Source organism: Callithrix jacchus, chromosome 10 (assembly GCF_049354715.1).
Source record: "Callithrix jacchus isolate 240 chromosome 10, calJac240_pri, whole genome shotgun sequence".
Classification (NCBI taxonomy): domain Eukaryota; kingdom Metazoa; phylum Chordata; class Mammalia; order Primates; family Cebidae; genus Callithrix; species Callithrix jacchus.
The window spans coordinates 64,249,896-64,321,807 of NC_133511.1; the positions used below are offsets into that span (position 1 = coordinate 64,249,896).

The window sequence follows — 71,912 nt, forward strand, 5'->3', positions numbered from 1 at the left end:
CAAGGGGAGAGGACATAAACTCTACCTCTTGTTGGGGAGTGGCAGGGTTCTAAAAGCACACGTGAGATGGGAGCTCTTGTTGCAGCCATCTCTGGAAAAGGCAATTTGTGACACCCACTTTGTAGCTTATATTTTCACTTTCTTTATGATACATTTTGATGAACAGAAGTTCTAACTCCAGTAGTCAAATGTATTGCAGTTCTTCCTTTATGTTTGCATTTTCTTATGTCTTGTTTAAGAAGTTCTTCCTTGGCTTAAATTCGTAAAGGAATGTTCCTATATTTTCTCTTAAAATTAACAAAAAAAGTTGGTTCTCACATGTTAAGCCCTTAATCCATCTGGAATTGATTTTTGTGTGTGGTGTAAGGTACAGATCACATTTCATTTTTTCCAGAAGTGTTAGCACCATTCGGTGACTAGTTCTTTCTTCATCTGCAATGCAGCTGTCATTTATCAAGTTTCCATATGTGCAGGGGCCTATTTCTGGGGTCTCCATTCTGTTCCACCTCTGCCGGCAGCCACACTTTCTTAATTTCTAAGGTTTTATGAGAAATCCCCATAGCTGGCAGGGCAGGACTCCTCACCTTATTTTTCTCTTTTGGGAGTATCTTGCCCTTTGCTCATCTATTAAAAAAAATAAAAGTTAGAATCGACTTGCAAAATTATCCAAGAGAGCTACTGGAATTTTGATTGAAATAACATGGAATCTATAAATAAATTATTTAACATTGACCATTTTAATCCACAAATCTAAAATATCGACCCACTTTAAGAGGTCTTCTTTAATTTTTTTCAGTAAAGCTTACAATCTTTCTCCATCAAAAGGCTTTCATGTTTTTTGTTAAATTTGTCTCAAGGCTATTTTAATTTTTGTTGTAACTGTAAATGCATCTTTTAAAAATATATATTTTTGAACTTTCTTTTTCTTTTTAGAGACAAGGTCTCATTCTGTCACCCAGGCTGAAGTGCAGTGGTGTGATCATGGCTCACTGCAACGTCGATCTCCTGGGCCCAAGTGATCCTCCTGCCTCATCCTCCTGAGGACTACAGGTATGCACCATCACATCCAGCTAATTTTGTGTGTATGTGTCTCACTATGTTGCCCAGGATGGTCTTGAACTCTTGGGCTTAAGTGATCCTCCTGCCTTGGCCTCCCAAAGTGCTGGGAGTACAGGCGTGAGCCACTGCACCTGGCCCCATTTTTGAACTTTATGTACATAAAAATGCAACTACTTTTTATGTATATGTCACATGTTCGTGTGCTTTGCTAAACTCTATTATTTTAATTATTTACAGATTATGTGTAGATTCTATGTGGACAATAATATTATGTACAAACAGAGTTTTGTTTTTTTCTTTCATATCTCTATACTTCTCATCTCTTCTTATTTTGGTGTACTGGCTAGGGTCTCCAGAAGAGAATTCAGTAACAGTGGTGACAGAAGGAATCCTTGTTTTGTTCCTGATTTTAAAGAGGATTTAATAAAAAACCAACTCACAGTTGAATATGATGTTTGCCTTTGGGGTTTGCAAGCATTCTTATGAAGTTAAGGAAGTTTTTACTCTTGTAAGTTTGTTGAGGTTTTTTGTTTTCTTTTTAAATTGTGAATTAGCGTTGAGTTTTACCGAGTACCTTTCTTTCATCTATGATAGGAAAATATGGCTTTTCTCCTTTCCTATGTTATTATCCAATACTAAGATTAGGTTTGGCTGTAAAAGACAGAAAATCCAACATACTTGTATCTTAAACACCAGAGGAGTTTACATCTTTCTCAGACACAGGTCTGGAGGAGGGAATTCAGGGGTATTTTGGCAACTCTACTCCAGGAAGTACCCCAGGCCCCTCTTGCTTTTTGCTCTGCCAGTTCTCCAGGGGCCTCACCCCACTGATCCAAGATGGCACTGCTGCCAGCACAGCCCCATGCCACAGGGAGAGGGGAAGGGCCAGGCAGGGGCGCAGAGCTGGCCAGGTAGTGCTCAAGAAAGACTCCCAGAGCCTCAGGCCCCAGACTTTGCTTAATATTTCATTTGAGATATTTACACACATGTTCATAGGTTCTGTAAACTTGCAATTTTCCTTCACTACATCAACTTTGATTCTGGTATGATTTAGGAGTTATTCATTCCTTGAAGGCTTAGCATTGCTTATTTGAAAAACGTTTTATCTTGGGAGTTTTATTATGGGCAGATTAAAGACAAACTTTCTAAAAGCAATTTTGAATTTACAGACACTTCTAAGTAGAATACACACACTTTATTTTTTCCTGAATGAATATTTTAATGTTTCCTGCAAACGAGGACGTTCCCCTACATAACCACAACACAGCCATCAACATCAGGAAATGACCATGGATACATGACTATACTCTCCTCTGAAATCCTGCGTTGTCACGTCTTTTCATCTCTTTCAGACTTAAACAGTTACTCAGTCCTTTGACCTCATGAGCTTGATACCTTGGAAGATGACAGGCCAGTTGTACCCTGTAGAATGTCTCCCTATGATTAGATTCAGGATGGAAATCTTTAGCAGCAGTAGTACCAGAGTGACACTGCTTTTCTCACTGCATCCTGTCAGGTGGCATGTGACTTCAGTGTGTCCCCTTACTGGTGATCTTTGCTTTGATCACTGTGATGGTGCTTGCCAGGCTTCCCCATAGGAAAATTACTGCAGAAAATTATTCCTTTTCCATGTGTAATGAACATGTATCTTGTGGGGAGGTATTCTGTGACTGTATAACTATCCTGTTCCTCCTCTATTTCTCCCTTCCTCGCTCCTGCCCTCCCTAACAGTTTGGACTCATGGTCTCTTATTTTATTCAGTGAGTTATAATCTGTCATTACTGTTATTTATTTTGACGCACAGAGTGATCCAGACATGGCCCTCAGGAGCCCCTACAGAATAACCTCTATGTCTTTTGACACGTCCCCATCACTCTTTAAGCATTGACATGTCCCCATCACTCTTTAAGCACTGATTCACTTTCTGGCACAGCAAGCTGTTCCAGGCTCATCTTGTACGATCCCTGTCCCAGGCCCAGAATCAGCCATTGCTACAAGGGGCCTGGCTTGAACAAGCCAAGATTGGACTGTTCATTGCTATTGGGATGTGGCTTCCAGGCCCTCTCAATGGAGAGAGCTAGAAAGCATATCTAGATGGAAAACCAGGAGTTCACACCACTACCTCCAAATCCAATCCAACACCATTGGGTTAATTTTATTTTTCTCTCTTTCCATACTTGTAACTCCTTCTCTAGCATTGAAAACCTTGGCTCTGACTATGTAAAATACATTTACTTTTTTGATCATATATAACCAGTCTCCCACCATCACCCCTTTCCCCTCTGAGTGAATATCCTCCTCACCCTGCCTGTGCCCTGACACCCATGCTGGACAGCCACCCCCTGCGGTCCCGGACCTGGCCAGGTTGAAATGACCCACTTGATGCTCAGTCTTGCTTGCACAACCGTAACTGCAGAAATTCAAGTCTTATTCTAGGAAAAATTCTTTTAATTTTGAATAGTTATGGAAAAGGAAACCATTTGCCTTCACAGCTGGGAAGAGCTTTTAAAAAAATGCCAACTCAAAGAAAACCCTCAAGGTAGAAGCCTCATCGAAATCTTGGAACCCTAAGGATACATCATGAAATTCTTGATTGGAGACCTTTTCCTAAATGCATGTTATACATCCATACCTGTGTGAGCAGAGTTGCTTCAGGGCACTTGAGCATTCTCTTATTTACTTGCTTAGTTTTGAGACAGGGTCTCCCTCTGTCTCAAAATACAAAATCAGGAGAAAGAAAATACAAAATAAGATTTTGAACTTTGCACCCAGGCTAGAGTGCAGTGGCACGATCATGGCTCGCTGCAACCTCAAACTCCTGGGCTCAAGTGATCCCCACCTCAGCCTCCCAAGTAGCTGGGACTACAAGTGTATGCCACCATGCCTGGCTAATTTTTGCATTTTTTTGCAGAGATGAGGTTTTGTCATGTTGCCCAGACTGGTCTCAAACTCCTGGATTCAAGCCATCTGCCTGCCTCGGCCTCCCAAAGTGCTGAGATTATAGGTGTGTGCCACTGCGCCCGGCTGCTTGAGCAATCTTGATGTCTGTGAATCATTATTAAGCCCACTCACAGCCCCAGTGCTCATGCCCTGCACTGCCTGGTCCAGACAGAACCATGGTAACTCCTGGTATCTGTGGCTCACGGTTGTGGATTTCCATGGCTGACACATCTTAGGCCTGCCAGCATGCTCCCCTCCAGGGTGCTTCCTTCTGACTTACTGTTTCTAATCTGAAGAAGCCTGAGGAACAAATCACTGGCCCCGACATGATTGTGGGGATTTAAATGGAAATCCCATGGCAGTGTTGTTCAGCCTTGCCCCACATCCTAGCCAAGTACTCTGCTCTTCTTTCCCACCTTCTCTTTCCCTGCCTGCAACTGGGACCTGGGCCAAGCCAGAGGCTCTGGAGTCTGTTGGCCACTGCCACTCCCCAGCTTAGGGAGAGGCAGGGGCCCCCTGCCACAGCCTGCTGCACCCTTTCCACTCCCATCCATCTCTCCTCCTGCTTCTCTCCCCTTGGAACTCTCTGTCCAGCTCTCATCTTTCCTCCAGGGGCCTTTCTTCTTTCGCTATCTTTGTCACCTGTATTCTGAGCCTGATCCTGCCATGATTTGCTGGGCCTCAGTTTTCTCACCTGGAAAATGGGGACAGGGTTGAATGTGGTGGATTCTCAGGCCCCTCCTGGCTCTGCCCGCTCCTGCCTCCCATCCCTGGCACACATCCTTGTGTTTGCCCCTCTCTTTCTGGTCCTTGTTTGTGTATCATGTATTATTTCCTCTCTGCCTCTGATTCTTTTGGTGTCTCTCTCCCTCTCCTTCCTCTGTGACTTTGCTTCTCTCTCTGCACATCTGCTTCTGTCATAATTTTTCTTCTTGGTGTCTCTTTATATTTTTCTCCTTCTACCCCTTTCTGTGTCTCCATTGCTTCTGACTCTATTGTTTCTGTCTCTCTCTCTGGCTACTTCTTTTCTGGCTGTGACAATTTTGCTGTGATTTTGTTTCTCCTTACCCCATTGCTACTTGGTCACTGCCTGCCAGCTCCCTCCCTGACACTGCTTTTTCAGTCTGTTCCCAATACCACTGCTTCTGGGTCCCCACCCACTTCCCTATCCCTATTCAGATCCCCCTTCCGATTCCCACCCTGGCCTAGGACTGAGAGCAGGGAGCTGATGCCATGCTGTCCCTACCAGAACTGGGCTCCTCCCTGGAGTGGGAACCGCAGCTGTGAGGCTGGCTCCAGGAAGCACGCTGGGCTCAGCTGGCTGCCTCTGTCTCACGGAAGGCTCAGAAAGTTAGATGCAGCACTCAGAGGGTGGAACTCCTGCTGCAGCCCAAACCCCGAGAGTAGGCGTTGGCTCCACGAGCACCCTCCACCCCATGTGTGGGGTACATGTGCACATGTACACGTGTGCCCCTACAGACACGTGCATGCAGCCGGGGCACAAGTGCTGGCACTCAGCTCTCGTGGGGAGTTTCTGCTGGCACTCAGGGCCATCTAAAGCTTGCTTCCTCACTTTAGCATCTATTACAGCCTTAGCTGCAAAATTCCAGCCCCAGTCTGGCCTTGGAATGTTCTCCAGGTAGATATGGATCAAGACCCAGTAGGAGGCTGGGCAGGTGGCTCACCCTGTAATCCTAGCACTTTGAGAGGCCTAGGTGGGAAGACTGCTTGAGCCCAGGAGCTGAAGTCCCAGCTGCTCAGGAGGCTGAGGTGGAGGATTGCCTGAGCCCAGGAAGTCGAGGTTGCAGTGAGCAACCTTGGCACCATTGCACTTCAGCCTGAGCAACGAGAGTGAGAACCTGTCTCAAAACAAAACAAAACAAAACCCAAAGACCCAGTAGGGAGAAAGACTTCTGACCCAGCCTCGGGTTAGGAGCTGGTATCATCCCATCAAGCCCGCGGGTTCTGCCTCTTGTGGCTGGCCCCCATGCTTCCCAGGATCTGGGTCTAACAGACATTTACTGGACATCTGCCAGTGCCCTGCACAGCTGTCGCCCAGGCAAACCTCACGGCTGCGGTAGGAGGCAGGTGCGATTGTCGTCCACTCACAAGTGAGGAGACCACAGGTCAGTCAGTCAGGCAGAATTTTCAGCCCAGCATGAATCTGGCCTGCCCACATGTCCTCCGCCCACTGTGACAACCCCGTGTTGAAGATTTGCCAGTGGGAGGAGGAGCTGAAAGACCCTGGAGAAGCAGACCATTGCCAGTGGGTCCTAGTCCTGGAAGAGACACAAAAGAAATAAAGCAGGTGAGATCTGCCTCTCACTAGGGACCCATCAGAGTCAGATTCTGACCAAAGGCTCTGGGCCTGGCATTTTTAAGGTGGGAGGTGCGGCAGGGCTGAGCCTTTAGAGCAAGGTCTAGGGGGCAGGCACATCGCAGGAGGCACAGCCATAAAGGAAGCAAGAAGCTCCCAGAGGGTGGCCCAAATGTCAGAGTGAGGCGTGACAGGCCTCCTCTGTGGGTGGTTTATGAGCACAGAAGAGGAGCTGCTTCCTTGCCCACCGCAATGCCCTGGAACTCTGCACAGGGAGCCTGCGGGTCCTCAGGTCTGCACAGCCTAGGGGCGGCTCTGTGCCTTCGGTCCCACCTCCGGCCTGTGGCGAAGGCTGCAAACACTGTGCCAGGTCTGCCCCGTTTGGATGCCTGTGGGGGCTGCTCCATTTTAGACGCTAATCTGCCATGATGGCTTTGGATTAACCCCAAGCAGGGTGTCAGGGAAGGCTTCTGAGATTTCTACTTTATTTACTATTCCTTGTGTAAGAGCCCTACTTACCGTAAAATCCTGCCTTTAGGCCAAAACAACCTGGACCCTAAATCCTGTCCTCAGGCAGATTTGCATAGCATTTTTGCCTTTCCCTATAACTGTCATACACATTTCTTCCCTGTAGTAGATAAGCCCAGGTCTGGGAGGGAGTGGCTCAGGAACCCACCAGCTTGTCTCTTGGACGTGGCTTTTCTTTGGGTCCCTCCAAAATGCTTCTCTTGATAAACAGGGTATGTCAACCTCTTTCTGCAGCCTCTCAGCTTCCTGGGTCTTTGGAAGTAGGCTTGCACAAGCCTGCCCACTGTGGAACAGCACTGGGGCCATGGAGAATAATTTGGCAGTGCTTCAGACTGCAAACTCTCAGCCCCATGCCCTCCAGGGCAGTGGCAGGGTCCCCGGGAACAGATGCATCTCCCTTTCTCATTGCATTGCTGCTCACAGGTCTCTGGATTCTTCCATCTACTCCTTGCTCTTTGCTGCTGACTCCTTTGCCAGTTACAGGTCCCCTCCAGCCTGCCCTCTGTTGCTTTTGTCTCACCCCACCACCTAGATTAGGATAAGGTCGCAGCAGGCAAGCTCATCAACCTGCACCATGCATGAGGACAGTGGGGATAGGCTTCACCAGCCCACAGGATCCCCTTCCAAAGCCGGTTGTTCTCACCTCCTGTTGTGCCTCCACCACGTTGCAAATCTCTGCCTTTCCCATCAGGTTATAGCAGTCTCTTTTGTCTTGCCAGTTTCAAAAACAGAGCTGGCACAGAGCAGATCAGAAAATTTTGAGCCCACAGATGCAGGAATGCATGAGACTCAATATGCTGGACTAAGGAGCAGAATGCTACCAGAGGAACTTCATCAGTGTTGAATGCAAAGATTATGTTCAGGCCCAGAACAGGGAGCTGGGGCCATGTGCTGTAGGTGGAGGAGGTACACCTCCAGGTGCAGCGGGTGTTCGCTCACTCTGGGCGAACCACACTGGGGGTGGCTGAAACACGAAGGTGGTCTCAGGCGGCAGCCCCAGCAGGAGTAGGTTTAGACCACAGTGGGTCTGTCCCGCTCAAAGCTACAGTGGCCTGCAGCAGCTCAGCAGGTTCTGAACACTGCTTTATGAGAAGAAAAAGGCAAACTGAAAGTACTGTCTCCCTCCCAGATTCGGGTCCTTCTCCCAGTCTCCAGGCCAGCCCTCACCACGCCAGGGGACCAGCTCTCCACCCAATGCGGCTGTTTTGTGCTCTGGGCTGCACCCTCCCTCCGCTCAGCACAGTCACTTGCTTCCAGGGAAACCTGAGACTGGCATTCTTTGCTGATTGTTTGAAGCTGTATGGAACTGGGCCTGGCTTTTTTACAGGATGCTGCCTGCCGACAAGCTCATTCTGAAGCAATTCAAACCAGGCTTGGTCCCTGCGATAAATCCCTGGCAGGGACCAGGAGTGACAGCAACACATAAAATAAATGCCAAAGGGAAAACTCAGCTTCCTGAAACACTCCGTTAAGACGGCAAATTCACATCCAGTCCCTGTGGGAGGTGCAAGTTAAGTTCCACATTAAAATGGTAATTTCCCACATTACCGGCTTGCACCTGGAGCTCCTGGTCGGGTGTTAAGTGTGTATTTGGTGTCCTCCCTGGGTGGCAGGATGGATTCAGAATGTAACTCAGCCTCCCAGGGTCTCCAACCATCTTTTCCAGCCTCAGAGCAGCCCCCCTGGCCTCACAAATTGTCTTGATTCCCCAGGAACCACTTTTACTCTAATAGAATTTTCTCTATTTTCATAGAAATCTCATTTGGAGCTTCAGAGACTATCTTTACTTCTCATCTCACACTTACTGGGTGGCCTAGAATAAGTCACGCAAGCCTCTCAGCCTCAAAGACCTCACCTGTGTCAGGCCCCAGCATAGCAAACCTTTCCCAAGTGTATCTCATTTAATCCTCACCACAAGCCCAGAAGGCACACTTACTTTCCCAAAAGGGATCTGAACTCTAGGCTGTGAATGAAGTACTCTCCCTGAAGCCCCCATTCCAGGAGGCAGATGCCAGGGTCTGTCCCTAAGCCTGTGCTTTATTTTATTTTTAAGACAGATTCTCACTCTGTCACCCAGTCTGGAATGCGTGTTGCAATCTCCACTCACGGCAAACTCTGCCTCCCAGGTGCAAGCAATTCTCCTGCCTCAGCCTCCCGAGAAGCTGGGTTTGCAGGTGCATGCCACCAAGTCTGGCTAATTGTTGTATTTTTAGTAAAGACAGGTTTTCGCCATGTTGGCCAGGCTGGTCTTGAACTCCTGGCTTCAAGTGATCTGCCCACCTCAGCCTCCCAAAGTGCTGACATTACAGGCATGAGCCACTGAGCCCTAGGCCTGTGTTTTTTATGCCCCTGCACCCCAGGGCTCTAACCTGGTCCTTTGTGTTCTGAGCCTGTCTCCTGCCTGGGCTGCCCAAAAGCTACAGGCCCCATTCCGGTTCTGACTCCAGGTGTGCTCTTCTGCAGGCAGCTTTCTACTGCCAATAAACGCTAATGTAGGCCATTTATTGGGACTTTGGTGCCCTCTGCTGGATAAAAACTAAAATACCAGTCTGAGACCACACCGTACAGTAATGTTTATTTTACATCCGTCATCATCCTTGCATTTGCTTATCCACCTACCAATCCATCGCCTTCTGTCCACCAATCTAGTTTTCCATCTACTATGGTTCAAATGTGTCCCCCAAAGTCTGTATGCTGGAAATTTGATCCCCAATGTGGAGGTGTTGGGAGGTGAGACCTTAACAAGGTGAGGTCTTAGGTCATGGGGACTCTGCCATATGAATGAATTATGCCATTATCGTGGGAGTGGGTTGTTATTGCGGGAAGGAGTTCTTTATAAAAGAATGAGTTTGGCCCCGTTTTGCCTCTCTCTCACCTGCATGCTCTCTCTTGCCATGAGATGCCCTCCACCATGTTGTGATGTAGCAAGAAGTCCCTCACCAGATGCCAGCCCATCGATCTTGCACTGCACAGCCTCCAGAACCATGAACCAAATAAATTTCTGTTCATTCTAAATTACCTGGTCTGTGATATTCTGTTATAGCAGCACAAAATGAACTAAGACACTATCTGTCCATCTACCCATCCATCCACCCATCCATCCATCCACCCATCTGTCCATTCATCTATCCACCCACCTGACCATCAATCCATCTGCCATTTCTACCTTCACTCATCCATCCATCCGTCCATCCATCCGTCCGTCCGTCTCTGTCGATTCGCCCATCCGTCCATCCATCCATCCATCCATCATTCATCCATTCACCCATCTGTCCATTCATCTATCCATCCACCTGCTCATCCATCCATCTGCCATCCCTACATGCATTGATCCATCCATCTGTCCATTCATCGATCCATCCATCTATCCACCCACCCATCTGTTTATTCATCTATCCACCCACCTGCTCATCCATCCATCTGTCATCCCTACATCCACTTATCCATCCATCCATCTATCCATCTATCCATCCATCCATCTCAATTTTACTCATGTCCTGTAGGCATCATCCTCTGCCGCATCCCCAGCTCCTACCCCACTCTAGACCCTGCAGAAGCCTCAGTGAAGGAAACAGGAAAGGCCCCCTCAACCCATGTGTCCCTTTCCTCTTTGCAGAGCACCTTTACTTCCATTATATCCTTTGTCAAGACAAACACTCTAAGGAGCCTTGGGATTCTCATTTAACTGGCAAGGAAACCGAAACCCAGAAAGGGCAAGCAGAATGATGCAGTAGAAACAGATTTTGGGGACAGAGCGACCAGTTTCAAATTAGAGCTTTGTCATTTACTGATTCTGTCACCCTGAGCAAGAATCAGCTCTCTAAATCTCAGCTCCTCATCTGTAAAGTTAACTAATTCAACATATGTTTATTGTGTATATACTATGCGCCAGGCTTGGCTTTGGGGTACAGCAATGAACAGAGCAGGAAAGGCCACTGTTCCTCTGAGCTTTTGCTGTTGAGGTTCTGACGAGGCTCCAGTGAGATGAGACTATGTTCCAGGGCCATACGCAAGTGCACTTATCTCATGTCATTGTTAGTACCTACGTAAGGAAATATTTAGAAAAGCTTTCCTGGAGAAAGAAAAGTTGAGGACATGTGGGGAAATGGTTGACATTATTATTATTATTATTATTTTGAGATGTCGTCTTGCTCTGTCTCCCAGGCTGGACTGCAGTGGCATGATCCTGGCTCACTGTAACCTCTGCCTCCTGGGTTCAAGCAATTCTCCAGCCTCAGCCTCCTGAGTAGCTGGCATTACAGGAACCCACCATCAAGTTTAGCTAATTTTCGTATTTTTAGTAGATAAGGAGTTTCACCATTTTGGCCAGGCTTGTCTCAAACTCCTGACCTCTGGTGATCTGCCCGCCTCAGCCTCCCAAAGTGCTGGGATTACAGATGTGAGCCACCGCACCCAGCCAACATTATATTAATTAAAAAGCAGAACATACAGGGGTTGAAGGCATACATTTTGGAGCTGGAGTTGCTGGCTCTAAAGCCCAGCTCTGTCACTTCAGAGCTGTGTGATCTTGGGCAAGTATAAACTCCTCTGTGCCTTGGTTCTCTCATTCACAAAATGTGGTTAACAATTCAACATATACTCATTGTATATCTAATATGTGCCAGGCAGGGTCTTTGGGACCCAGTGATGAGCAAGACAGGGAAGGCCTGTCCTGTTCACGGCAGTGTGGCAACTGAATGAGTGCAAAGCACCTGGGACAGTCCTAAATGAGGTGTGCCCTGGGCTCTGGGGATGTGATTTACTTGTTCTGCTGTATGTTTGTTGCTGCTGTCTGGCTACCTGGGGCTGACAAGGGGAGTGGGACAGGCTTGCCCTTTGGGCAGAGAGTGCAGAACAGCGACCAGAGTGTGGAGGTCAAAGTGGGGCTGGTTTCCAACTCCAAGGACAGAAGCCTGCAGGCTGAGGCTCCAGGGCAGGGAGCAGTGAGTGGCTCAGCAGTGGATGTGTGCAAGCTTGAGTGCAGATGCCACAAGGGCTTCCTGTCCTGTTTCAGCGGTGGCATAGAGGCCACTTAAAACTCCTTCCTCAGAGGAGGATGCCCATTTTCCTGGGGAGCAGATGGAGTGGCCTTTAACACCCCACCAGCCAGGACAGCCCCATCTCCTGGTGACCCTCACCAGAGCCATGGCCCTCTGCCTGTGACTCAGTCTCTGCAGGACCTAGGAGCTGGTGGCTGGCCTTCCCACCCTTCCTGAGATTTGTCTCCTGGTCCTAGCCATGCCCCACGCTCTACAAGTTGCTTTGGGCAGGCGGCCCCAGCTGATACTGCATGGCATAGAGACAAAGCTTCCTTGTCAATCCCTGCCCAAACTGTAGATTCATGAGCAAAATCGACAATTGTCAATGTGCTAAGTCTTTAAGTTTGAGGTAGTTTCCCATCATTAGAGCATAATACCATACTCTGCTGCTCCCCCCAGGAATTCAAAGAGATAAGATGCTTCTAGAGTATGTGTCACATGACTTGCACAAGTGATGTCACCTTGTGTAATTTACTCACCGACCCTGAGTTTCAGTTACCTCATCTGTAAAATGGAGACAACAATAATAACATCTCATGACTAAGCCATGAACTGTCCAGAGGCCCCTGCTACCTACCTGCCCTTTGTCTTTAGGGTAAAATCTAGACTCCCAAGCCTGGTATTTAAAGGCCTTTTTTATTGGCCCCTACCAACCCCTCCAGCCTCATCCCTGCCATGTCCCAGCCTCAGGAAACCAGGCATTCGCTTTTCCTGGCATTCTCCATGCCCTTGTGCTTCCAGACACTTGCTAATGCTGGTCCCGCTGCCTGATATGCTTTCCTCTCCTACGCACCTGGTGAATGGCTACGAGCACTCAAGGCACAGTCAAAGGACACCTCCTTCTTGATGTCTTCCTTGTCTTTACCCCATACAGTTAGTCTCCTCTTCTGGGCTCCATGCACACCTCGTATTTTCTTCTAGGCCAGCTGTTATTGCCACAGGATTTTATAGAGGCGGGCACTAGACAGTGGCCCCTTCAGGCATGGAAACCATGTCTCGCTTACATGGCTGGGCACTCAGGAAAAATTAGCTAAAGGCTAAGTTTGGGCAAATGAGCCTTGGTGAGATCAGAACCCTAAAGGCCTTGGGAACTGGGTGGACAGCAGGGTAGAATGTTGGCACTGTGGCCCTAGCCAGCGGTATCAGCCATGCATGGGCCACTGTGGGGATGGGGGTGGTCTCTCCTGAGTTCTCTGGGTGTCCAGTGGGGGAGGAGCCAAGCCAGGAAGATGAACAGACTCCAGAAATAAGGTCTTTTCCAGATTAACAAAGATCAGGGCCCGGCCTGCCTGTCAACGTCGTGTCTTCATACCCATGTTCCTTGCAAGAAAACAGCGCACACTGGCATGTACCTTGCAGCTTCTAGCCTCTGCACCCCTGCCTGTGCCAAACCTCTCTCCTCGGATGCCCTGGGAGGCATTTGCTCTGGGAAAAACCTCCTTTTCCCAAGGCTCTGCACCTTGAGTCTCCCAGGGAAAGTGGTTGTACCAAGGTCTTCCATTTACTGGTCCAGATCCACTCTCCACCCTCACCCACACTTTCTGGGTGCCAGGAGCTGACAGCTATGAACAACAGCAATGAGTCTCTCGCCCCTGGATTCGGCTGAGTTTAGCCACAGAGAAACCCTAACAGCAGATCAGAGGGAGGGCGGAGGACCCAGGATTGGGCTTCCAGTTCCCCGAGTTCCCCCTGTAAGGATGCTGCAATCTAGTTATGCCCTTTCACCAAAGTCACCGCTCCTGTCAAGGGAGTCAGCTTTCTTCCCGGCTCCTGAAAACTCCCTCTCCACAGACCTTTGTGCCTGGGGAGGCAACAGTTCTGCCAACATCAGCCTCGAGTCACTGTGACATTCTCTGTGGTGCCACTACCCCCACCTTTATCATCGCCCTGTGTGAACAGGTTCCCTAGAATTGTCCTAATTTTAGTGTAACCTCAGTTTCTGCTGGGGCCTTGACTAATACCAGAAGTGGCCCTAGGAAAGAGACCCTTTGAACAGGATTCAGAAGTTGCGTTGGTTCTACGTTTGTATGATCCAGGGATTATCTCCTTGCTGGGAGAAACGGGACTCGGGCAAGTTATCCCTGGTGAAAGCAAGGGCTGAAGCACAGGTCGGAAGCCAGACCTTGAGCCATGAGGCAGCTGTGGCACTCAGCCCTGTGGCAGCAAGGCTGCCTATGAACACAGTGGAGGCCTTCTTTTGTTTCATTTTGTTTTTTTCTTAGAATCAGGTAAGATAAGCAACTGGCTGTTTTTTATGGCCATGTATCTATGAAATATGAAATTTAAAATTATGACCATACAACTGAGAACATGTGACAATCAGAGGCTTCCACAACACCTTGAAGGAGTCCCTCAAGTCCTGTAGGTACAGGCAAAGTATAACGGGGCACCAAGTCCAGGATCCAGCTAAAGGCTGCAGAGTTGCAACACCTCCCTCCTCACAGCCTCCTACCCTAAAGGAGGGGCCCACATATGCGCTTGACCCTTACAGAAAGAAAACCTGGAAGTGTGTTGAATGGAAACCCACCTTGAGTCATTATAGCAGAAGGTATTGCCTCTTACTAGGTTCCAAGATTGAGCCGTCCACAGACTTAGAGTACTTGACTGAGGGGACTCTGGGTCCCTTTGAGGAAATTGTACATCATGACTCTTCCTCCAAGGGGGACCTGTGGTATTAACCAAGGTGACTGTTCTCTGGGGAGGGACTCAGACCATCTGGAAAGTTACTAGACACTAGCCTAGAGGGTCACTCTTTCCTGAAGAACCAAAATACCCTGAGGGCCACTAGCAAAGAGTAGCAATATCAGAGAACGTGTGCCATCTTGGCCTGAGAGCTTCTAATGGAGGGTCCAGGGGGATCATGCAGGCATTCTGTAGCTATCTCCCCAGTTTCAGAATGAATGATGGGAGTAGGCATGTATAACCACTAATGGAATCTCCATATTTGTTTCCTGGCCTGTGGACTGGGGATTCCACGGGATAATATGTTGAGCTCCCTAATCAGCTTCCCTTGCCCAGTGAGTACAGCAACAGCAATCCCCTCGGGGAATTGCAGAAACTGGTGTTTACATCAAAGACTTGAGAGAGGCAGGAGTGGTAATTCCTATCACGTCACCATTTAAATTGCACTCTGACTGGTGCAAAGACCAGCTGGGTCCTAGAGAATAATAGTATATTATCACAAACTTATTAATAATTAGTAAGTGATGCCAAGTGAGGCTGCCATTCCAGCTATCTTTTGGATCAAGTCAGTACCACCCCTGACACCTGGTACGCAGCCATTAGCCCAGCAAATATTTCCTTTTCCATTCCTATTGGTAAGGAAAATCAAAACAGGTTTGCAGGACAACAGGATGCCTTTATTTATTGTTTTGTCCCCAGAGCTATGATATCGCTCTAGTTTGCTATCATAATAGAGCTCAAAGGGACCTTGGATCAGTTCAGTATTCCACAGAACACCATGCTGATTCATTATATTGATGTCGTTTTGCTAATTGGAGCTGGTATTTAGGAGATAGCCAGTATTTTAAATATCCTAGTGATGCATGCCAGAGAGAAGGAGGTACACCTTGCAAAAATTCAGGGGGCTGTCATATTGGTGAAGTTCCTAGGGGCCCAGTGGAATACCTTTTCTAATGCGAGAAGCCAGTTGTGGCATGTTGTACCAAACATTGCGTAGAAAGGGATATAGTGCTTGATGAGCCTGTTTGGATGTTGGAAGCAATGTATTAGGTTGGTGCAAAAGTAACTGTGGTTTTGCATCAACCTAATCATACCACATTTGGGAGTGTTGTCTTGATCTATTTATCAGGTAGCCCAGAAAGCTGCCAGTTTTCAGTAGGTCCCAGGGCAATAAGGGGGCCAAACAGAAGATGTCTGCAAGTTGCCCTGCCACTGAACCTTATGACCCAACAGACTCCGTGGTACCTGTGTCAGACAGAGATACGACACGGAGCCTCTCCACCTTCCAGCAGGAGAATCACACACAGATCCCTAGGCTTTGGGTACAAAGCCATATATATTATTTTCTGTGAACAACTTTTATCCACTTGAAAGGCAGCTCTGACTTGCTCCTACTCCTGGTAGAGACCCAATATGACAATGAATACCGAGTGACTGTTCTACCAGAATTGACCACTGAGCCAGGAGTTATCTGATTCACTGGATCAGAAGCCTGGCCATGCACAGAAGCATTCGTTCAAAGAACAGAAGTGGCAAATATGTGGCCAAGCAGATGGCTCAGACTGCTGTGGTACCTTCTTCTATGTTTTGTCACTTTTCCCTCAATTGATAACCCGATACCAAAATCATACATGGGGAATTTCTTATTGGCCGTTGGTAGAGAAGGAAGTGTGTCTCTGGTTCATGGGTCAATATCACAGCCAGAAATGGATGGCAGCCACATTACCTCTCCAATCAAGGCTGGTCCTGACACACAAGTTGTGAAAGGAAATCTTCCTCTTGGTCAGGATTTCAGGGGGCACAGCCAGTTGTCCGTTTTTGTGGTGAAATGTACCACAGAGAGTGAAATAAGTACCACAGAAGGTCTTTGTCCCTTACTGACTTTGACTCATGGACAGTTGACAATGGGCTGTCTGGATGGCCAGAATCTTGTTATAAGCAAAATTGGAAATTTGTGTCCATGAGGTATATGCCTCTCAGAGCAGTCATAGGGTGTGAAGATATACATGGTCCATATAATGCCTGACCAGTGTGCATCCATGACAGAAATCCTCAATATTAGTGGACAAGATGACTTGTGGCTATCAGTCAGCTTCCTTCCACAGTCCCTTCAGTGCTTACTCAATGGCCATGTGGTCATGGTAGCCAGAATGGAGACTTGCGTTGCTTCCACAACATGGGCTTGCACTCGCCAAGGCTCGTCTGGTGACTTCCACGCTGAGTGTCCAACCTGCAGATAGCAGAGGTCACTGCTAAGCCCAAAAACTGGCACCCCTTTCCTGGGGGTCAGCCAGTTACTTAGTGACAGTTTAATTATATTAGATCTCTCCCTTCATAGAAGCAGCAATGCCTTTTTCCTACTTGTAGAGATAGAAATAGAACTGTGTAGAGTTGCTTTTCTTGTCTACAGTGCTTTTTCCAGTACCATCATTTATAGTCTTATAAGAGTGCCCTGTATGTTACTATGTTGTCCTATACAACATTGCCTCTGACCAGGGGAAGCATTGTACTACAAAGGAACTGAAGCAGTGGGCTCGTCTCCCATCACCCAGAAGCATTTGGCTTGACAGAAATGTGGAATGGTCCATTAGGGAATAGCTCAGTTGCCAAATGAGCTAGGAGATGGCATCCCATGCTTCCAGGATGCAGTACCTAGGGGCCAAGTGGGCCATCTTCCTGCAGTCAGGATGGATCGGCTGGGAACCAAGGAAGAAAGATAGGAGTGGCCTCTTTTACTATTACCTACAAACTCACTAGAAGAATCTTTCCTGCCTGTGCCTGTGATCTTGGATTCGGTGGTTTGGAGCACCTAGTTCCCAGGAGAGAAACACTCCCTCCAGAGAATGCAGTACTTTTTCCAATGAATTGAAAACTGAAACTATTCCTTGGCCATTTGGAGATCCTCAGGACCCTAAATCAACAGATAGAGAAGGGAATCACTGCATAAGCCCAAATAATTGATTCCAGTTATCACAAGGAAATGTGGTTGTCACCTCACAATGGGGTCAGGAAGGACCATGACCAGACCCCATATACTAACTGGGGGAGCCCCTTAATACTCCCTTGATCAATCATGGTCGATGGTAAATCCTTCCATCCATACCAACTAATGACACATCCATTCAATGTGTTCTTTGACCAACGAAATTGTAACAACTGTGTAGCAATATAAAAAACACTTACGGCCGGGCGCGGTGGCTCAAGCCTGTAATCCCAGCACTTTGGGAGGCCGAGGCGGGTGGATCACAAGGTCAAGAGATCAAGACCATCCTGGTCAACATGGTGAAACCCCGTCTCTACTAAAAATACAAAAAAATTAGCTGGGCATGGTGGCGCGTGCCTGTAATCCCAGCTACTCAGGAGGCTGAGGCAGGAGAATTGCCTGAACCCAGGAGGCGGAGGTTGCAGTGAGCTGAGATTGCGCCATTGCACTCCAGCCTGGGTAACAAGAGCGAAACTCAAAAACAAACAAACAAACAAAAAAACCACTTACACAGAATTATAATATGGCATTATTACCCTTCTTTTTTTAATACCGCTTTTCACTTTCTAACACTAACAACACATCTACTTACTTACTTATGTTTATTGTTTGTTTACTAACACACCCTTCCCTATCCCTGCTAGAAAGTAAGCTCTGTGAGGGGGAAAAATCTTTATTATTATTTTTAAAAATTTGTTTGTTGATTTAGCTCAAGTGTTTAGAACAGTGCCTGAAACACAGAAGGGAGCAAGAGGGAAACAACAGGAATTAGGGGTGGGAGGTGGGGGTGGAGGGAAGGCTGGCCCCTTGGCAGAACCAGGATGAGGAGGCTCAGTAAACATTTATTGGATGAATGAAGTAACATGAAGAAAAGAAAACACAGTACTCACCTCACAAGTTGCTATAAAGGTTAAATGAGATGGGGTATCCATAACCCCAGCACAGAGCGGACCTACAGTCAGACCTACAGTCAGCTCTGCCACTTACCAGCTCTGTGCCCTTGGTCAAATCACCTAACTTCTCTGGGCCATACTTTATAAGGTGAGGATAATAGTTATGGCTGTCTCCGTGGGTTGTGTGAATGGTGCCTAGCATGGGGACTGGCACAAGGCACAGGTTCAAAAAAACTAAGGGTTTCTTTAGTGCTTGCCCATGCTTCCTCCTGGGAACCACCCTCAAACAGGTCTGGAGCTGTCCGGAGTGCTGAAGACCTCCCCTCTCTTTCTCCATCCCCCTCTACGGTCTCTCTTTACTTCATTCCCTCCTTCCTTCCTGCTTGTGGCTCCCCAGAGCACTGAGGTCCGAACAGACCTAATTTTCCAAGCGGCTTCTTCGGGACCTGGGGGGACAGGGAGGGAATGAGCCATGCAGGAGGCCCTTCCCAGGTAGCAGGCTCAGAAAGGAGCAGGCAGAGGAGTGGTGATCGTGATCTTACAGGCTGTGGGGGGTAAGGACCCCAACAGGACAGAGCCTACTCTAAGAGCTTGAGATCTGAAGACCCTGGGGAACCATACTGCCCACCAAGAGGCAATGAATGCAGAGTGGCAGGTGGGTCTGTGGGGAGCTTGCTCTGCAGGAAGGTAAGAGGGACCAGGTTGGGGGACCGGAAGATGATCCTTGGCTGCAGGGGCTGCAGGGCCCCTGACTATGACAGATATCCCCATACCCCTTCCCCCGGTTCCTGTCACCTTCCCCATTTTGGTCATTCATCTGTTAATAAAGCTAAAGGCATCTTCAACTTTTGGGGGTTATGGGTCTGTGGAGTTGACTAATTCCAGGAACTTGACTCTATGAGCCAAGCAATCTGTGGCTTATCCCTGGGCCCTTTTCCCTGAGTCTAAAAATATAAATGGTCTCTCCTCAGGAGGGTGGCACATTAAACTATTGTGCCAAGAGGTGGAGGCACTGGAGGCTCACACACTCTTGGAAGAAGGGTTGGGAGAGGAGACATGGCCAGCTTTAGAGACAAAAACCACCTGTCTCTGGATTTTTGTAAACATGTAGAACATCAGAGATGAATGATCTTTGATAATCTAAGTGTCTAAACCAAGCTCTTCCTGTACAGTTGGGAAAACTGAGGTACAGAAAGGGTTGTAGACTCTGTCCCATAAATCAGCGACAGAACTGGGATTAAAAGCCAACTCCTGCCTTGACCCAGTGCTGGCCTTCTAAGATCTTCAGCCCTCTGTGAGCCCCTGCAGGCCACTGACTGCAGAGTCCTCAGGATACAGAGCATGGCCAGCAAGACCTCGGGCCAGGGGAGCCTGCTGCAGCATTGTGTGACTGAGGGCTACCTACGCTCCTTTCTGTGCCTGTCTCCCCATCTGTACACAGAGGAACTGGTTTAGAAGTTTATATCTCCAAGGATCCTTCAGCTCTGATGTTTCAGGCATCAATAAAAAGAGGTGAATTTTGTCTTTGGCGAGGAGGCAGGAAGACAAGCTCTAGTGCCAGTTCAGTCCTAACATTTGGTGAGAACTTGGACAAGTTACTGTCCCACGCAGAGTCACAGTTTCCTCCTCTGTAAAAGGGGTTAAAAAGTCCTTCTCAGGGCCCCTGGGAGGAACAGGCAAAGCAGTGGATATAGATGCTTTCAAAAGTACAAGTTGAGATGAGAGGGCTATCATTATTATCACAGTGTATGACTGTGTTTTCAATTGAAAATGATCAATTGAAATGATCTCTGTGAGGCCAGAACTTGCCCAGCCACTCTGAGGTTCTAATCCTGAGGAGTGGGATGGAACCCATCCCGGGTGCTAGGAGACCACTTTGAGCAATCACAGTAGAAGAAAAGGGAGGGTCCAGCAGAAGGCTGGTAGGTCACCAAGCCCTGAGCTGGCAGAACAGTAGAATTATAGGCCAGTAGGGCCTAGGTTTGACCGGCCCTGCACACTGGCTACTCCTAGAGATCAGAGGCCTAGGTTGGGACAGAGGCAGGACTGGGGATGAAATGCCAGCCTCCCACCTCCCTGTCTAGCTCTCTAGACACTGCAATACACCTGCCTCCCCTCAAAGATCTAAAGATGGTGATGACAGTGACAAGAACTATTCCATTGAGTAAGTACCTACTTACTTCACCCTTACTGAAGACATGCTATACATTTTAGTTTTACAACAATTTTATCACACAGCTATTCTCATCTCCATTTACAGATGAGAAAACTGAGGTTCAGAGAAATTAAGCATCTTGTCCAAGTTTGGGGGCTCATGGGAGATAAACATAATTCCTCTGAGTAGCTCCAAGGCCTTTCTATTCCTCTGGGCTGAGCATAGTTTGTAAGGAGCTACTCTACACAGACCAGCACTGCTGGCATTTGGAAGCCTCCTCTTACTCTTCTGACCTACATTTCCAAAGGTGGGTTCTAGCTCTGTCTCCTCTGGGAAGCCCTCCTTGAGCCCTTTCTCAGCCCATAGGGCCTCCCTTCTTGTCCTTCTGCTGCCTACTGGGGTCATCTCTACTCTTGGGTGGGATGTGCCCCCTCACCAGCCTGGCAGTTTCTCAAGGGTGAGATGGGATCTTTTCCTTCCTGGGACACCCACAGTGGGAGACGATTGGCTGCAGAAATGGTGGGGCAGGGGTAATGGCTAAGTCTCATGGGTGGAGAATGGCCAATAGCAGGGATGTAGGCAGAGGCCAAGCAGGCTTCTGGAGTCTCAGGGTGGGCATCAGGATGGGATAGAATGTGGAATCCATGAGTCCTGGTCAATGAGGTCATGTGTGGGGTGGGGAGGAGCTGAACAGACTTGGGTCAAATCCTATCTTTCTACTAGCTCCTCATCAGGTTCCCTCAGTTTCCTCATCTGTACTGCAAATGGGGGGTAGAAAGACCTCTGCCTGCACTGGTCTGTGAGGGACAGCAGAGACAGGAGGTGCATCTGCACTGTAAATGCTTCAGCCACAACTCCCGTCAAGCACCACGTGGTGGGCTTCCCGTGCTGGGCATGTGCTTAAGCCCCAGGGCGGGCTGAATCCAAGAGAGTCCAGGACTGTGAAACAGTGCTGGGCTTGGAGGAGAAGAGGAGGGGAAGCTCAGAAAGCACTAGGAGAACTTGACCTACCTTGGAGGATGGTAAAGGAAGAAATCAGTCATAGGTTGAAAGAGGTAGGATTTAGGCCAGGCGCAGTGGCTCACACCTGTAATCCCAGCACTTTGGGAGGCCGAGGCAGAGGTAGGCAGATCACCTGAGGTCAGGAGTTCAAGACAAGCCTGGCCAACACAGTGAAACCCCGTCTCTATTAAAAATACACACACACACACACACAAGCCAGGCATGGTGGTGCACACCTGTAGTTCCAGCTGCTCAGGAGGCTGAGGCAGAATTGCTTGAACCTAGGAGTTGGAGGTTGCAGTGAGTTGAGATTGTGCCACTGCACTCCAGCCTGGGTGACAAGAGTGAAACTTTGTCTAAAAAAAAAAAAAAAAGAGGTAGGATTTATTGAACACCTAAGTGCCAGGGATTGTCCTACAAGCTTCACATGATGTCATTTAATCACAATAACTCCATAAAGTAGGCTTCATTGTCCACATCTTACAGAGCAGGAAAATGAGGCACAGAAAGCTTCAGAGATTGATCCAGGGTCACAGAGACAGGGATCAGGGCAGCGGGTCTGGCTGGCTCTGACTCCATAGCACACACCTCGTGATTAAATTCCAGCCCAGGACTTCACATGGTCATCATGAGGCTGTGGGCCAGGCATGGGGAGGGTGTTAGGTCCCAAAGCTCAGGGGTCTTTAGCAATCATGGGCCCAAGTCCCTCATTTTACCAATGAGGAGACTGAGACTGTGGGAGGGGTGTCTACCTCACAGTTACACAGACAGTGCTGGCAAAAAATGCTAGAAAGCAAAATTGTCCTTATTCCACCCTTTCCCAGGACTGCATGGGAGCTTGTACCCTGAAGATTGGTGCCAGATGCTGCTGTACAGGAAGCCCTCCCTGCCCTGCCAGGGCCCATGGTAGGGGTCTACTCTCAGTCATCCAAGGACAGCCACTCTTCTCTGCGGTGCTTTGGGATGCCCTCCCTCCCACAGCAGGCCTGTGGGGCAGGGTCCTTCACCCTGATGGTACTGGGTCCCTCCACCTTTGCCCAGGTCTTCCCCTGCGTGGCCACACAGCTGACCATGGACCAATCCAACCAGGACCTATCACTGCTGCTGGGCTCATGGCTGGCTTCCGTGGTCCTCCCTACAGGCTGTGACCCCCCCTCCTGCCCTGGCCACATTCCTGACCCACAAGAACACTGTCACTGCTTTCGTGGGCCCTGTCAATCCTGGCTACTGCCCAGCAGCAGCCCTGCTGGTCAAAAACTGGGGCAACACCCTCTTCTCCTGAGCCTGTGAGGCATCAGAGAGAGGAGGTGAATTGGTGCCCACCTTGCATCTGCTGCCCACGTGCTACTGTTTATCATGAGACACTTTGGCTGGGCTCGCTCAGCCATTGTGTCCTCCCACCAGGACACCTGGATGACCACGGCCGGCAGCTGGCCATGACTTTCAAGAGACATGGGCCGCCTGGTGGGGCTAGGCACCACCTCTTTGGGACCCGGGAAGCAGGGGCTGCAGAAATCCCTAGCAGCTTTGCAGTGTGGACGGCCTGAAAAGTAAGTATACTCAAGTGACTTCCTCCTGTGGGCAGCCTGGAAGTCATACAGCCACTGATGGGGGGCTCGCTCCACATCAGACTCTGGGCTGAGCGCTTGACAATGGCCCTGACTTTAACCCAGCCACAGCCTTGTGAGCCAGTCCTGCTGAAGTCTCCATTTTGCAGCTCAGAGAAGGTAAGTAACTAGTCTAAGTCACACAGCTGGCCAGCACTGCAACCAGATTTTCAGCTCCGATTCCAGTGGAGTGGGAGCAAAGGGTGTCTGTGGTTGTGGCCTGGGAAAATGAGAGAAATGAAGGTGTAGCAGTACCTGAGCCCCAGGCAGGGAGTTAGAGCCACTCTTGGTTTTGTGGAGTCTGTTGATTGATTGATCACTTCCTGGACTTATCAAGCACCTATTGTGGCTGGAAGCTGGGTCTCAGCAGTGAATGGGGCAGACACAGAGGCTGCTCTAGGGGATGACTGTGTGAGGGGAGACAGCTGAGTAAGCAGGGGTGGTTATGGCACAGAGATTGGGACCATCCTGGGAAGCAGGGGCGTGTAGAGCCGGCAAAGCATGGGACTGGGCTCTGAGGGATTTGAGGAGGCTTCTTGGAGGAGGTGACAGTGACAGGTGTATAAGGAAGTAGTTGGCCAGGGAAAGACACGGTGGAAGTGAAGAGGTGGCACCTGGAGGGCAGAAGGGGTCTTAATCTAGACCTGGTTTTTTTTCAAACTGTGAGAAAAAAAAACTTGCAGCCCATTTGGGTCAAGAAATCAATTCAGTGAATCAAGACTAGTATGATTCTTAAAAAGAAAGAGTGGAATAGAAAAATAGAGAAGAATAGAATTGGGCAGACTAAAATAAAACAGAATATAATAAAAGTAGTAACTATGAGGATACTCGAGTTCTCTACACTCGGCCTTGTAAGTCTACTCAGATTAAATGTATTTCTTTTCTTTTCTTTTTCTTTTTTTGGAGACGGAGTCTCGCTCTGCCACCCAGGCTGGAGTGCAGTGGTGCAATCTCTGCTCACTGCAACCTCCGACTCCCGGGTTCAAGCAACTCTCCTGCCTCAGCCTCCCGAGTAGCTAGGACTACAGGCACATGCAACCATGCCTGGAGACTTTTTTTTTTTTTTTTTTTTTTTTTTAGTAGAAATAAGGTTTTCACCATGTTGCCCAGGCTGGTCTCGAACTCCTGAGCTTAGGCAATCCGCCTGCCTCGTCCTCCCAAAGTGCTGGGATTACAGGCATGAGCCACCCCGCCTGGCCAGTAAAATGTATTTCTTATGGGGCACAGTCTGCCCGACCCTGGCTGCACTCTGGGGACACAGGGAAGATCTGGCTGGGCCCCAGGCATGAGGAGCCTGAGTCTGGTGGAAGACAGGTGTGTACGAAGGGCACAGGGTGGCCCAGAGGCTGGAGGAGCTGATCCGCTTGGAGATGGATGGGGAGGGCTTCACAGAAGAGGTGACATTGGGCAGGACCGGACAATGAGAAGTTGGTTTTGGAATGAAGCTGATGGGGAAAGGCATTCCAGGCAGAGGGCACTCCATCTCCTGCAAAGGCGTGGAGGTAGCATGTCAGCAGAACTGGGCGAACGCGAACAATTTGGCTGGCATGGCCAGAGCCTGGCAGCAGTGGGTGGGGAGACCCTGAGACTCCTCCACCCCTGCTGCGGGGGACTGAGTGCCAGCCACAGTGGGAGCTCTCAGGAGCCAGGAGTCAGAGGGGTGAGGGGCACACTCTTTGGGGTCAGATTACAGGAAGTCCCTCTGCCGCCCCCTCCACCCGATCCTGCACCCTTGTGACCTCAGACAAGTTACCAAACCTCTCTGTGCTATGGTTTCTTCATCAGTGGCATGAGGTTGATCTACTGCAGATAACGTCAGGGCTCAGGACCCTGCCTGCACTCAGCGGGGAAGCTGGCAGCCCGCGCGGCCTTTTCCCGTGGGGTGGCTTATTTACCAGTTTTGTGGAGCAGCTCCCCCGCGTGGCCAAACACAGAACAGCGCTTTCTTTCTTTTTTTTTTTTAATTGCATTTTAGGTTTTGGGGTACATGTGAAGAGCATGCAAGATAGTAAGATTGTTGCATAGGTACACACATGGCAGTGTGATTTGCTGCCTTCCTCCCCTTCACCTATATCTGGCATTTCTCCCCATGCTATCTCTCCCCAACTCCCCACCCTCCGCTGTCCCTCCCCTATTCCCCCCAACAGACCCGTGTGTAGTGCTCCCCTCCCTGTGTCCATGTGTTCTCATTGTTCGACACCCGCCAATGAGTGAGAACGTGCGGTATTTCATTTTCTGTTATTGTGTCAGTTTGCTGAGATTGATGGTATCCAAGTTCATCCATGTCCCTACAAAGGACAGGAACTCATCGTTTTTGATGGCTGAATAATATTCCATGGTGTTTATGTGCCACATTTTCCCTGTCCAATCTATCATCGATGGGCATTTGGGTTGGCTCCAGGTCTTTGTTATTGTAAATAGTGCTGCAAGGAACATTCGTGTACATGTGTCCTTACAGTAGAACGATTTATAGTCCTTTGGATATATACCCAGTATATATTTCTAGGTCCTTGAGGAATCGCCACAATGTCTTCCACAATGGGTGAGCTAATTTACACTCCCATTAGCAGTGTAAAAGTGTTCCTATTTCTCCACATCCTCTCCAGCATCTGTTGTCTCCAGATTTTTTTTTTTTTTGAGATGGAGTTTTGCTCTTGTTACCCAGGCTGGAGTGCAATGGCGTGATCTTGGCTCACTGCAACCTCTGCCTCCTGAGTTCAAAAACAATTCTCCTACCTCAGCCTCCTGAGTAACTGGGACTACAGGCACGCACCACCATGCCCAGCTAATTTTTGTATTTTTAGTAGAGACGGGGTTTCACCTTGTTGACCAAGATGGTCTCGATCTCTTGACCTCGTGATCCACCTGCCTTGGCCTCCCAAAGTGCTGGGATTATAGGCGTGAGCCACTGCACCTGGCCTGTCTCCAGATTTGTTAATGATTGCCATTCTAACTGGCGTGAGATGGTATCTCAATGTAGTTTTGATTTGCATTTCTCTAATGATAGTGATGATGAGCATTTTTTCATATGTTTGTTGGCCTCATGTATGTCTTCTTTTGTAAAGTGTCTATTCATATCCTTTTCCCACTTTTGAATGGGCTTGTTTGTTTTGTTCTTGTAAATCGGTTTTAGTTCTTTGTAAATTCTGGATATCAGCCCTTTGTCAGATGGGTAAACTGCAAAATTTTTTTCCCATTCTTTTGGTTGCCAATTCACTCTAATGACTGTTTCTTTTGCTGTGAAGAAGCTGTGGAGTTTGATTAGGTCCCATTTGTCTATTTTGGCTTTTGCTGCCAATGCTTTTGGTGTTTGGGTCATGAAGTCATTGCCTACTCCTATGTCCTGAATGGTTTTGCCTAGATTTTCTTCTAGGGTTTTTATGGTGTTAGGTCTTATGTTTAAGTCTTTAATCCATCTGGAGTTAATTTTAGTGTGAGGTGTCAGGAAGGGGTCCAGTTTCTGCTTTCTGCACATGGCTAGCCAGTTTTCCCAACACTATTTATTAAACAGGAAATCCTTTCCCCATTGCTTCTTTTTGTCAGGTTTGTCAAAGATCGGATGGTTGTAGATGTGTTGTGTTGCCTCCAAGGCCTCTGTTCTGTTCCATTGGTCTATATCTCTGTTTTGGTACCAGTACCGTGCTGTTTTGATTACTGTAGGCTTTTAGTATAGTTTGAAGTCCGGCAGTGTGATGCCTCCCGCTGTGTTCTTTTTGCTTAGAATTGACTTGGCTATGTGGGCTCTCTTTTGATTCCATATGAAGTTTACGGTGGTTTTATCCAGTTATGTGAAGAAGGTCATTGGTAGCTTGATGGGGATAGCATTGAATCTGTAAGTTACTTTGGGCAGTATGGCCATTTTCATGATATTGATTCTTTCTAACCATGAACATGGAATGTTTCTCCATCTGTTTGTGTCCTCTCTTGTTGAGCAGTGGTTTGTAGTTCTCCTTGAAGAGGCCCTTTACCTACTTTTTTAGTTGTATTCCTAGGTATTTTATTCTCTTTGTAGCAATTGTGAATGGCAGTTCATTCTTGATTTGGCTCTCTTTAAGTCTGTTATTGGTGTATAGGAATGCTTATGATTTCTGCACTTTGATTTTGTATCCTAACACAGCTGAAGTTGCTTATCAGTTTCAGGAGTTTTTGGGCTGAGACGATGGGGTCTTCTAGGTATACTATCATGTCGTCTGCAAATAGAGACAATTTGGCTTCCACCTTTCCTATTTGAATGCCCTTTATTTCTTTTCCTTGCCTGATTGCTCTGGCTAGAACTTCCAGTACTATATCGAATAGGAGTGGTGAGAGAGGGCATCCTTGTCTAGTGCCATATTTCAAAGTGCTTTCAACCCTTAAAAGAAAGGGCGTTTTGGGAAGTCGGCCGGCTTTGTTTCCACTCAGTCCTGGTGGGCCTCTCTTTGAAGACTTCCCATACTAACTAATACATGCAGGGGTGGTCAGTGGCTTGTGGCCCCGACAGTACAGCCCCCCAGAGGCTCAGTGGAGGCCAGGGCTCCAGGCTCCGAAGTCTGTGTGATGAGGGGTCTTTAGGTTCCAGCAAGGAGACCCTCAGCCTGGGGGATTATGATTGCAGAGAACATATGAAATAAGTTAGAACTCTTCCTGGCAAGTGATGTGCTTTTTATAAATGGTGAATTTTATTGATATCTCCAACATCACCACAATCCGAAATAAAGTTCAGAAGGATTAAGTGACTGGAAGCTAAGTTAGGCATTTCCCAGTGGGCATCTTGCAACCTATGTGAGTAGATTTTTTTTTTTTTTTTTGAGACTGTGTCTCACTCTGTCACCCAGGATGGAGTGCAGTGGTGGGATCTCAGCTCACTACAACCTCTGGCTCCCAGGCTTAAGTGACCCTCCCACCTCAGCCTCCCAAGTAGCTGGGATTACAGGCATGCACCACACACACCCAACTAATTTTTGCATTTTTAGTAGAGATGGGGTTTCACCATGTTGGCCAGGCTGGTCTCAAACTCCTGGCCTCAAGTGATCTGCCCACCTCGGCCTCTCAAAGTGCTGAGATTACAGGCAGGATCCACTGCCCACGGCCAGCCATGGTACTTTTCAGAACATTTAATGTGATTTATTTGGCTACGTATCACTGTGTAACAACTTACTCTAAAATGTAGTGGCTTAAAACAGTTGCCATTTAATGATATCTTACAGTTTTGTGGGTAAGAAATTGGGGCCTGGCTCAGCTGGGTGATTCTTCTGTTCTGCTTTGTATTGTTTGGGGATCACTCAGTGGTATTTTGCTGGTGAAAATCAGGCCCACCGCCTGCTTGTGTAAATTGTTGTACTGGAACACAGCCATGCTTATTTATTTATGTACCGTCCATGGCTGCTTTTGTGGTACAAAGGCAAAGGTGAATAGGTGTAACAGAGGCTATATGGCCTGCAAAGGCTAAAAGTTACTTTTTGGAAGTTTTCAGAGAAGTTTGCTGATTCTTGGTCCGGAGGACCTAAAATGGCTTCCCTCATGTGCTCAGTGCCTGAGCAGGACAGCCAGAAAACTGGGTTCACTGGGCTTGTCTTCCCGCTCCTTAGTCTCAGAGCCTCCCATGCAGTCTCTCCATCAGGGTGACACAGGGCAGGACTTCTTTTCTGGGAGTTCAGAACTGTATCAGACAGTACTCCATGGGAAATGGGAGCTGCCAGAAAGGTACAGGGCCACTTCCACTACATTCCATTGGTCACAGTAATCACAGAGCCACTCAGATTCAAGGGGTGGGGACAGAATTCCACTTCTTGATGGCAAAAGTGTCTAAGGATTTGAGGCCATTCTTAAATCACCACACAGGCTAACGTGCTTGTGAACCTGTAACTGGGGAGAGTATACAGGTTTCCTCCACTAGTCGATCCCTTAACTGTTTTTGTGAAGGGGGCAGTGCCAGGCAAGTTTCCATCTTCCCTGCTCTGGACAAATGCTAGTGTCCCAGGCTGGGTCTGAGTTTTCTGTAATAACTTGCTGGGAAGCTATTGGGGAGGTTTCTTTCTGCTTATGCCTGATCCCTTCTGCTCCTCTTCCTTCCCCTTCAATCCCCTAGTCCTGTGGGAGATGACTCGCACAGTTTTCAGATCTATGATGGCACTTAAACTGGAAAACAGGCCTACATCCCTAGTCTGTGGAATTGACCACAGCTCATTCACTTATTCATCCATAGTGGTTTCATTCACTTGTTCACTCACTCATTCAGTCTTTCACTCACCAATCCATTCATCAATCCATCCATCTATCCATCTGTCCTTCTATCTATTCATCACCAATTATCCACCATTTATCCACCTATCAACTCATTCACCACCCACCCACCAACCACCCATCCACTCACCCATCCATTCACTCATCCATCCACTCACCCATCCACCCATTCATCTACCCACCCACTTGCCAACCATGCAACCACCCATCCACCAACTACCCAACCACTTACCCATTCATCCATCCATGCACCCATTTATCCACCCACCCATCCACCCATCCATCTACTCACCTACTCACCAACCAGGCAACCACCCATCCACCCACCCAACCACTCACCCACGGACCAACTATTCATCCACCTGCTGACCAATCACCCACCAACCCATCCATCCACCCAGCCACCCACCCACCCATCTACCCACCAGCCCACCAAGTACCAATTCACCACCGTTCACCAGCCACCCACCCACCCACCCACCCATCTACCTGCCTACCCACCAACTACCCATCCACCTGCCCATCCACACATTCACCCATCCACCCATCCATCCATCCATCCATCCACCACCCACCACCATCTATTCATACATGCATTCATCCATCCACACTCCATCCATCCCTCACCACCGACCCCTTCATCCATCTGTCTGTCTATCCATCCATCCACCCATAAACTCATTCAGCACTTCTGATGCCCCTCCATGCTTAGCCTTGTGCTTGGTGCTAAGTAGAAGTGGCCTAGATGTGGGTTGCACCTGGTCCAGCCCTCGAATGGCCACTGAGGACTGCTAAGGTGCCCATTGTCCTGACAATGTGGGAGCTGCGCCATGAGAATGTTGCCACCTGCCTAGGCTTTTTCGTGAACCTGGGGTCAGTGCTCTGTTTCTGGAGCACTGCCCACAAGGCAGCCTGGAACGAAGTCCTGTGGAATGAAGTCCTGCACCTAGACTGGACCTTCAAGGCCTCCCTGAACTGGATTTGATCCATGTGAGATCCCTCCCTGGGTCTGGCACTGCAGGGAAGTGGGAGGGCAGGGAGACAGGAGATGCTCAGATTTCCCACAGCTGGGCTCTTTCAGCTTTGTCTAACCCAGGGATATCCAAATAGCATGGCCACGGATATGGGGAGGCAGGAAGGCTTCTGGGGCCTGTGAGAATTCCGAGAGAACCAGGTTCCCTCTCATTCATTACAGACCCTAACTTCACCATGGCTTCGTGACTAGGCCACTATGCCCTGTGAGCACCAATCAGTGGGTGGGCATGAGTGGACTCCCATTATGTTCACCTCAGGGCATGAGATATCTGTACCACCGACATTTCCCTCATGGCCGCCTCAAGTCCCAAAACTGTGTGGTGGACAGACGCTTTGTGCTCAAGACCACTGACCATGGTTATGCAGAGCTCCTGGACACTCAGCAGGCTCCCCAACCCTGGCCAGCCTGGAAGACCAGCTTAGGGATGGGTGGGAGGCTGCCAGTAGGTTCGGGGGCCTCTGTTTAGCCAGGTGCTTGTAAGGTGCAGGGAGAGGGTGATCGCCAGTCCTCGGCATTTGTGACCTTGAGTTGACCACTTTTCCATTCTGAACGAGCTGTAGGTTCTTTACCGGTGAATCAAGGAGAATAGATGCTCCTGGCCTGGCTTGAAGGTCAGTGGGTGATGGTGGTGTGGCTCTGCCCTGAGACTGCAGAGCTGCTGTGACGGTCTGGGCGCCCTGGGCGGGGCACCCTCACAGGGGACATCTTCAGCACTGGCATTATCCTGCAGGAGGTGCTAACTCGGGGTCCACCCTACTGCTCCCTGGGACTCCCAGTGAAAGGAAGGTATTCTCCTCCTCCTCCTTGGCTGTCCCTGGCTGGAGTCTGCCTAGTGGGGAACTGTGACAATCAGGAAATCTGGGCCTGAAAATAACCACATAGACGCACACACCTAAAGTCTGACCATGAGAAGTCGACTTAGGCTGGCAGCCTTCGGTGACTCTGACAGAATAGCAGCTGATCCACTCTAGGGACTAAGAACATTGTGCTCTGGGTGAAAATCCCTGCCCCTGTCTTCCTCCCCAGAGTCACTGCCATGCCCGCAGGTGCTCATGCCCGACCGCACCTCCTCTCCATGCCCAGCACAGGCTATAAAGGGTTCGGCCCTACTCCAGCTGTGTCACCGTCCTACTCTGTAACCTTACACAAACCGCTTACACAAACCCTCTCTGAGCCTCAGTGTTCTCATCTCTAAGTGGGAATCCAATAACAAATGTGCCAGACCCCCAGCCCCACAGCCGATGTGGCCACGCTGCTCAGTACCAGGGGCTTGGTAACCTGTGCAGGTAGGGCCTTCAGAGCCTCTCAGTCCTCACACTTCTAGGTCCCAGGATAATCCCTCGCACTGTCCCCATCGTCACCTGGCCTGTACACACTTGCTGTCTTCTGGCCCCAGTGCCAGGGCCCAACTCCAGCAGTGTTTCCTCCCCTCTGTGCTCTCTGTCTGGGCCCCCTGGACCCCAGACTGCTCTTTCTGCCACACCCCACTGCCTCTGCCCAGTCCCAGGGACCTGGCACTCCACAGACACCTGGCACCTCGGCCCACATTGCAGAGCAGTGACAGAGTCGAGCCCACCCTCAGCTCCCACCCTGATGAATCATCTTTAACTCCCAGGAGGCCCAGCCTGACTGCCTTTCTCCACCACAGCACTCCCCCATGAATAATGAGCATTCCAGGCCCAAATTTATGAGGTGGAGGAGTGGGAAGATGGGGGGGCTTTATCAGACATTTGTTCAACACTCCTCAGTGCCTCCCCCTTATCTGCCTCTGAGGACGGAAGGGCCGGCCAGATGGGATCTGCAAGCCATACCACCAGCACAAGGCGCTCCATGCCCGGCTCCATCCAGCTCCATGCAGGAACCCAGGCCTGGAACACTCTGGCCACTCTTGACAAGGTTGTCAGTCTAAGGCCCACTGCTTCCTGCTGTGTGCTTTCCCTGGCCTCAGGGAGTACAGGGCTCAGTCCACAGGCTCCAGGGAACACCAACCTAAGCCCAGCTCCACACCAACTTGCCTCATGACTTTGAGTAAATCCCTTTTAGGCTCCAAGCCTCAGTTTTCTTATCTGTAGAATGGGAACTATGATGCCTGCCTTCCAGAGCAGCTGCGAAGATTCAATGAAATTCTGTAGATGGAGTGCCTGGCATGCAGGGTGATGTGAGGAGCATTCTAAGGGGGTCCCAGCTTCTCTCTTGACTCTACATCTCTTTAGGATCCTATATGTGGGGGTACTTTGCAGTTCCCAAGGCACTTTCATGTGCATGATTCCATTTGACAACCCTGGGAGGTGGCTAATCACCCCCTTTTTAGAGTTAAGTGTGGCTCAGAGAGGGGAGGGGACTTCTCAGAGGGGAAGCTGTGGGTCTCGGATTGGGTGGACATCCCCTGGTCCAAGCTCAGTGATCTTGCTCTAAAATCTCTTGGAGTCGTCTGTGGGGCATCCTCTTAGAGCCCAGCCAGCCCCCCGCCTCCCCAGAGCTGGACGCTCAGCCTCCTCCGTCAGCCCTCAGCACTGTCCATCAATCATAGCTGTGCCTGGGGTGCGGACAGCATGCCTGGCACAGTGAGGGGAGCATGAGACCTGGCCTGGTCTTGGGCAGGGGTTCCCAGCATGTTCACATATGAAGACTCATTTTAATGTCAAAAAAAGTTAGAGTCTCACATGCTACTATTTGACTTCTAATATCGGCTGACTGAGAACATACCCAGTGATAAAATCTGCTGTGAAATCAGCAACGCTTCGAAATGGATTTGTATTTTACTCACGACAGTGCCATCTGCATGTCTTTGAAAAGCAGTAGTACATGTGTGCATGTGGTGCCTGATTGGTTCCGTCAGCACACAGTCCTTTGTGAGCACATACAGCTTCCCCGATCCTGCACTCTGGGGCCCTCAGGGTCTAACATCTGCAGGCTCTGAACCTCTGGGTGAAGGAGATCATGCAGCTGGGTGCAAAGCAGGCCCAGTTATCTGGGTCGTGCAGTGTCTGCTTTTGACTGGCCCTATGTGGGTACTGATTTCACTCCCAGGAGCCTCAGTTTCCCTGTCTGTCAAATGGGTTGGTGACTCATGCACTATCCACAACAAGAAGGCCAAAAAGGGATGGGAAGGGAACTGAAACCCAGAAAGAAATTTCTCCTCCCTGGCTCCAAGTGCTCCCAGCTCCCTCACTCATGAGAGGAGGGTCCCAGCCCTCCTCAAAGGGGATGAATCTACTCCACCTTGAGACAGCCCTTCCAGGTATATAGTATGGTTATTCCCATCTTACAGGTGAGGAAGCTGAGGCTCAGAGAGGCGATGCACCTTGTGCAGATGTAAATGGGTCATCTAAAGTCCCACTCTGATCTGTGGACTCAAGAGCCTGAGCTCAGTGTTAGCCCCTCTTCCTCCCAGCCTACTTGAGAATCTCTCAGTTCCCCCAGGCTCTCCAGCAGACCCAGTGGCAGAGGTTATTTTCATCAGTTGTTAGGTGGGGAAATTGAGGCTTAGAGTCACAGCAGAACTAGAACACTGACAGCCTGGTGTGGAGACAGGATGACGTGTGGCCAGGTTGTCTTGAGGACAGAATCATGATGATGATGACGATGATGACAAGCAGGCAATGTCGTTCACTCCATTGTGGTGTTCACAGAGACTTGCACACCAGTCTCTGCATGGCAGAGAACAAGAAGAGGGTTAGGACAGGTGACAAGAGGGAGAGAGGTAGCAAGGCAGTCCAAGGAGAAGCACACAGGTGTCCTTTGAGCAGCCCTGCCCACCCCCTCTCTTCTCACGCCCCCTCCCCTTTTAGCTCTGGCATCGGGGGTGATGCCCCCATTCACAGATGAGAAATCTGGAGCTCAAAGTAAATGACCTCTAAGTGGTCACCATAAGGGAGGGTAGCAGAACTAGGACGAGCAACCAGTTTCTAAAGCACCAGCCTCGAATCTTTCCAGGGCATCAGAGGTTGCCATGGGCAGTGAGGTGGGGAAGGGCTCTTGCCCTGAGTGAGGGGTGACTGTGGGATTCCTGCGCAAGATTCCTGCCCAAGGCCCCATGGCAAAGAAGGCTGAGATGGGCACACAGATTCAGCCTGAAGAAGGGGGGAAATGGCCTCACACTGTGGGGAGGTGAGGGGTCAGATACCTGGGTTCATATCTATGTGAGAATCCAGTGGATATCATCCCACTTACCCACTGTTTGACCTTGGGCAAGTTAATGGCCCTGTTGGGCCTCAGTCTCCTTGCATATTGCCTGGAAAGATAACTAACCCTGGCCTGACTCTCCAGATAGGTGTGACCGTCCAGTGGGATAACTACTTTTCTTTAATGTAACTTTGAGAAGGAGAGAGTACGGTCCAAGAAAAAGAAATAGCCACTGTGATTAGACAAGAAAATTAAGTACTAGCCAATGCAATTAGACAAGGAAATTAATATTGGAAAGGAAGAAGAAATATATGTAATTCCAAATGATAAAATAATTCAGCGGGATGGCTGGTGATAACATTAATATAAAAGACTTCAGTTTGAGACCCAGATCCACCACTGTGTGCTCCTTGGCAAGTTATTCCACCTCTCAGATCCTCTGTCTCTCCATTTATGAAATGGTGACCTTCCACACAGAGGTGGCCTTGGAGTTGGCTTCATGTCCTTGCTGGCGTCTCAAGGTCAGCTGCTGTCATGCCCACCCTTCAAAGCTTGCGCCTCTGCTTTTAGTGGACAATACAAAATAAGTGCGTTTTAGGGGCTGCTGCTACTCTTTACCTTGTAGAGGTTTGGCTGAGAGAAGTGGTATTAATGGAGGTTGGATGTGCATACCTACACACACACACACACACACGCATTTAAGATGCTGGATTTTGACAAGCACGCACCCCTTCACTTTGACCATCACTGATTTGCTTTTCCCACTGACTGCACTCTGGGAAGGTGCAAACCACACTGGGTAAAGTTCCAGTAGGTCTTCCTAGGAACACTGCTGCTGGACTCCCTGTAAGGCCGTTGTTGAAGATGCAGTTCACAATCACACATAAGGGTTCTCATACAAAAACCTAAGAGGCTTTTCTCTTTGCTTGGCACTAGGAGCAGTTGTATTTCTTTTGAGCAATTAGTTTAATACTCCATTGTCTTATGGGCCCCATAGATGTGTAATCTGTATTTCCCTCTTTGCTTTGTTGCTAGAAAGCTCATATCCAAAATGGTGACCAAATTCTAGCACGGATTTTGCATACAGATTTCACTCCTACATTTACCTTTAAAAAAAAAAAAAGCCTTTACTCTCCTTTGGTCCTAATATTCTCACATATTTATTATTTTATTTTGTGATACTGTACTGCTTTTATTCTTCTTAGTCATTAAAATTTTGGAGGAACAAAGTAGAAATAGAGATAGGTTATACAAATAAATGACCTACATATATTCTTTCTATCGATCCACTCATCGATCCTTCCATCTGTCCATCCATCTGTCCATCCATCCGTTTATTTATCTATCTTCTTTCTATCTATCCTTGAAGAGAACAAAGAATCTCACAATGTTATTGTGAGACCCAGTGCAATAGGGTTGTGTTTGTTAATTGTAATGCTGTGCTGGGTACAGGCTCCTTTGCAAAGTCCTCTTGCTGCCTGCCCACCCCACACAGAATCAACCCATTAATCAAACACACAGCTGACTGAGTTTTTCCCTTGTCAGAGGTGCTGTTCCCTGTTATTTACATATCTGTTCCTCACAACAGTGCAGCTCCTCCAAGCAGGGGTTCTGTTTGGTACATTTTCATGGCCCCAGACTCCTGGCTGAGGGCTGGATGTGCTGACCTTCATGGATGACTTGGCATTTTTCTTCCATCTTCAGTTCAAAAGCATCCACCAAGGGCATTTTGCATTTAATGGACCACAGTGTTTACTTGTCCATCGTCTGTTTCTCCATCCCCTTACCATCTTATCAGCAGGCTCTTCTGTGCCTGACCTTGTGCTGGGCATGGGCAGACAGATGACTCAGCTCCCGTCCCTATACTTCAAGAGCTCTGAGTCCCACAGGTAAAAGATGATGACCCACAGTGAAAGTAGTAATCCTGGGAAGCGGAGGAGGCTGAAAGGGCCCCAACCCAGCTAGGGATAGATGTGTAAAGAGCAGGGAAGACTTCCTGGAAGAGGTACTGTCTTCCCAGAATTGTCCAGTCTGATAGCGGCGGCCCCAGGTAGGCAATGGGGGAAAAACGCGCTAAAGTCTGAGGCTTCAGAGGGCCTGGTGAGTGTGAGGATGCTAAACTGGCAGGGCTGGCTGGACATGAATGGGCCAGGAGTGGGGAGTTGGGGGCACTGGAAAGGACAGCAGGGGCCTCAGCAGGGCCTCCAGGCCCCTCCCTGTGCACCTCTCAATCCTGGGCTTGAGTCCCAGCCTGGCCACCAGCTTCTGTGTGGCTTTGGGCTAACAGCTTCCCCTCTCCGGGCCTCTGTATCTTTGACTGTGAACAGGAATGATGACCACAGTCCCAGCAGGTTCTCAGGATAGGAGGATCCCATCCTCCATGCAGAAGTGGGTGTCAACTGTGGAGTGTGAGACAGAGTCGCCTCCTGCCCGCCATTTCCGCTCTGTTCCTGCTGTGAGGACCTTCCCCCACAACCCTGCCCCATGTTCTGATCCTGGGCCTCTAGGGGCAGCTTCAGACATGGTTAGGAAGGCATGGAGGGAGGTCCCAGGAAACACCACTCCCAGGTTCTACTGCCCTTAGCCCTAATTCATGACTCACCAGCCCCTGTCCAGCCACAGCCCTTCAAGGAGGCAGGAGCAGGGGAGGGCCAGGCCCTGAGGGCTGGAGCCAGAATGAAAAGGATGCCTTGGGAGGAAGTTTCTAAGGACAAAATGAACTCTTTGAGGTGCCAGACAATCTGCTGATAGCATTATTTATAGAATCCCAACAACAATAATCGCCAACACTTATTGAGTGCATACTGTATACTGGATACTAGTATTAAATGTTTCATATGTATTAGCCCATGTAATAAATTCAGCAAAACAATTTATGACGTAGGGACTGGTACTGCTACTTTACATAGGAGGAAAACGAGGTAACAGAGGCTAAGTGGCTTGTTAATATAGTCCCAGTGGGATGTGAGGCTGAGATTTGAGTCTGGTTATGTTCGTCAAAAGGCCCCTTTTCAGGGAGGCTCACCATCCCCATGACGTGTACATCTTCAGGATAAAGCCGCAGGTTCATAGTGGCCCACAAGACCTCCAGGAGCTGCCCCACCTACCTCCCCAGTTGTGTCTCCAGCCGATCTGCTCCCCCTCTGCAGGCCTCTGGATCCGCACACATGCCTCGTGCTCTCTAACCACCAGGCCTAGGGACCTGCTGTTTCCTCCTCCTGGAGCAGTGCTTTCCCTCCTCTTCACCCGGCTCCCCACAGCGTGTCTCTGGTCTCGGGTTAGCCTTCTCCCCATCCTGTTTGATGCGTGCACAACTTCCCCTACCTCACACTTTGTGGTTCCACCCAGAATCACTCTCGAGTGCCTGGCCGTGTCCAGTACATCATAGATACTCAGGAAATGTGTGTTGACAGAATGAGGAGGACATTGAGGCCCAGAGAGGGAAGTGACCTGCCTAAGGTCACACAGCTGGCTGGCAGCAGAGCCAGGACAGGAGCCTACGGCGTCCACCACAGTGCTCCGTCCGTTGCACCACACCGACCTACAGGTACCCGCAGGGACCTGCGTCACCAACACCCAAGGGTGCAGCTTCCCTCCCGGTCCCCATTCAGGATCTTTGGTCCCTGCCCTGGCCCTCAGTTCCAAGGCATTGCCTGAGTTTCCCTCTTGCCTCCAGAGCCGCCCTGGCTCCACAGCCCCAGGAAAAGATTCCTCATCTCATCTCGCTGAGCCTCACAGCTTTGATCTGCCCTGAGTCACCCCGGCCTCATCTCTTCCTCCCCTGCTAATCTTTGCTCACACATGTGTCCCTGGCTCTGAATCATGCCTTCTGATCTGCTCTGAACTCTGGCCAGGAGGTCTGCATCCTTCTGGCAGAGTGAAATGAAATCAAACAAGGCCCGCACACCCCTCCAGATGTGGAGAAACAGGAGGCCCCTTCTTCATGATGTGTGATCATCTCTCATCACTCACGCCATCCGCCTCGGTTTCCCCTTGGTCCCCAACAGGATCTGGTTACTGCTCTTTAATCCGGTCTGGGTTGGAAGGTAGCCAGGCAATCATTTCCTGGTTCCACAGGGGTCTGCGATTCCCTCCCGCACTCGCTGAATGTGCACTGTCAAGGACATGACTCCAGAGCAGAGCTGCTGGAGGCTGTCAGGGAGGCAAAGCCTCACCCCTGCCCATGGCTCAGCCAGGCACAAGTCCTGTCCTGGCCCTACTGCCAATCCACCCTGGGCACATCACCTCTCTGTGCCTCAGTACACCATGTATAAAACAGGGATGAAAGTATATCTGGTTTAGGATTGCTCTGCAGATTAAGGAATGGGAGAGAAAGCACCATTGTTCACTTAGTCACCACCTTAACCTCCATCACCTGCCTCATCCCAGGTGCTGAGGCATCCCAGACAGCACAGAGGGAAGGGTCCGTATTAGTTAACCACCTACCAAGGGCTAACTTGGCCTGGGGAATTTCACATGTGATCTCATCTAACCCTTTCAGTGCCTGTCAGGGGTATGAATTAGTATCCCCACTGTACAGATGAGGACACAGGTGCAGGGAGGGTGAGTGACTCACCCAGGGCCACACAGCAAGTCAGTGGTGGAGTTAGAATTCACATCTGTGTTTGTTAGTATAGATACCTTGGCTTGCACCTCTCCTCTGGCTGTTTCTCCCATCTGTGAAGGGAATTGCTTGCAGCTGAGAGCCCACTATGATAGGCAGCTTTGAGCATATCACCTTTACGAGCCCCTGGAGGGGACCTGGAGGGGAAAGATGACCTGTGCCTGCTCAGATTTCTGTCTCTAGGGTTAAGGAGTGAATGTTAATCACCCTGCAGCACCTTCCAGCTCAGGCATCAGGCAGGTCAGCATCTTAGAGATCAGCTTTAGCTGATCAGAGATGTGGTCTTGTTGCATGGCCACCATGAGGCCTTCTACTCCTGTCCCCTAGTCTGGACTGTGGGGACACACATCTGAGACAGAGCTGGATTCCCCAGAGCTAGAGCACCCTCCCTGAATCACAGCTGCACACCCAGTAGGCAGGGTGGGAGCAGAACCTCCTCAAAAGAGAGAAGAAAGGGAGACTCAACAAGAAAAGAAAACTTCAGGCCAATATCCATGATGAACATAGATACAAAAATCTTCGATAAAATACTGGCAAACCGATTGCAACAGCACATCAAAAAGCTTGTCCATCACATTCAAGTAGGCTTCATCCTGGGGATGCAAGGCTGGTTCAACATACACAAGTCTATAAACATAATTCACCACATAAACAGAACCAAAACCAAAAACCACATGATTATCTCAATAGATGCAGAGAAGACCTTCAACAAAATTCAACAGCCCTTTATGCTCAAAACTCTCAATAAACTAGGTATCAATGGAACATATCTCAAAATAATAAAAGCTATTTATGACAAACCCACAGCCAATATCATAATGAATGGGAAAAACCTGGAAGCATTCCCTTTGAAATCTGGCACTAGACAAGGATGCCCTCTCTCACCACTCCTATTCAATATAGTATTGGAAGTTCTAGCCAGAGCAATCAGGCAAGAAAAATAAATAAAGGGTATTCAAATAGGAAAGGAGGAAGTCAAATTGTCTCTATTTGCAGATGACATGATTGTATATTTAGAAGACCCCCATCGTCTCAGCACTAAATCTCCTGAAACTGATAAGCAACTTCAGCAAAGTCTCAGGATACAAAATCAATGTGCAGAAATCACAAGCATTCCTATACACCAATAACAGACTTAAAGAGAGCCAAATCAAGAATGAACTGCCATTCACAATTACTACAAAGAGAATGAAATACCTAGGAATACAACTAACAAAGTATGTAAGGGACCTCTTCAAGGAGAACTGCAAACCACTGCTCAAGGAAATAAGGGAGGACACAAAAAGATGGAGAAACATTCAATGCTCATGGTTGGGAATAATCAATATTGTAAAAATGGCCATACTGCTAAAAGTAATTTATAGATTCTATGCTGTCCCCATCAAGCTACCTATGACCCTCTTCACAGAACTGGAAAAAAACCACCCTAAACTTCATATGGAACCAAAAGAGAGCCCACATAGCCAAGTCAATTCTAAGCAAAAAGAACAAAGCTGGAGGCATCATGCTACCTGGCTTCAAACTATACTACAAGGCTACGGTAATCAAAACAGCATGGTACTGGTACCAAAACAGAGATATAGACCAATGAAACAGAACAGAGGCCTTGGAGGCAATGCCACACATCGACAACCATCTGATTTTTGACAACATGACAAAAACAAGCAATGGGGAAAGGAGTCTCTGCTTAATAAATGGTGCTGGGAAAATTGGCTAGCCATGTGCAGAAAACAGAAACTGGACCCCTTCCTGACACATTACACTAAAATTAACTCCAGATGGATTAAAGACTTAAACGTAAGACCGAACACCATAAAAACCCTAGAAGAAAACCAAGGCAAAACCATTCAGGACATAGGCAAAGGCAACGATTTCATGACTAAAACACCAAAAGCAATGACAACAAAAACCAAAATAGACAAACGGGACCTAATTAAACTCCAGAGCTTCTGCACAGCAAAAGAAACAATAATTAGAGTGAAATTGCAGCCAACAGAATGGGAAAAAGTTTTTGCAATCTACCCATGTGACAAAGGGCTAATATCCAGAATCTATAAAGAACTAAAGCAGATTTACAAGAAAAAAATAAACAAACCCATTCAAAAGTGGGCAGAGGAGATGAACAGACACTTTTCAAAAGAAGACATATATGAGGCCAACAAACATGAAAAAATGCTCATCATCACTGGTCATTAGAGAAATACATACCAAAAGCACATTGAGATACCATCTCACACCAGTTAGAATGGCGATCATTAAAAAATCTGGAGACAACAGATGCTGGAGAGGATATGGAGAAATAGGCACACTTACACTGTAGGTGGGAGTGCAAATTAGTTCAACTATTGTGGAAGACAATGTGGCAATTCCTCAAGAACCTAGAAATAGAAATTCCATTTGACCCAGCAATCCCATTACTGGGTATATATCCAAAGGACTATAAATCGTTCTACTATAAGGACACATGCACACATATGTTAGTTGCGGCACTGTTTACAATAGCAAAGACCTGGAACTAACCCAAATGCCCATCGATGATAGACTGGACGGGGAAAATGTGGCACATATCACTATGGAATACTATGCAGCCATAAAAAACGATGAGTTCGTGTCCTTTGTAGGGACATGGATTAACCTGGAAACCATCATTCTCAGCAAACTGACACAAGAACAGAAAATCAAACACCACATGTTCTCACTCATAGGAGGGTGTTGAACAATGAGAACACATGGACACAGGGAGGGGAGCATCACACACTGGGGTCTGTGAGGGGGAAATAGAGGAGGGACAGTGGGGGGTAGGGAGTTGGGGAGGGATAACATGGGGAGAAATGCCAGATATAGGTGATGGGAATGAAGACAGCAAACCACATTGCCATGTATGTACCTATGCAACAATCCTGCATGTTCATCGCATGTATCCCAAAACCTAAAGTGCAATAAAATATATATAATTTTTTAAAAAGCAGAGAGAGAGAGAGAAAGAGAAAGGGCCTAGGCCGTGTACATTGAGAGGCAGCGTAGTGTGCAGACTCTGGAGCTGGACTGACCTAGTTCAAACCCACGAACTACCTGCAAGTGACCTTGGCAAGTGACTTAATGCCTCTGACCCAGTTTTCACCTGTACAATGGTCTTAGTAATAGTGCCCACATCCCAGAATTCTTGTGAAAGTCTAATGAGTTCCTATTTGTAAAGGGTTTGGGATTGTGTCCAGCACATAGTAAGCACTATACGAGTACTTAAGAGGCACTTTGTCCTTTTTCCAGTCCCACCAATCAAGTAAGGCATTCCTCTTCCTCTGGCAAGGAAGAAGACAGCAGGGAAAGCCAGGGGTCTCTCATGTTTTTCCCTCCTGGGGCATGGCGTGGAAGATCTCTTTTGTGGAGAGGTGCTCAGCTTGGGACAGCCCTGCCGCCAACCCCGCCACTCTTACCACCAGCCCATGAATGCTGGGTGGACAGCAGCAGGCAGGCCGTGGGGCGGGAGAGCAGGCCATAGCCCGGAGGAGGGAAACATCTTTCTCGCCGCTGGGGACTGGGAAGGTTCTGCGCACTAGATCACGTGTGAGCGAGACTGATGGAGGGTGGGATTTCAGCAGACGGAGACTGGGGAGAGCTTTTCAGGTAGAGGGACCTGGCACTCCAGGCCTCGAGGTGAGCAAGCACTGAGTGTCTCTTGAAACGGTGGAAAGGGTTTCTGTCTGGCTGATGCATGGGGAACCAGGAGCAGCTGTTGGAAACGCCAGGAAATCCTGCAGCTGATGGAGGCCCTTGACAGCTAGGCCTGAATTTTAGGCCATTGGCCATAGGGAGCAAATTGAAGTGTGTATCAGAGTGGAATGTGATGTGATTAGGGCAGATCACTTTTTGGTGGTAAGGTGGAGGACAGCTGGGGTGAGGGAGAGATGGCACGGTCGTGGAGGCATAGGTAGTGGGGCACAGCCCACACTTTCAGGTTGCCTGAGAGATTTTTTTTTTAATTACAGCGCCCCCTATGGGGGGAGCATCACTATTCTTGTGCACCAGGTGCTAAGTGCAGCAGCGCCTGGCAGGGGAGGCTCTGCTGCCCAGGACCAGTGGGGCCAACACGTGCCTGCTGTAGGAGGAGCAGTACAGGAGCTGGAAAAGACTCAGGGAAGAGTCGCTGTCTTCACCTTGGCAGGCTTGGCCTGTGGCAGGGGAGAAGGCCATGCTTCATTCACATCTGTGTTCCCAGCACCTGGAAAGGCCTTAGGAACAGAGGAAGGTGCTTAGGAAAGGTATATGGGTCCAGGTCAGGAGGTGGAGCTGGAACCAGCTGGTGAAAGGCAGGTTTCAACTCAACTTTTGAAAATCCGAATTGCAGCCTGGCATGGTGGCTCGCACCTGTAATCCCAGCACTTTGAAAGGCCAAGGTGGGCAGATCACCTGAGGTCAGGAGTTCAAGACCAGCCTGGCCAACATGGTGAAACTCCATCTCTACTAAAAATACAAAAATTAGCCAGGCAGGTGGCTCACACCAGTAGTCCCAGCTACTTGGGAGGCTGAGGCATGAGAAGTTCTTGAACCTGGGAAGTGGAGGTTACAGTGGGCTGAGATCATGCCACTGCACTCCAGCCTGGGCAACCTTGGTCTCGAGAAAAGAAAAAGAAAGAGAGAAAGGAAGGAAGGAAGGAAGGAAGGGAGGGAGGGAGGGAGGGAGGGAGGGAGGGAGGGAGGGAGGGAGGGAGGGAGGAAAGGAAATCGGAGTTGCCTAAAGAGAGAAGTGGTTACAGAAGGAGACACTTTCCTATCACGAGAGAGCAGGCAAGAACAGCCGCTAGGGTGGGGGAGATTGGGTGACCAGCAAAGCCCCTTCCAGTTAGGAGAGTCCAAAACCATGATGATGAGGACGGCCGCAGCCTCTGTGTATTCAGCACTGGTATGCTTGCTTCTGTAAGTACTTCACCTCTAACAATCATTCCATGTAAGAGGAAACGGAGGCTCACCCAGGTGAAGTCGTCTCCCAAGGTAAATGGCAGAACCAGGGCTTGAACCTACATCTGTCTCATTCCAAAACCTACATTCTTTCTGGTACCCCTTTGGAAGGCCAGTAGGGATTGGAAAGTGGGAGGTGTCCTTGAAATAGATACAGTCCTCTGCAGATTAATCCCTGATCTGCCACTATGGCCTTGAGCAGTTGGGGTACCCCGCTCTGCCACCAAGGAGCTCATCGCCTGGGGCCAGAGACAAAGAAAAAAAAAAAGCCATTGTCACCTGCAATACACACAAAGGTGATCTGAAATGTACAGATCCAATCAATTCAATTGCTAAAGTGCCTGAAACTGGAGGCCTGGCAAAGATGGTACTGCGGGCCAGAGACCCACGGGGTGGGTTGCAACTCCTGAGAAGCAGCCACGTGTAGCAGGATGTGCAGTGGGCCAGGGAGGGTGTGTTCTTGTGCTGGAGTGTGAAGGCTGCAGTTTCTAGGTGGAGACCATTGGGATGCCTACATGGTGGTGTCGGGGCTGCCTTGGTGCAATGGAAGTTGGCATGTGGCTGAGATCGCCACCTCAGCTCTGTGGGCACTTCTGGATGAGGCATGTGCCCAACGTTCCGGTTCACATCAGAGCTGGCCTGCATTCAGGTATGGGCTGGGAGCCTTGAGGGTGAGGGGCCACATCCATCTCCCAATCTTCCCTGGGCGCTGGCTGGATCACCTCTAGTGGCATGCTTCTGGATGTCAGAGATTCTAAAACTCTATGGTGAGGATATTTTATGTTTCTTTTCCCTTACGTTATTTTAAGGTCTTAATATGTTCTAAGTAAGAGAGTCTGTCTGGGCATGGTGGCTCATGCCTGTAGTCCCAGCACTTTGGGAGGCCCAGGTTGGGGGATCACTTGAGGTCAGGAGTTCAAGACTGGCCAACATGAAGAAACCCCATCTCTACTAAAAATACAAAAATCAGCCAGGTGTGGTGGCACAGCTACTTGGGAGACTGAGGCATGAGAATCACTTGAACCTGGGAGGCACCATTACACTCCAACCTGGCTAATAGAGTAAGACTGTCTTAAAAAAAGAAAAGAGAATGTGTGATGCTGATAGTCTGATGGAAGAGGCAGGACAGAAACCTTCATGGTCATGTAAACAACCAAATGTTTGCTGGGATGGATCTGAGGAGCTCTCAGAGTCAAGAACATCCCTTCCCACTCCCCTGCTCCTTCCGCCATGGTTCCCTTGCCCTGCAAGATAAAGTCCATTAGCACTGCCACCACCACCCCACCACCGCCATTGCCTTCCAACCTCGTCTCCCAGCATTCCCTGCATGGCCCTGCATCCACACTCAGCTCTTTGCAGTTTCACACACACACACACATGGGTTCCCTGCCTCTTTGCCTCTGCAACTGCTTTTCCCTGCCCACTCATTCTCTTATCCTTCAAGACAGAGCGCATGTATCCTCCAGCAAGTCCCTGCCTGGGTTAGAGGCCCTTCTTGGTGGTGGTCCTGGTGCTTCTTTCATCACAGCCTTGTCGCAGGTTACACATCTGTCCCCACTGGGCCGGGAGCTGCCCAAGAGCAGGGACTGGCTCTGATCTATCTATGAACACACACATCTATCTATCCAGCACAGAGCCTGGCGCAAGCATTGGCTCCTCTTTGGATGTCATTGGAGACTCCAGTTGGCTTTATCCTCAGCCTGCAACTGGAGCCCAGGACGTGCAATAGGGAATGGCAGGAGGTAAAGAAGGGTGAGGCTGTCATTGGAATCTCTCTGGTGCAAGACCTGCTCACTGAATTCATTTGCGTTTCAGGGACCTGTGCAGCAGGGGTCATGGGTCTCACGACGCCTCAGTATTGCCTCTTTGGGGACACCACGGCTTCCTGGATGGAGTCCACAGGGTTGCATGAGTATCTCATACTTCTGTCCTTCCCAGGGAGGGGCTCTTTCAATAACCTGTATAGCCTGGCTGTTTAAAATAGTTTATGAGAATTTCTTGAACCCAGGAGGCTGAGGTTGCAGTAAGCCGAGATTGCGCCACTACACTCTAGCCTGGTGACAGAGTGAGACTCCATCTCAATTAATAAATAATAAAACAAAATGTTTCTTAGTAAACAAATCACCACCTGGTGGCAGCGTACCCTAGTTTTTAGGAAAGCAACTACTACATGGGTGCAAAAGTAATTGTCGTTTTGGCGTTAAAAGTAATGACGAAAGCTCAGTTACTTTTGCACCAACCTAATAGAAGGAGATGATACGTGTCATTGGCTCTTTTAACTTTCCACATCATGTTTGTGATCTCATGAGGATGTTAGCAGGGAAAACAATGACTCAAGAGGCAGGAAATCTGGGTCCTGGCCCTGACTCTGCAACTGGCTTGCTTAGTGTCCTTGGGCAAAATGTTCTTCCTGTAGGCCTTAGTTTCCCCATTGTACAAAGAGGATATCCTTTAAAGTGTTTTTTTAAATTGGTTATGTGCCACCTCCTTTTGTGCTGGGACAGCCCTGACACCACCGTGAAGACATCCCCAGCGTTTTTGGCCTTTGCTGACAGCAGGAGCTACCATGATGGCTTGGTCAGAGCAGCTAAAATGTATGTTGAAGGCCCAGGTCTTCTGCCTCTGGCTGTGTAGGTTGTTGCTCTAATGTTCAGGGCACATCCCGCATAACTGGGTGCTGTGGCTCTGTTGAGAAATCCGACTCTTAAAACTACAAACTGCATGTCTTCTCTGACTAAGCCTTCACAGGCTTCCTTACAAATAGAAATTATATTCCTAGGGGTCTGACTCCACTGTGAGTTCCCTTTAGCACTCAATCTATGTAATTTGCTTTTCCTCTGGGTCTCTTTTAGTGACCAACAATTTAGAGGGACAAGAAGGCTGGAATAAGGGTGTTACATAAATCACGACTATGTGTATGATTGATTGGAACTGCAGTCATGACAGACTCTTAATGATTTTACCAAATACTAGGTATGCTGTCACCAGGTGCTGACTTGATGACTGCCTTTCTTCTCAGCATACAGCATTCATGTCAGCCAAAGCACTCTCCAGATACTGCTCAGTCCTGAGAAGGCTACCAAATTGACATCAGAGGTCAGACGGAGCTGAAGGTGAGAGAATTCTGTGGCCTTTGTGGGAAAAGTCCCTAAGGGTCCAGTTTCTGTGGGAAGTGGGAAAGATTCTCATCTGACTGACGTGGCTGCCTAGAGTTGGGGATGTAGCTGGTCACCTTTACACTTTCTCTATGCTCCTCAAATTCCAAGGAAACATTTCTTCCTGGGAGCCATCCAGCTCCTTGTGAGAGGAAAGGCCAGGACAGAGAAGTCAGTTCACCTGGTGACCTATCTATGTAGCATGCCAGTGTACAACACACATCAAAATATTTATCACTCAGCAATAATGAAAGGAGCATCATTGTCGCCATTTTACAGTTGAAGAAATTCAATCAAAGAGGCAGAGTGGCTTGTCAGTCACATAGCTCATAATCCAGATCTCATGGCTCCGAAGCTTGTGCCTTCTCCAAAGCATTGTTGGGCTCCTACCTATCCCTCAGAACCCCAGCTCAGACATCACCTCTCACTGCAGCCCACCCTGACCCAGGAACACTTCTGCTCCTCCTTCCCCACAAACAATGACTGTCATGCTTTCTCTGTGTACCCACCAGTCCCACACCAGTTCTCTGCTGTTACAGTGTGATGTTGGGTTGTTAATGAGGAATTATCAACCTCCTGATTCAACATTCTTATGTGACTAGCATGTATCATGGCTTTTATAGTAAAAATGCCTCTATATGGACTTCACCTATGACTCCCCAAAGCCCACACAGAAGCTCCCGTTGCCAGCTCAATAGTACTTGCAGTGCTACTCCTAAAGCTAGGTGGCTATGGTATAATTTGACTTACCCCATCCTTAGCCCCCAACAGAATATATAGCCCATCCCTTCCTCATGCTACCACTATGAGGGATAGTTATGATAAACTCTATTTGTCTATGACAAACCGACCTAAAATCATGTATTGCCTACCCCTTTGTAAGCCACTCTTCTGTAAGCTGCATACTGTGAGCCACCCACTCCTCTGTAAGTACGTGTTGCTGTGGCTATCCTTACTCAAACCCCTTGAAGCTTTACAGGTGCAATAACCCTTACAATTGCCCGTGAACTCACTTCATCCTTACTATTCTGCCTAGCAAATTTCCACTACGAACAAGTCCACAGCCAAAGTATATCACTTACCCAAGGCCTTCAGACACTGCTTTCACTAATAGCTTCTTGATGACTCCTAGCAAATCTCACTAACCTTGCCTTACCCGATACCATTAATCTAGTAGGAGAACTGTTTGTGACTGTGGCCTCGTTCTCCTGATCAAACATCACTATTATGCTTATAGGACTTAATACACATATTACAGAACTTTACTCCCTATGTGCGCTAATCACAACACAACGAGGGACTTCACATGTCACATTAACAGCATGAAAAAATGTATCGATACTTATACATCTTGCACTCATCTTCCTACTGGCCTTTAACCCTAAAATCACTATGGAGCTTACATGGTGTAGCTATAGCTTAACCAAAACATTAGATTGTGAATCTAATAACAGAAGCCTGCAACTTCTTATCTACTGAGAAAGTATGCAAGAACTGCTAACTCATGCCCCCATGCCTAACAATATAGCTTTCTCAACTTTTAAAGGAATAGAGTCATCTGTTGGTCTTAAGAACCAAAAACATTGTGCAATGCCAAATAAAAGTAATAATCATGCATTTTTCCACTACCACAATAGCCCCGATCCCTTTAATTTTACCAATTATTACTACCTTAATTAACCCTGTAAAAAAGGCTCATACCCAAATTATGTAAAAATACCTATTGCATGCCCCTTCCTCACTAGCCTCATCCCTGCAACAATGTTTATATGTGCAGACCAATAACTTACTATCACCAACTGACATTGAATGACAATCCAAACTCTAAACTCTCACTAAGCTTCAAACTGGACACTTCTCCACAATGTAGAACCCAGTAGCACTGTTCATTACCAGATCTATTGTAGAATTCTCAACATGGTATATAAATTCAAACCCTAACATTAATCAATTCTTAAAATACCTATTTTTCGCACCACAGTGTTAATTCTAGTCACCGCCAACAATCTCTTTCAACTCTTTATCAGATGAGAAAACATAGGGCTGATGTCTTTTTTCCTAATCAGTTGATGGTACAGCCAAGCAGATGCTAACACAGCAGCCCTCCAAGCAGTCTTGTGCAACCTCATGGGCGACATTGGCTTTATTTTAGCTACAGCATGATTCCTCTTATCCTGCAACACATGAGGGTTTCAACAAACATTTATTCCCCACCCCAACTCCCATCCATTAATTAGCCTTCTCTTAGCAGCAGCAGGAAAGGCAGCTCAATTCAGCCTCCGTCCCTGACTTCCAGCCACCATAGAAGGTCCTGCCCCAGTCTCAGCCCTCCCACTCCAGCACTATAGTTGTAACAGGAATCTTACTACTCATCCGCTTCTACTCCTTAATAGAAAATAATCTATCCTTCCAAACCTTCACACTATGTCTAGGGGCTATTACCACCTTATTTACAGCAGTCTGTGCCCATTACAAATGATGTAAAATAAATCATAGCATTCTCCACCTCAAGCCAGCTGAGCCTTATAATAGTCACAATTGGCATTAACCAACCACACCTAACATTCCTTCACATCTGCACCCATGCCTTTTTTAAAGCTATATTATTTATATGTCCAGGATCCATCATCCACAGCCTCAATGATGAGCAAGATATCCACAAAATGGGATATCCAAAAAATGGGATATCCACAGCCTCAATGATGAGCAAGATATCCAAAAAATGACCCCTCACTTCCTCCTGCCTTATTATCGGCAGCCTTGCACTTACAGGCTGTGTTTTTACTTCCTCGAAGTTTTTACTCCAAAGATTTTATTATTATCAAAACCGCTTACACATCGTATACCAATGCCTGAGCCCTGTTACTGTTACTGCCACCTCCTTGACAGCCCTCTAGAGGACTCGAATTATTTTCTTCGCTCTAATAGGACAACCTCGCTTCACAACTCTAATCATTATTAACGAAAATAACGCCCTCCTAATTAACTCAATTAAGTATCTAACAATTGGCAGTATCTTCCCCGGATTCCTTATCACTAACACCAGTTCCTTATCCTTGACGTGTGACCACTCCACGTCAAGCTCACAGCTACAGGAGTGACTACTTCAGGCCCGCTACTAGCAATGGAGCTTAATCTCGTAACTGATAACCTTGAGCTACAACTCCCATGACAGACAGTCAACTTCTCCAACATAGTAGGTTATCATTAACCACAGTTCACCACATTACCCCTCACTCAAGCCTCGTCACAAGCCAAAATCTAGCTTCCCTTCTACTAGACCTAATTTGACTAGAAAAGTCCATACCAAAGTCCACTTCACAAACCCAAATTTCAGCCTCCATTACCATATCAACTCAAAAAGGCCTAATTCCATCTCTCCCAACCTTACTCTTAATCATCTCATCTATTACCCTGAGTAATTTCAATTGCAACATAAATACTGACAGAGAAAGATCAAGCAGCAAGCACCGCTAATCAACACCAATAACTATACAAGGTAGCTACACTCACAGAATCCTCACGCAGCAACCCCGCCCCCTCACCCTCAAAAGTTGTTCAACTCTCTATGCTGTTAAAATCAACCGTTTCCACCACTCCATCATACTCAACTATTCACCAACACCACTCTATTCACAACCCCAATAATAAAGCCCCCAAATGTCAGTACTTGACCCTCATGCCTCAGGATACTCCTCAATAGACATCGCCACAGTATAACCAAAAACAATCATGCCACCCAAGCAAATCGAAAAGACCATTAACCCTATGAAAGCCCGACCAAAATTCAACACAATACCAGAACCCACAGCACCACTGATGATTAGCCCTAGGCCCCCATAAATAGGAGAAAGTTTCAAAGAACAACCTACAAATCCCATAAACAAAAGAACACTTAATAAAAATAAAGCATAGCCATTACTCCGACATGAACTATAACCATGACTAATGGTATGAAAAATCATCATTGTACTTCAGCTATAAGAACACTAATGAGCAATAACCGCAAAACACACCTGCTAATAAAAATTATTAACTATTTGTTGTTGTCCTGAGCCATCTAACATTTCTATGAAAATGTTTGGCTCACTGCTTGGCCTGACTAATTCTTCAGATCATCACAGGATTATTTTTGACGATGCACTATTCATCAGACACCTCAACTGCCTTCTCTTCAGCCACTCACATCAGCTGAGATATAAATTATGAATGAACAGTCCGCTATTTTTGTGCTAATGGCACTTCAATATTTTTCATCTGCCTCTTGCTACACGTTGGTCAAGATCTGTACTGTGGATCATTTTTATTATTAGAACCCTGAAATATTGGCATTATCCCCCTACTCATAACTGTAGCAACAGCATCCATAGGCTACGTGCTCCCATGAGGCCAAATATCATTTTGAGGAGCTACAGTAATTACGATTTACTATCAACCATCCCATATGTCGGAACTGACCTCGTACAATGAATCTCAGGCAGATTCTCAGTTGACAAAGCCACTCATGCACAAGTTTTCGCCCTCCACTTCATCATTGCCGCTCTAGCAGCTGTTCACCTTTTATTCTTACATGAAACAGATCTAATTACCCCTCAGGAATTTCATCAGATCCAGGCAAAATTACTTTCCACCCCTACTATGCAACCAAAGATAGTCTAGGTTTAGTTTTCCTACTCCTCCTTTTAACAACTCTAGTATTTCTTTGCCTGACCTCCTGGGCAACCCAGACAATTACACTTTAGCCAATCCCCTCAATACTCTGTCCCACATTCAGCCAGAGTGACACTTTTTATTTGCATGTGCGATCTTACAATCCATCCCTAATAAACTAGGAGGTGTCCTGGCCCTTATATTTTCCATTCTTATTCTAGCCATTATTCCGGTACTTCACACGTCTAAACAACAAAGCGTAGTATTTCAGCCATTAAGTCAACGCCTATACTGAACCTTAGTGGCTGAGTACTTTAAAGGCAGAGAAAGGCTTCAACCTGTGCATTCCCTCTGAATGTTAACCTTCTATAAAGTCAATGGTACAGCATTCCTACCAGTGACTTTTCTTCCTACCCCACCTCCTCTTACTCCTCAAATTCCTCAGCTGGAGCAATCTAGTTTAAAGGCCTGATGCACTGGGTCCCGGAAATTGAGTGCCGTATGGGACTCACTTAATTACACTGTGGAATGTCAGTGCAGAAGGGTGCAGCACAGAGAGGGGCAGCAACTTGTTCATGGTCACATACCCTGTGAAAGCCAGCAAACATGGAATCCTTTGCTCTGGATGGCTGGGGTTAGAGGAGAATGAGCTAGAATAAGTCAGGGCAGGTGTGTCTTATTTAGCAGGGTGAGCACTGGGCATCCTGAGGAATAGAGGACGCATGCCAGAAAGGGGCACAGAGAGGTGTGGGGAGGGCAGAGAAGTGTGGGGACAGCGGCGAGGTGTGGGGAGAGCGGCGAGGTGTGGGGACAGCGGCGAGGTGTGGGGACAGCGGCGAGGTGTGGGGAGGGCGGTGAGGTGTGGGGAGGGCAGCATGCCAACCTCAGGCTCTTCAGGTGGGCCCGGGGGCTCCAAGGGCAATATCCATCTCATAGAGCCCTGGCCCAGGATGGGGCATGGAACCTCCAGCCCAGCCAGCCCTGATCTTCATGCCCCTCAGGTCCCCTCACTCCTGACCCCCAGGGGAAGCCACCACACCAGGTCCTTCCATTGTGAAGGTTGGAGAGAACCATAGATGGTAAAATCCTGCGATCTTAGCACTCTAGCTCTGTTGAGCACAGAGCTCATTATTCTTTTCTTTTCTTTTTTTGAGACAGAATCTCACTTTGTCGCCCAGGCTGGAGAGCTGTGGTGTGATCTTGGCTCACTACAACCTCCACCTCCCAGGTTCAAGCGATTCTCCTGCCTCAGCCTCCCACGTAGCTGGGATTATAGGCATGTGCCACCATGCCTGGCTAATTTTTGTATTTTTAGTAGAATGGGGTTTCTCCATGTTAGCCAGCCTGGTCTTGAACTCCTGACCTCAAGTGATCCACCCACCTTGGCCTCCCAAAATGTTAGGGCTGTAGGCGGGAGCCTATACACACACCCAGCTGTTATTTATTCAACAGAGAAATATTAACTTATTAATTTTTATGACTTTGTGAGGTACTGAGGAAATGGAGGCACAGAAAGGTCAAGTGAGTTGGCCAAAGTCACACAGCCAGGAGGCAGCACAGTCAGGATTGAACATCCAGTCTCTAGGCTGCTCTCCACGGAGCTATTGGAATCACACATTGTGTCTTTGCTCTTCTGCTTGAGGAGGTTTGCATGGGGAAGGACCTTCCCATTCCCTTCCGCCTCTTTCCAAGGGAAGGGCATGGAAGAGACCTCCTGGCTGGTGGGGAAGGCAGGCTTTCCCAGGCCCAGGCCCCTCCCTGCACCTCTGGACATCAAACCTGGGTGAGAAAGAGAGATTTCCGAAAAAGCTTGGACGCTTTTGTTTTGCATTTGATATTTGCTATTCTTCTGATTATATAAGTATTTCCCACCTAGTGTGGAAAACTTGGAAAATACAGAATTCTTTGATATTCAATAATCTCATCTTTCTAATCCCGGGAGGCAGCTGCTGTTATCGCTTCAGCAGGGCTCCTGCATGCCTGCTTCTCAGGTGCTTGGGGTGCCTGAGGTCACACAGCCCAGATCACTTCTCATCCCAACCTGCGCCCTCAGCTCACTGTCCTGAGCACCTTCCCATATTGTTCAAAGCACTTTATAACCATACCACAGTAGGTCGGGTGCAGTGACTCACACCTGTAATCCTAGCACTTTGGGAGGCCAAGGCAGGTGGATCACCCAAGGTCAGGAGATTGAGACCAGCCTGGCCAACATGATGAAACCCCATCTCTACTAAACATACAAAAATTGGCTGGGCATGGTGGCAGATGCCTGTAATCCAAGCTACTCGGGAGGCTGAGGTAGGAGAATCGCTTGAACCCAGGAGGCTGAGGTTGCAATAAGTGGAGATCATGCCACTGCACTCCAGCCTGGCAACAGAGTGAGACTCGTTCCGCAGATGAGGTACTTTCAGATAAAAAGAGCACCCATATCTTGGGGGCCATGTGAAGCAGATTCTCAGAGAGCTTGTGCCTGCCTGGTGGTTTGTCTCTTCCCTCTGTCCTCTGTCCCCTGGAACCCCTGTTTCTCACTGAGGGCAACATGGGGCTGGGGAAGGGAGAAACGTTAATAACATTTTACTTCGAAGTGCTTCCTTACTCCCTTCTGCCCCTCCTTGAGCAGGCAGTCTGCAGAGGGCCACAGGGCAAGGTGAACAGCTGTAGCTAATTGCCAAGAAGGTCCCAGGGACCACAGAGACTGACTGGCTAATTGGACCAGTGCGGAGCCTGAAAAGCCAGGGACCCACCTGGGGTGATCCAGCACCCCCACATCAGTGCCGTCTCCCTGCCCAGAATGCACCCTTCATCAAAACTTCCGACTCGCTCTGCCAGTTCTTCCAGGATGGCACCCTGCCCAAGACCACCCCTTCCCATCCCTCAAAGACAGGCAATATGGGCTTCCTGGGAAGGGACCAGAGTTGGAGCAGCCCAAGCTGAGCATCCCCCAAGCAGGCAGGACCAACATGGACAGTACAGGTCACAGCAGCCATTGCCTTTCCCCTCCTGCTGTTGGAAGCCAAGGCCTTGGAGCTCCAGGGAGCCTGGGGCTCAGGGCAGGAGTTGCTCCCCCTCATCTGAGTCCCCCCTTGCCACATACATGTCAGGGTCCAGAGGGGCTCCCAGCAAGGGAGGGCGGAAAGGAGAGTGAGTATGTGGGCAGATGCCAGCATGGGATGGCGAGCCTCCCAGGGTGCAGACACACACCCTTTTCACAGGGACATGCCAGCCTCTCAGGGGCAGAACCAGCTTGTGCTGGTGAAAGGCCTTCATGTGGCTGGGGCCCTCCTCCTTTGCAGAGTCATGGATGACTTATGGGGCAGTGTGGTGTGGACATGGGGCTCTGGCCTGGCCCTGACTGCAGTGTAGCCTTGGGCAGATCTCGCTCCTGTCTGGGCCCCTTGGCTCTTCTGCTGGACTCTGTCCTCAGCTCCCCTGTGGCCCTCTTCTCCCTTCCCTTACATGGAGGGCCTCTCCTCCTTGGTGTCCTGAGGAGCAAGCCCTCCTCTGGCCTTGCCTCCCCACCAGCACCCATCCCACTGCTCACCTCCACTCAGAGCTCAGCTTCTCAGAAGCCAGCGGCTGACACTGACTTCACTTCCTCACCTCCCACTCCCTCCCCACCCCTGCAGTCTGACTTCCACCCCCTTGGGCCCAGAGGACTCTTGGAAAGGTCTCCAGTGACCTCCATCCATGTCACCAGATCTGGGGGCAGTTTTAGTTCTCAACTTGACTGCTCAGCAGCGTGCCTTTCTGCCCTCCTTTTCCTAGGAACTCTTTCTTCCTCTTGTACCAGCTCCTTCTCCCCTTCCTGGGGCCTCCCTCACTACCCAGACACTGAGGACACCTAGCACATGCCTTGGGCTCCAACCCCGCTGGGCTCCAGGCTCCTGAAGCTCTCGCTGCTTGCTCAATGCTTCTTTCTGGGGCTTCGCAGCACCACAGACTGCAAAGCTCCAGCAACCCTTGAAACCTGGTTTTCCAACATCCTAAGACAGACCAGCACAGACCCGGGCTCCTGGCATCTCCACACCTACCCACATCCACTAGAAAGTCTGGAGCCTCCAGAGCCTCTGGGAAGGCCCCCGCCCAGGCCTCAGGCTCAGATCCTGCACACCCATGCTCCCCAGCCTGGACTCCGTCACACACCCCTCCTCTGGCTGGCTTTTCCACCTCCCGGCCTCCACCCTGACCCACGCCACCACGCCCCTCACATGGCCCACCACAGGGCTCCCTCCATCCATCTCCACCTGACAGCCAGAATGATATTAAACACAAACATGGGCTAGGCACGGTGGCTCACGCCTGTAATCCCAGCACTTTGGGAGGCTGGGGTAGGCGGATCATTTGAGTTCAAGAGTTGGACACCAGCCTGGCCAACATAGAGAAATCCCATCTTTATTAAAAATACAAAAATTAGCTGGCCGTGGTCGTGTATGACTGTAATTCCAGCTACTCAGGAGGCTGAGGCAGGAGAATCACTTGAACCTGGGAGGCAGAGTTTCCAGTGAGCCGAGATCACACCACGCACTCCAGCCTGGGTGACAGGCAAGATTCTGTCTCAAAACAACAACAAAAACCACAAACATGATTGACAGGAAAGGTTGCTGCTGTCAACGCTTCTGGGCTGTCTCATCCCCCTGAGACTGAGGAGCCTTTCCTGCAGCCTCTAAGGCTCCACGCTGTCCAGCCAGTGCCTGCCCCTTGGCTCGGCCTCTCCTGCCAGCTTCCAGGGCCCACCACCTGCTCACGGGCCACCTCATTGTCCCTAAAGCACGCCATGCTCTTCCCACCTCCACTGCTTGCTCTTGTTCCCTGTACCTGGAATGCCCTGCCCCTTCAATCCTCCTGGTCTCAGTCAAATGCTGCTTCAGTCAGGAGGTGGCACAGGGCACACATTCTAGATGGGCCCTGCAGTCACCCTCCAGCCCATTTCCCAGCGTGGTGGCCTCCACAGCACTTGTAACTACTGACATTTCTTGTTTGTCAGTTGATGGAGCTTGCCCTGCCCTTGTAAGACTCAGGAGATCCCAGACCACGAGCCGCCAGCATATCCGTCCATCAGAGGTCAGCACCCAGGGAATGTGACCTCTTGAGTCTCCTATGCACCAGCCGCCTTCCACCAAGTTTCCTGACCCAGTCTGTCCTTGCAGGCACTACTGAAAAGCCTAGCTCCCAGCCCTCCCCTGCACATCCTGTCTCGGAACTGGGAACCTGCAGATCTGGCAGCCTTGTCATCCTGCGACCCCTCGGCTGATGGCTTTTCCACTCCTGGACAGAAACTTTAGAAAGTGCCAGAAATGTTTTCATCTTCTTGGCTCAGCAGGAGGGAGGAGAGCAGAGATTAGTCGCAGTGGGCACCACCTGCTGTGGGAGCCTCCCAGACCTCCAGGCAGGTAGGGGAGAATTGCTGCACTGCAGTCCCGCACTTGAGCTCGCGGGGTGCACACACTCATCATGGGTATGGAACACCACACACCCCCCCCACTTGTCTGGAGATGAGGTCACAGACAGACACAGACACACACACAGAATCTCTGCAGGAGGGGCTCGGGACAGGCTGGATGCGACCTTGTCTCGGAGCTGCATGTACAAAGCAGTTACCAAATGTTTTGCTTGCACTGTTTGTTATAACCTGATTTTTATTTTTTTGAAGCTAAGTTTCCTAAAGACTTTTAATCCCCACTTTATGTACTTCCCATTTCTGCAGAAGTGATTTATCTTTCTATTTGGGGATTTTTAGGAGGCTGGCAGAGATCTGGGGAGGGGACAGAGGCCCTCCCTGCAACCATGTCTGGGTGTAGCCACCGACTCAAACAGCAGTACCCACGGAAGTGCCTTGCGTCAGACGTCACAGAGACCCTCCACAAAGTGGCCCCCCTCTCCTGTCTGCTCCCTCCCAACAGGTTTAAAACCATCCTCTGCCAGCTAGGTTGCTGTGAGACCCTGGCTGTCCCTTGGAGCCTGTCTTCCTTCTCTGCGTAATGGCAGTGACCTGGCTCCACCCTGCTCCCGGCACCTGTGGGCAGCAAGTGAGAAAAGGAAAGTGTGTAGGAGACCAGGGTCCCTACCCTGGAGCTGTATAATACCCTAGAGTCACAGAGCTCCTTGCCCCATGGCCTCCCAGCTTCCCAAGGTCACGTCCTCGGTAGAGGTGGAAGCTGGGCTAGCTCTGTCTCCTAGGAGGCCACTGTGCTTGAAGCCACACCTGCAGATGAGTCAGCAATGGCATGGCCCTGGAAAAGACACTTCACCTTTCCCAGCCTCGATTCCCTAAAGTTCAACGAGGTGGTGTGTGCCTGTGGCTGGGCTGTGGGGGGCCCAGGAACATGAAGGAAGTGAAAGGAGTTCCCCGTCAACAGGGTGGGGCTCTGAACACCCACGACTGGGGTCTCAGTGGTCATTTTATGATTCTTGTTTCTCCTTTTTTTCCCAGAGACCTTTGGCAAGACCTCATAAACCACGAAATCCAGGTAGCCTTTACCAAGCCTGTCAGGACGCGGCAGGGACCCAGAGCTCTGGAAAGGTCTCGGCCAGGCCCTGCAGCACAGAGACTCCTGTGGATACCCCCCTTCCCCTCATGGTTCCACTTCCTTCAGACTTCTTTGCTGAACTCCCTGGTGGCCAACTGGGTGCTCATTACTAAGTGCTCAGAGTGATAGTAATTGATGCCTTCCCGTGTGAATCCTAGAAATGAACCTGCCTCTCGACAGAACAACAGTGAAAATGGATACTCTCCACTCCTGTCACGTGCTCCTTTGTTCTTGACAAATGGTTTTGATGCAGAGAGCTCATTACCATGAGAGCCGATCCTGAAGAACCTTGTGCCCACTGTCTAGCTGCAGGGCCCAAGGCCCAGGGGGAGGCAGTCATTTGCCCCAGCTGGCACAGCTGCTTCGGCAGAAGCAAGGCTGGGACAAGGAAGTGCAGCCAGGCAGACAAGGGCTCCAGGCTCCGCTGGGCCTCCCACATGTCACATATCTCTGCTTTGTCATCTCTAAAATGGGCATTGAGAGGATTCAGAGCTTCTAACACAGGACCTGGCCCATAGGAAATGCTCAAAGTATGCTGCCTCCTTCCCTGCATCTCCTCCCCAAGCCAGCCTAGGCCTTCTGGTGTCTGCGAGCACTGAGTCTGGAGTCCAGGCCTTGGGACGCAGGAACTCAGAAACTCGAGATGGAGGAGGGAAGGTGAGAATTCCTTGATTCTCGGGAAAACGAGATGAGAGTTCTGTCTTACAGAAACAAACAAACAAACACAAAAACCCCCCAACAGCCAACTTATTAAATGGCTTCCAACATCAAAGAGTGCTCACCAAATCCCCAAGGGTGATTTCAGAGCAGGCAAGATCAGGCACACATGGAACTCATTTCCCCAACTGAAGGGAGAGGGGCAGGGGCAAGTGGGCAAGTTAATCCCCAAACAAACTCATCCCTTCTCAAAAGACCCCTTAGGAGTGGGGAGCTGGCACAAAAACTTTGAAGTGGTGGTTGTAGGAAAAATGTTCTGCCTGGGGACTGCTGTGCCCACAGAGGCCCAGGTGCCTGTGTGTGTGTGTGTGTGTGTGTGTGTGTGTGTGTGTGTGAGAGAGAGAGAGAGAGAGAGAAGAGGTATGTAAGGATGTGATGATGTGTGTAGAACTGGCTTTGGGAGATGCCGCTGCCTGTCCCTACCTGTGCACCTTTGGGCCTAACCCTTCTATGACTCAGTTTCCTCAAATGCAAAACGGAGCCAGTTACTCTTACGTCCCATATCATCATAGAGTTAAACGAGAGGACAGTGGAAACACCACATGTGCCCCTCCAAGCCTGCAACAGTGTTGAGTAGGGAGGATCTGGATGCGTGTGTCTGTGGAATGTGCCTGTGGCTGTGTGTGATCGTATCTGTGCATGTGGTACAGCTGTGGGGAGGGGTGCGGGACAGGGTCAGAGGTGTGGCCCATTCCTCCACAGGCCCTGTGGGTGGCTCCCTTTAGGCCTGTGGGTTTTCTCTCAGGGCTCCAGTTTCTTCATCTGTAAAATGAGTGTGTGGTCTAGTGACTCCTGAAGCCCCTGTGGGCGCACAGCTGTGTGTCTTCTGTGAGCATCCATGAGCACACACATGGGTTAGTGCCCCGGCGCTGCCACCAGGTAGGAGGGGACCACAGTTCCAACCAGGACTCCTCTTTCCTACTGCTGTGTACTGAAGAGCTGTGTTCTCCACCCAAATTCCTATGTCGAAACCCCGCTCCCAAAGTGATAGTGTCAGAATGTGGGACCTTTGGGAGGTGATCAGATCATAAGGCTGGAGCCCTCACAAATGGGATTAGTGCCCTTGCGAGAAGAGGCCAGCGAGCTAGCTCTTTCCACCAAGGGACAACAAGAGGCCATCCGTGAACCTGGAAGACAGGCCTCACCAGCGCCAGGCCCTGACGGCACCTTGATCTAGGACTTCCAAGCTCCAAAGCGGTGAGAAGTAAATATCCATTGTTGAAGCCCTCCAATCTGTGTTATTCAGCTGCAGCAGCCCCAGCTGACTGAGACACCTGCCGGGAGCCATGCGACCCAGGCTGGTCGGTTGGCACCTCTAGGCCTTCTGCTCCTCACTGCACGGGATGGCCCAGGCCCCTGCCCTAACTGCCTCATGGGGCTGCTGTTAGATCCAGGAGGCTGCGCAGGTGAACACACACTCAACTGAGAAGTGTGGTATAGATGTGACTTGTGGGGCGGGGTAGGTGAACAGACCTGTGTGACCTTGTGTATATTTAAGTGGATGCAGGAGCTCAAAGGGCCCTTTGCAGGCAAGTGACAGTGAGCCTGTGCCTGTGCCTGTGGACGTGTGTGGGTTGTCCCTGTGTCTGTGTCTGCATGTATATGCTTGTCTGTGGACGATTGTGCATGTTGTCTGTGTATGTGTGCATTGATGTGTCTGTGTGTTTCTGCGCATTTACGGCCTTGATGTGTCTGCATGTACGTGGCTTTACTGTGTGTTATGTCTGAGCATGTCTGTCTGAGCACCAAAATTTGGGGCAGTGGCACATGTATCTGTGCTCATGCTCTGTGTGCCCATATGTGTGATGTGTGTCCAAGTACCTGTTGTGTGCATGTGTGCTGTTTGTCAGGGTGTGTCTGAACTCAACCATGGGTCTTCATGCTCCCGGGCCTCTGGAAGGTTGTATGGTGGGAGCAGCTCTTGCCCCTCTGCCCGTTTCCTGAGCTGCCCTTGCTGAGAGGGGCTGAGTCAGCTCTGTTCTTAGAGGCTCCTAAGGACTCTAGGAGGAAACTCTGGCTCCAAACCTGACATGCTTCATGTAATTAGACTCCCTGCATTGGTCCATCTTCACACTGCTATAAAGATACTACCTGAGACTGGTGATTTACAAACAAAAGAGGTGTAATTAATTCACAGTTCCGCATGCCTGGGGAGGCCTCAGGAAACTTACAATCATGGCAGAAGGCAAAGGGGAAGTAAGGCAACTCTAACAAGGTGTTGAGAGAGCGAGAGGGGGAAAGAGAGTGAGAGAAGGGGCAAGCGCCGAACACTTATCAAACAACCAGATCTCATGAGAACTTACTCACTACCACAAGACCAGCCTGGGGAAATCACCCCCATGATCCAATCACCTCCCACCAGGTCCCTCCCTTGACACATGAGGGTTACAATTTGCGATGAGATTTGGGTGGGGACATAGCCAAACCATATTTCACACACACACACCAGGTTCTCACCTCTCTCCAACCTTTCTTCATCAGCCAGGGACAAAGGGAGCAGGCCCAGGCCCACCTGGATCCTGCATTGTGCCCCAGTCCAGGGCTGACCATTTCCTCCAATCTAGGAGGCTTTAGGTCTCATTTATTCCCATTTACCTGCCACCTGCTATAGGCCAGGTGTGTGCCAGGAGCTTCAGGCACATTGCCTCAACCCTGTCCACCCTCTAAGATAAGAGTTATTTGCCCACTTTACAGATGAGGAACTGGAGGGATAAAGTCCTTGTATATGTCAGCCCATCTATCTCCTGATATGAGATGGTGACACAGGGCTACAAAATCCCAGAAAAAACAGCAGTGGTCCCTGGAGGGTTCTGGGGAGACAGCCTCAGTGAGCAGACAACTTCCTCTTCTGCAGAACAGTGGTGAGGACAGCATCTTCCAGCTGAGGCTGAGGAAGCCCGCGGGAGGAGCCAGTCCAACATTCACATGGGCATCCATGTACATGCTCAGATGGGACCCCAGAGATGGAGCTCCAAGGCATGGCTTTCATGATGAGTCAACGCCAGCTGATGCCCATGAAGGCCGCCTGCCTTCCCTCCAGCAGCCTGTGACCATTCACCGGTCCCTTGGAGTACATTCCCAGCAATGGGACATTCTGGCATTTCTAGAAAGGTTGGGTTCTCGCTTCAGCGGATGGAGCCATGGGTTTCCAGAAGGTCCTTGCAGGGCTGGGTGATCTGGAATTGCTTGGTCCCTGGTTCTTCAGGTGGGCACAATTTGGGATGGATTCCAAATACTTTAGCCTGGCATTTAAGGCCTTCCACAGGCTGACCTCATCTCATCTGCGCCTTACACAACCAGCTCTGGCCATGACACACTCCATCTTCTGCAAACCCCTCATGATGCCACATCTTTGCTCTTGCTGTTTTCTCTACCTACATGACCTTGTCCCGTTTTTAACACCTGGTGAATGCCTCTACATCCTTTAACATCCACCTAAAATGCCATCTCCTCCTGAAGCCTTTTCCCAATCTTCCTCGGTATGGAGTCAGTAGTTGCCACGCCTGACCCTCACTTGACAGCAGGGACCTTATCTAGTTCCTTCTTTTAGTCCAGTGCCCAGGAAGAGGCATGTGCTAGAAAGCTGAATTGATGAATGAACAAAGTAAGGAACTAACTAGCCCAAAGGCATCTAATAATCTCTCCTCTTGCAATCCCAGCTCCTGAGGTCACCTGCCTGGTTTCTCCTCTGCTGTTCTCTGCATCTGGGCTTGGTTGGTCTGATGCTTAGCTGGGATCCCGGCACACCAGGCACAGGCAGGTGAAGCTGAAGCTTGTGGCTCCCCTCACAGCCCTGCCTACCCTCACCACTGCCCTCGTGCTGCAATGGACGCCCTCACCTCCAAGCCCTGCCCCAGCCTGGAGGCTCTTTCCCAGCCCCCTGATTCCAACCCCTTCTGGCTAACACCTTCCTCTCCAAATCTCTGATCCTCTGCCACTTCCTCCAGGAAGCCTTCCCTGACACTCTCCCTCTCACCCCAACTTGCTGTGGGATTGGCACCTACTCTGGCTCCTCTGCCCTGGCAACCCTGTCCAGCACAGACTACACTCTAGGTATGGTCTTGTGTCAGCCTCTCCCTGCAGAATAGGGGCTTCTGGAGGGCAAAGTTGGGTATGAACCCTGTTTGTGTGACCCCAGTGTCTGACCAGAAAAGTTCAGTGGGTAAGGAATATGTTGGAGCAGGGGAGGTGAAGGAGGCTACCGTGGTGGCAGGTGAACCTCCCTTTAAGGAAATCCACATGCATGAAAATCCAGATTTGCTCAAAAGACAGAGTGGAGTCTACACTCTTACAGAGAGGGAGGTGAAGTGACATGGAGCAGGAGGGAAACACCACACATGTGCTGAGTGCCTGCTGTGTGCACTTCCGTTGAGCGGTGAGGACCCAAGGCTCTGAGAGGAGACTGACTAGTCAAATGGGCTGCTGCGTTCACGGAGCTGTGGGACACCCAAGCCCGGCCCCTTCTCAAGGGCTGGCCATGCCACCTCCCATGTACGCTCTGACGTGGACTTCCTTGCACAAGTCCCTCTTGCTGGAGGCCCCAGTCTCCCTATCAGGAGCGGCGCAGGTTTCTGCGGCCCGAGAGACTCTTTCAGTAATCCACTAGGGGGCAGGCAAGTTGTTCCGGAGTGAACAAGAGCCCCTCTGGCAACCCTGGATACTCAGGCCCCACCGCAGCCGGCAGGCTGCCCAGCAATTAAAGCGAGGAGGGGGATACATGGAGTGATGGGGCACCCCAAGGAGGAGTCCCACGTGGAGAACTTCCCTGAATGACTGAAGCACCGAGAGAGTTCAACAGCTCTCCATTTCTCACCGGGGCACTGGGGAGCTGGATGGAGTTTTAGGCTCTGTCAACGTGTAGAGTGTGAGCTCCAGGATATAGAACCTGGCCCCTGTGAGTCTTGAAACAGACAGCAGATCTCAGGGTCCTCTCCCCACTGGAAAGGCATGGCCCAAGTCGTCATGTGTCCTGATGTGTCTCCAGACACTGGCATTTTCTATGACACAATGCGTGGGTGATCGTCTTATACTGGACACTGGCTCCTGTGGCCTGTCGCACTCTCTCCTGGGAGGCAGGCGTGACTGCCCCATCCACAGATTGCAGAAGCATCTGATCTGTAGACATTTCCCGGTGAGCCACAGATTACCCTAACTATGCTCTGCCTGGTATCCTGGCACAGAAACAGGTGATGGCCCTCTCTTCCCTGTCCTTCTCATGACAGCTCTCTACCACCTCCACAATCAGTCACCAGGTCCTATGCAGCCTGCCCGGATGTTTTCCGGCTTTGGTCCACAGCAAGGGCACCAGGCTTCATGCTGCTCTCTTGCCTCTATTCCCACCCCATCTACCTGCAGCACAGACCTGGCCACGTCACTTTCTGACTTAGCAAGTGTGCACTACTGATGGCCAAGGGCCTTTGCCGAGGAGCTCCCGGAGCTGGCCCCGCCAGCTCTCTCCTCTCTGCCCAGCCCCTTCCTATCCCTATGCCCTGGGCCATCTTGTCCTTCCAAGTCCCTCAGATCCCCAATTTCAACCTAGAGGGTTTTTATTCTAAAAAGTATTCCTATTAGTGATTACAATTACCCATTAAGGCCTGGAACCAGTGGCCTGGAGAAGACCTTTCCCATCACTATTGTGTCCAGGTACAAAAACCTTCCAGCTTGAGGAGCGTCACAGTATCCACTCAGCATGTTTCCAGAATTGCTGTTACAGACATGGGTGGGAGGAGCTGGCCATGAGACAGTCCCTGTTCTTCCCATGTGTCCACTTTGAGCCCATGCTCTGCATTTTGACAGAGCCTAGAACCACATCCAACTCCCCAGTGCCCCGGTGAGAAATGGAGAGTCAGGGAAGAATTCCTGAGAGCCAGAGAAGACAGCACATCATGGCTCACCATGTAGCCAAGCTTCACGAACCCTTTAAGCCTCAGTTCTCCCTCCCAGAGTCCCTTCCTCAGCAGCGGCTTCACCTTTCTCCATCCTTTTCTCATCATCCCCTCATCCCCAAGTCTCCCTTTGTCCCTAGCCCACCAGCACCCAGCCTCAGCTTCCTGGTTGATTGATGGTTACCCAAAGAACAACTACAAGGCTGATCCAAAGTCTGAAAACCCAGCAAAGGGCCGGCTCAGGTCTCCACAGGCCTTGTTTCCAAGGCTTCCCCTGTGTGCAGCACACCGAGGGTCTTTATTTCACCAGAAAGAAGGAACTAACATGGTTGGAATATCTGCAACGCACCCCTCACTTCAGTCACACAAGGCAAATATTCTGCCTCTGTTTTCCATGAGGCTACTGAGACTCAGTCCAAGGTCACCAAGCAAGCCAGTGGCAGAACCGGATTTCAGCTCCAAAGCCCCCACCACCTGCACCACGGTGGTGGCCTTATGGGCCCCAGTCACATAGTAAATGGAAAAAGGTGACTCAGACAAGGTCATCAGCTGCAGGTTGGGACCCAGCAAGTGGAGATGGGGTAGGGTGCAGAGGAGGGGGCAGGTGAGGCTGGGGAGCCAAGGCCAGCAGCCAGGTGTCAGATATGGCTGCAGAGCAGGGCAGATGCCAGAGTGTGCTGTGGACGCAGGTCAGTGTCAGGACTTGCAGTGCAAGTGGGGACACGGAGGAGTGAAAAGGCAGGGAAAGTAATGAACTCTGGCCACACGCTTGGGAAAACCCACTGGAGGGCCGTGTATTCCCACAGCCACCATCTCCTCTTGACCTCCTGAACTCACGTAGCTGGAAATGAAGAGCCTTTTGAACCGGAGGCTTGGCTTGTTTTTTTCCTGCAGCCCTCACCTCTGGTGACTCCAAGTGAGGTGACAGAAGGAGAGATAGATGGGAAGGAAGAGAGAGGAGGAGGGAGAGACAGGAGAAAGAGGGAGAAGAACTTTGATAGGGCTAACAGGGCACAGCAGGGGAGAGCAGGAAAGGGGAGAGGAGATGGTGGAGGATGTCTGTGGGTTCGTGATATAGAACCTAGCCCCTGTGCATAGTGAAAGAGACAGGAAAATGGGAAGTGTGATGTGGACTCAGACACCCCAGGCCATCAAAGGCTTTTAAACAGGAGGGTGACCTGGTCAAACCTGTGTTTTGGAGAGACTTCATCTGGCTGCCATGTGGGGGCTGAGTGGATGAGTGGGAAGAGAGAGATCCTGGACCAGGAAGCAGTCCTGGGGAATGGGCCAGGGGAGAAAACACCAGGCCAAAGAGGGGATAGGAGCCATGAGCTTGCACATTTAGAGATCAGGTGGAGGAGGAGGAAGAGAAAGGCCCACAGCAGGATCCAGAAGGAGCTGCAAGAGAGGAGAGAGGAGGGCCCGGAGGGTGTTCCAAGGTGCCACGGGAAGAGGGACATTAAAGGAGGAGGTGAAGCTGTGAAGAACACAGCCAAGGGACCAGGGCCTTGCCCCTCTGCCCGGCCACAGCACTTCTGCCATCGATACGCTTGCTGGATTGAGGGGCTGGAGACAGGTGGAGAGTGCAATGGAGGCAGCAAGAGTAGCTGTCTTGCGGGTAGCTCCCTATGGGCCTGGCTTGGAGGAGGTAAGGGCCACAGCTGGAAGGCCCAGAAGGGGCTGGTGAAACAGGCCGTGTGCAAGAGGGGTTGCCCAGAAGGTTCCCAGAAGGCAGGTGCTGCCTCTGCCGGCAGGAAGCACGGCCCATCCACCAGGAGGCCAGGTGGGCACTGATGCCAGCAGGGGCAAGTTCGATTCTGGGAGTCAGGTTCAGGCTTAAACCCAAGTCTCCTGACCCCAGCACCACAGGAGAGGAAAACCGGCAAGCAGGCTGAAGCCACACAGCCTAGAAGAGGCCAGGGAGTGGCGGTCCTGGAGGCCACATAACCCTTTTCCAAGCTTCCAGACCTACAGAGAGACTGGCTTGGGGGAGAAGGCCTGGCCTCCACCCCTTAGGAGACAGGATCCAAAACTCTTCGAGCCCAGCTCCTGGGGCTTGAAGCTCACAGCCTCCGAGCTGGATTAATCATGAGACTCCTGGGAGGCCAAGGCAGTCTGTCTGATTTATTTAGCCCAAACTACATCCTTTCCCCTCCTTTCCTTTTCCATGTCAGGAAAGCAGCCCTAGTGGAAGCCACTTGGCTTATGTGTGGTCTGCCTCTGAGAAAAATGAAAGTCATGAGCCATGCAAGATGACAGCCTAGATCCCATGAGCATGTGCACCTGTGCCCATGTGTACAGGCATGCTCACGTGTCTGTGTATGTGCACATCCATGCACACAGATGAGAGGCTTCTTTGTGCTCTCTGTCTGCTGTGTGTGCACTGGGTTTGAGGAGCCTTGGTATTTTAAGTCCTCGTTGTACATACTAGATGTGAGCTGTGTTTGTGTACAATGTGTATGGTATGTTTGTGAGTGTGGTGTTTGTGTAGGATGTATGGATACAGTGCGTGTCCACTGTTTGTGCTTAATGTGCATGTGTGTGTTGTGTTTTGCATATGTGGTGTATATTTGAGAGCTGGATTTGTGCAGGGCATGTGTCACCACGTGTGGTGACTGTGTGACTTTTGAGGGTGTCTCTGAAATATCTGAATGTTTGTGAATCGCGTGTGTGCCTGTGTGAAGTTTGCGTGTGAGGTCGATGCTTGTTGTTTTCAAGAGCTGTGGCCATGCATCTGTGTCGCATGTGAAGGATGTGTGTGGCTGTGTGTGTGCTCTTGCAGGTGCACTGTGTCTGTGGGGCGAGCACATGTGGTCCTCGTCAGCAGGGAAAAATGTCATGGGGGAGGGGTGAAAGCTCAGTGCAGCAGAGAGGGCAGCCCCTGTCTTGCCTCCTCCTTGCCCCTGTAGAGCCTCAGTTTCCCCTCAGTGGGCAGTACTTGGAGGACTCTGGGAAGGCCCTATGATCATGAGGAAGATGGCAACATGACTAGGGCAAGTGAGAGCTCAGTGACCTGTGCCTAAGAAGACCCTGCCCCAGTGACAATTGGTTGTGCTCAGGCCTCTGCCCCCCACTCACCCCTTGGGGGCCTCCACCTGCCCCCCTGAAGGATGCTGCATCCTCACACTGCCCACCCATACTGTCCCCGAGGGGCAGCCACAGCTACATTTGAGGCAGGTTTCCTCCCTACTGAGCCTCTGAGCACAGCCAGGAGAAGCTTCAAAACCACTTCCCTCTCCCTGAAATGAACCAGCACAAAGACCACAGCTGCTACCCAAACCATCAAATGCTGATCTGGGCAGGGAGCACCGCAAGCTGTGCCGTTGACTAGCGAGCAACAGCTTAATACAAACACATTCACTCTTCAGGCTGCCTTAGTTGACCACTGTCCATCGCTGCCCTCACTCTACTGGGTTCAGAAAGGTGAGGCCACCAGCCCAAATTACACAGCAGTGAGTGGCGCAGTGAGGGTGGGAGCCCAGCTGGGTCTCTCCAAAACCCAGATTGCTTCTGTTTCTCCACTCTGCCCTTCTCAGTCCCCTCCTTATCCCACCTAAGGTGGGAGGGGGACACAGCTACGCACAGAGTTTAGATAATTTGCTCTTTGGGCTCATTAATGCTCCTTCAAGTGACGGTACGACCGAGTATTCAGTGTGTAGGCACTGGAGCCTCGCTGCCTGGGCTCACGCGTACTGGCTGCGCAAGCTGAAGCTACTTACTCCTCCTTGCTGTATTTCCTCATGTGTCTTCTGCAAAATGGAGCTGCTAATAAAAATAACAACAAATCTACCTTCTAAGGATTGAATGGGTTGCAGCATGACAGCTGCGTTAGAAAGCTGCCTGGTCCAGCCTATTCCCTCCCCAACTTGAAATTGCCCTCAGTAGAAAGATTAACAATCCTGTTAACCATAACCTTTACATTTCATTCCTTCATTTCTGCGATGCAGTGAGGGAGGGGCTCGCGTTATCTCCATTTCATGGTGAAGGCTGGGCAACTGTGAGAGCAGGGGCCAGGACTTGCCCTGAGCCCCACCGCAGAGCCCACCTGCCCCTCACCGTCATGGCCACGGTGCTTCCCTGGAGCAGCACATCTCAAAGGATGGTCCAAGGGCTGGCAGCATCAGCACCACTAGGGGTTTGCTGGAGGTGCAGACCTCTGACCTACTAAACCAGGCTCTCTAGAGTGGGGCCCAGCGATCTACTTAACCAGCCCTCAGGGATTCATTCATATGCTTGCCAAAGCTTGAGAAGAACTGGGCTAGACTTCTGCGGAGGTTGCTGTGTGAACCTGGGAGCACCCCATGTGAGGCCTGTGGAAGAAAGTCAGGGAGGAGGAGAATGAGACCCTCTGCCCACTGTGTGACCTCAGGCCACGTCCTCACCCTCTCTGGGCCTAGAATCTGTCCTGTTTCTTGGCATGCAAGTAGAGGAGGCAGGCAAGTCTCTGAAACTTCAGGAGGTGACCATTATCTGTGGGGATCAACTGGATACCTGAAAACCAGCTTCTGGAAGCTCTGCCAGGCCTCAAGACTTTCAACCACTCTGAGAGAGACAAGAGCCTACAGCCTACTGGGAACTCAGCCCAGTGAGGACCTGAAATCCTGATTTTGTGGTTGGAAAGGGACCCCCAGGGAACTGCTGCAGGCATTCGCCATGGGGTGCAGCCCGGGCCACGGCCCTCCCCTTCACAGGAGAGGGACTTGCCTGAGGAGCTGGGGGGTCAGGGGCAGGCTTGGCTGGGGTCTACTGACCCTAAAGTGCTAGGATCTCCCCTACTCAGCTCCCCTCCCAGACCTCAAGTCTCCCAGGACTCGGCAGTCATGCTCTCCCATCTCTGGGTGCTCCCTTCCCCAACAGGTCCCTGTCAACCACAGAATCCCAGACTTTCATGTGAGAAAGATGATTATCAATAATCATATGACCCAACCCTTGTACCATTCCGCTCCACAAAGCCATCCTCTCCTCAATACCCCCTGAAGTTAGCAGAACACCTGTCTCCACATTACAGACAAAGAAACTGTACCAGTGAGGGGAAATGGCTGGCCCAAGTTTGACCAGCTCCCTGGGGGCAGGGTCACCCTCATGGGGCCTCGCCTCCTCTGCCAGAACCCTGCTCCCCTGATGTTGCTGTTTTGGGTACCTTGGAGATGGCACTTTGTGACCTTATGGACCATAACCGAAGCCCAAAGTGATAAACCCTGGATCATCAAACAAGGGTACATTGGGTTTACCGCTCAAGAAGTTGAAATGGAGGAAAAAGTGGCAGTGCTCAAAGGGACAAACCCCAGGTTCCCAGCAGCCTGGTGCTGCAGAAAGCTGCGGTTTCATGCTCCACGGCTCAGCACGGCAAGCTGTGGAGACACTTCTGATCCTGCCCTACCTGCTCCATCCCCCCAACTCCCTTGGGGCCTCTGGGAGTCTCTAGTCCTTTCAGTCACAGTAGTCACTGACGGGACTCTGAGCCAGGAGCCTTCCGTGTGGTGGCTGCGGGGTATATGGGACCTCACTAGCACCTGCTTCCCCTGCCTTGGTGACGCTAAGTGCTGCCATGAGGGGGTGCAGAAAGCCAGCTGAGTCAGTCTCTGGCCACGAATGGGGACTTGGATACTGAGGATTGGGATGGGAGTGCCCCCTGTGTTCCCTGCATGACTGCCAGCAAGTCATAGGATCCCTCTAGGCTTCAGCCCTCTTCTGTAAAAGGCAAGCAGATATAGGCCTCCTGTTGTCAGAGGGCTATGTGCAGGGGATAAGTCAAGTGCCTGGCCCAGGCCTGGTCCTGCAAGCACTTGATATTCCCACTCAACAGACCAGCTACTCCCCACCACTGGGCTGTTCATAACATCCTCCTGCCCCTCCAGGAGGTGGCTTAGAGCTGGTGGGACCTAGCCCATTTGCCCTAGGGAGAAAGGGAGGGGAGTCAGGGAAGAAGTGGGGAACCCAGGGTTCAGGGCCCAGAAGGGGCACATGAGGGAACTCCCAGACTCTCCGGAGCCCATGTGAGTGCTGAGCAGAAGCAGGGAGTGAGGACAGCCACATCTCTGCACTGAGATCTGGCCTGAGAGTCAGAAGACCTGGGTTCAATCCTTGGCTCCATAGCTGTGCTGTGTGACTTTAAGCAGTTACTTAACCTCTCTGAGCCTGAGTTTCCTAGTCAGTAACTGAGAATTAAGACACCTAACTGGAAGGCTGTCTATGCTGTCTGTTCTCCCATTTGCCACATGAGATGAAGGACTGACCCACAGTAAGGGTTCAGCAAAGAGCAGTGGTGACTAAATTGGTGGTCTAGGGTGCCATGGTCCTTTCTACTCTGGTTCTACAGTTAGATCGGGACAGCAAAGCTCAGAGAGATTTAGCAGCTTGTCCAAGGTCACACAAGAGGTGCACATCATCACCTTTCTGGGACACTACCTCCTTCATAGGACCCTCACGTTTCAATCTGGCTTGAGGTGAAATCCTCCCAGGGAGGCTTGAGCCTGACTTGGTTCCTGAGCGGGTTTTTCGTCTCAGAATGGTAGTCCCGAGGACACAGGAAGAGATGCGTCTCTTATATCTTCACTGACAATGCATGAAGGAATGGAAGCATTTCCACAATAATACCAACACTGTGAAGTCTAAGCCGTCTGCTGATGGGCTACCCAGGAGGACTCCCCATTTCTGGAGGTGTGCCAGCAGAAGCTAAGTGACACTGGATGGAAAGCTGGCCTTGGTGGCCTTTAAAAGACCCTCCACATGGCTGCCAGGCAAGCCTGAGTCTGCTCAGTTTCCACACACCCCTCCTCCTTCAGACTCAAGCTCTACCTTCTGGACTTG

At 49.8% G+C, this 71,912-nt stretch overlaps 1 long non-coding RNA gene across 6 annotated transcripts; it reads left to right on the forward strand.

Moving 5' to 3' along the window:
- The first annotated feature begins 20,332 nt into the window (after positions 1 to 20,332).
- On the forward strand, positions 20,333 to 58,855 carry LOC118145782 (uncharacterized). Of its 6 annotated transcripts, XR_013522882.1 has the most exons (8): positions 20,333 to 20,605; positions 20,702 to 20,903; positions 22,423 to 22,504; positions 23,003 to 23,148; positions 47,188 to 47,281; positions 56,958 to 57,034; positions 57,121 to 57,363; positions 58,404 to 58,853. It is a non-coding gene; the product is annotated as an uncharacterized LOC118145782 (long non-coding RNA). The 6 variants fall into 6 exon arrangements; XR_004731223.3 differs by lacking the exon at positions 20,702 to 20,903 and having other exon boundaries at positions 47,142 to 47,281; positions 58,404 to 58,855; XR_004731221.3 differs by lacking the exon at positions 56,958 to 57,034 and having other exon boundaries at positions 58,404 to 58,804.
- Positions 58,856 to 71,912: the final 13,057 nt, after the last annotated feature.